General features: G+C 48.1%; 2 protein-coding genes across 3 annotated transcripts; one reads left to right on the forward strand and one right to left on the reverse strand.

The window, feature by feature from the left end:
• Positions 1-20,873: 20,873 nt before the first annotated feature.
• Positions 20,874-32,566, reverse strand: MINDY1 (MINDY lysine 48 deubiquitinase 1). Of its 2 annotated transcripts, none has more exons than XM_073639368.1 (10): positions 32,361-32,566; positions 29,585-30,564; positions 27,903-27,960; positions 27,465-27,529; positions 26,309-26,467; positions 26,065-26,167; positions 25,075-25,217; positions 24,621-24,806; positions 24,392-24,535; positions 20,874-23,868 (listed from the first exon to the last, which is right to left on the reverse strand). In XM_073639368.1, the coding sequence occupies exons 2-10, from the start codon at positions 30,194-30,196 to the stop codon at positions 23,791-23,793; spliced, it is 1,548 nt and encodes a 515-aa protein (XP_073495469.1). In that variant the 5' UTR covers positions 30,197-30,564; positions 32,361-32,566; the 3' UTR covers positions 20,874-23,790. The 2 variants fall into 2 exon arrangements, with proteins under 2 accessions (XP_073495469.1, XP_073495471.1); XM_073639370.1 differs by having other exon boundaries at positions 32,401-32,565.
• Positions 32,567-45,036: 12,470 nt separating this feature from the next.
• On the forward strand, positions 45,037-60,626 carry PRUNE1 (prune exopolyphosphatase 1). Its single transcript, XM_073639371.1, has 8 exons — positions 45,037-45,140; positions 54,727-54,828; positions 54,962-55,167; positions 55,359-55,543; positions 55,634-55,792; positions 56,093-56,187; positions 56,334-56,492; positions 58,659-60,626. The coding sequence occupies exons 1-8, from the start codon at positions 45,048-45,050 to the stop codon at positions 59,199-59,201; spliced, it is 1,542 nt and encodes a 513-aa protein (XP_073495472.1). The 5' UTR covers positions 45,037-45,047; the 3' UTR covers positions 59,202-60,626.
• Positions 60,627-60,948: the final 322 nt, after the last annotated feature.

The raw sequence follows: 60,948 nt of genomic DNA on the forward strand, positions 1-60,948 counted from the left end.
ATTATTCTGTATATATATACTGCACAGTACCACTTCTCCTGTCCTGTATACTGGGTGTAATCCTCAGTATCTGTATTATTCTGTATATATACACACTGCACAGTACCACTTCTCCTGTCCTGTATACTGGGTGTGATTCTCAGTACCTGTATTATTCTGTATATATACACACTGCACAGTACCACTTCTCCTGTCCTGTATACTGGGTGTAATTCTCAGTATCGGTATTATTCTGTATATATACACTGCACAGTACCACTTCTCCTGTCCTTTATACTGGGTGTAATTCTCAGTATCTGTGTTATTCTGTACATATACACTGCACAGTACCACTTCTCCTGTCCTGTATACTGGGTGTAATTCTCAGTATCTGTATTATTTTGTATATATACACTGCACAGTACCTCTTATCCTGTCCTGTATACTGGGTGTAATTCTCAGTATCTGTATTATTCTGTATATACACTGCACAGTACCACTTCTCCTGTCCTGTATACTGGGTGTAATTGTCAGTATCTGTATTATTCTGTATATATATACTGCACAGTACCACTTCTCCTGTCCTGTATACTGGGTGTAATCCTCAGTATCTGTATTATTCTGTATATATACACACTGCACAGTACCACTTCTCCTGTCCTGTATACTGGGTGTAATTCTCAGTATCTGTATTATTCTGTATATATACACACTGCACAGTACCACTTCTCCTGTCCTGTATACTGGATGTAATTCTCAGTATCTGTATTATTCTGTATATATACACTGCACAGTACCACTTCTCCTGTCCTGTATACTGGGTGTAGTTCTCAGTATCTGTATTATTCTGTATATATACACTGCACAGTACCACTTCTCCTGTCCTGTATTCTGCGTGTAATCCTCAGTATCTGTATTACTCTGTATATGTACACTGCACAGTACCACTTCTCCTGTCCTGTATACTGGGTGTAATCCTCAGTATCTGTATTATTCTGTATATATACACTGCACAGTACCACTTCTCCTGTCCTGTATACTGGGTGTAATTCTCAGTATCTGTATTATTCTGTTTATATACACTGCACAGTACCACTTCTCCTGTCCTCTATATATATACTGCACAGTACCACTTCTCCTGTCCTGTATACTGGGTGTAATCCTCAGTATCTGTATTATTCTGTATATATACACTGCACAGTACCACTTCTCCTGTCCAGTATACTGGGTGTAATTCTCAGTATCTGTATTATTCTGTATATATACACTGCACACTACCACTTCTCCTGTCCTGTATTCTGGGTGTAATTCTCAGTATCAGTATTATTCTGTATAAACACTGCACAGTACAACTTCTCCTGTCCTGTATACTGGGTGTAATTCTCAGTATCTGTATTATTCTGTATATATACACTGCACAGCACCACTTCTCTTGTCCTGTATACTGGGTGTAATTCTCAGTATTATTCTGTATATACATTGCACAGTACCACTTCTCCTGTCCTGTATACTGGGTGTAATTCTCAGTACCTGTATTATTCTGTATATACACTGCACAGTACCACTTCTCCTGTCTTGTATATATACACTGCACAGCACCACTTCTCTTGTCCTGTATACTGGATGTAATTCTCAGTATCTGTATTATTCTGTATATATACACTGCACAGTACCACTTCTCCTGTCCTGTATACTGGGTGTAATTCTCAGTATCTGTGTTATTCTGTACATATACACTGCACAGTACCACTTCTCCTGTCCTGTATACTGGGTGTAATTCTCAGTATCTGTATTATTTTGTATATATACACTGCACAGTACCTCTTATCCTGTCCTGTATACTGGGTGTAATTCTCAGTATCTGTATTATTCTGTATATACACTGCACAGTACCACTTCTCCTGTCCTGTATACTGGGTGTAATTGTCAGTATCTGTATTATTCTGTATATATATACTGCACAGTACCACTTCTCCTGTCCTGTATACTGGGTGTAATCCTCAGTATCTGTATTATTCTGTATATATACACACTGCACAGTACCACTTCTCCTGTCCTGTATACTGGGTGTAATTCTCAGTATCTGTATTATTCTGTATATATACACACTGCACAGTACCACTTCTCCTGTCCTGTATACTGGATGTAATTCTCAGTATCTGTATTATTCTGTATATATACACTGCACAGTACCACTTCTCCTGTCCTGTATACTGGGTGTAGTTCTCAGTATCTGTATTATTCTGTATATATACACTGCACAGTACCACTTCTCCTGTCCTGTATTCTGCGTGTAATCCTCAGTATCTGTATTACTCTGTATATGTACACTGCACAGTACCACTTCTCCTGTCCTGTATACTGGGTGTAATCCTCAGTATCTGTATTATTCTGTATATATACACTGCACAGTACCACTTCTCCTGTCCTGTATACTGGGTGTAATTCTCAGTATCTGTATTATTCTGTTTATATACACTGCACAGTACCACTTCTCCTGTCCTCTATATATATACTGCACAGTACCACTTCTCCTGTCCTGTATACTGGGTGTAATCCTCAGTATCTGTATTATTCTGTATATATACACTGCACAGTACCACTTCTCCTGTCCAGTATACTGGGTGTAATTCTCAGTATCTGTATTATTCTGTATATATACACTGCACACTACCACTTCTCCTGTCCTGTATTCTGGGTGTAATTCTCAGTATCAGTATTATTCTGTATAAACACTGCACAGTACAACTTCTCCTGTCCTGTATACTGGGTGTAATTCTCAGTATCTGTATTATTCTGTATATATACACTGCACAGCACCACTTCTCTTGTCCTGTATACTGGGTGTAATTCTCAGTATTATTCTGTATATACATTGCACAGTACCACTTCTCCTGTCCTGTATACTGGGTGTAATTCTCAGTACCTGTATTATTCTGTATATACACTGCACAGTACCACTTCTCCTGTCTTGTATATATACACTGCACAGCACCACTTCTCTTGTCCTGTATACTGGATGTAATTCTCAGTATCTGTATTATTCTGTATATATACACTGCACAGTACCACTTCTCCTGTCCTGTATACTGGGTGTAATTCTCAGTATCTGTATTATTCTGTATATATACACTGCACAGTACCACTTCTCCTGTCCTGTATACTGGGTGTAATTCTCAGTATCTGTATTATTCTGTATATATACACTGCACAGTACCACTTCTCCTGTCCTGTATATAGGGTGTAATTCTCAGTATCTGTATTATTCTGTATATATACACTTCACAGTACCACTTCTCCTGTCCTGTATACTGGGTGTAATTCTCAGTATCTGTATTATTCTGTATATATACACTGCACAGTACCACTTCTCCTGTCCTGTATACAGGGTGTAATTCTCAGTATCTGTATTATTCTGTATATACACTGCACAGTACCACTTCTCCTGTCCTGTATACTGGGTGTAATTCTCAGTATCTGTATTATTCTGTATATATACACTGCACAGTACCACTTCTCCTGTCCTGTATACAGGGTGTAATTCTCAGTATCTGTATTATTCTGTATATACACTGCACAGTACCACTTCTCCTGTCCTGTATACTGGGTGTAATCCTCAGTATCTGTATTATTCTGTATATATACACTGCACAGTACCACTTCTCCTGTCCTGTATACTGGGTGTAATTCTCAGTATCTGTATTATTCTGTTTATATACACTGCACAGTACCACTTCTCCTGTCCTCTATATATATACTGCACAGTACCACTTCTCCTGTCCTGTATACTGGGTGTAATTCTCAGTATCTGTATTATTCTGTATATATACACTGCACAGTACCACTTCTCCTGTCCTGTATACTGGGTGTAATCCTCAGTATCTGTATTATTCTGTATATATACACTGCACAGTACCACTTCTCCTGTCCAGTATACTGGGTGTAATTCTCAGTATCTGTATTATTCTGTATATATACACTGCACACTACCACTTCTCCTGTCCTGTATTCTGGGTGTAATTCTCAGTATCAGTATTATTCTGTATAAACACTGCACAGTACAACTTCTCCTGTCCTGTATACTGGGTGTAATTCTCAGTATCTGTATTATTCTGTATATATACACTGCACAGCACCACTTCTCTTGTCCTGTATACTGGGTGTAATTCTCAGTATTATTCTGTATATACATTGCACAGTACCACTTCTCCTGTCCTGTATACTGGGTGTAATTCTCAGTACCTGTATTATTCTGTATATACACTGCACAGTACCACTTCTCCTGTCTTGTATATATACACTGCACAGCACCACTTCTCTTGTCCTGTATACTGGATGTAATTCTCAGTATCTGTATTATTCTGTATATATACACTGCACAGTACCACTTCTCCTGTCCTGTATACTGGGTGTAATTCTCAGTATCTGTATTATTCTGTATATATACACTGCACAGTACCACTTCTCCTGTCCTGTATACTGGGTGTAATTCTCAGTATCTGTATTATTCTGTATATATACACTGCACAGTACCACTTCTCCTGTCATGTATATAGGGTGTAATTCTCAGTATCTGTATTATTCTGTATATATACACTTCACAGTACCACTTCTCCTGTCCTGTATACTGGGTGTAATTCTCAGTATCTGTATTATTCTGTATATATACACTGCACAGTACCACTTCTCCTGTCCTGTATACAGGGTGTAATTCTCAGTATCTGTATTATTCTGTATATGCACTGCACAGTACCACTTCTCCTGTCCTGTATACTGGGTGTAATTCTCAGTATCTGTATTATTCTGTATATACACTGCACAGTACCACTTCTCCTGCCCTGTATACTGGGTGTAATTCTCAGTATCTGTATTATTCTGTATATATACACTGCACAGTACCACTGCTCCTGTCCTGTATACTGGGTGTAATTCTCAGTATCTGTATTATTCTGTATATATACACTGCACAGTACCACTTCTCCTGTCCTGTATACTGGGTGTAATTCTCAGTATCTGTATTATTCTGTATATATACACTGCACAGTACCACTTCTCCTGTCCTGTATACTGGGTGTAATTCTCAGTATCTGTATTATTCTGTATATATACACTGCACAGTACCACTTCTCCTGTCCTGTATACTGGGTGTAACTCTAAGTACCTGTATTATTCTGTATATATACACTGCACAGTACCACTTCTCCTGTCCTGTATACTGGGTGTAATTCTCAGTATCTGTATTATTCTGTATATATACACTGCACAGTACCACTTCTCCTGCCCTGTATACTGGGTGTAATCCTCAGTATCTGTATTATTCTGTATATATACACTGCACAGTACCTCTTCTCCTGTTCTGTATACTGGGTGTAATTCTCAGTATCTGTGTTATTCTGTATATATACACTGCACAGCACCACTTCTCCTGTCCTGTATACTGGGTGTAATTCTCAGTATCTGTGTTATTCTGTATATATACACTGCACAGCACCACTTCTCCTGTCCTGTATACTGGGTGTAATTCTCAGTATCTGTGTTATTCTGTATATATACACTGCACAGCACCACTTCTCCTGTCCTGTATACTGGGTGTAATTCTCAGTATCTGTGTTATTCTGTATATATACACTGCACAGCACCACTTCTCCTGTCCTGTATACTGGGTGTAATTCTCAGTATCTGTGTTATTCTGTATATATACACTGCACAGCACCACTTCTCCTGTCCTGTATACTGGGTGTAATTCTCAGTATCTGTGTTATTCTGTATATATACACTGCAGGTCTTTTTTTTATTGATAGAATAAGTACAGTACATGACAGAACAATAATACATTACAGGACACCGAACATAAGAACAAAACAAGACGACAAATCACAGAAAATAGAAACAAAATAAATCACCGCAGGAATATATATATATATATACAGGAAATAAATATTATAAAACCTATAAGACCCCCGGCCCAGCTTCATTCATACTACTATATACAATCCCACACAACGCTCACACCGTCCTATATACACATAAAACACCATCCTATATACAAGATTATATACAATAAAACACTAAACCTAATATAACGTATATACAACCGGGAACTAACACTAACCTACTGGTCCCACTGCCTGACCTTAGTCACCCCCTTACCGCACCTCATTCACACCACAGAAAACCAAAAATAACAATATATACAATAGTGACATGAACAATTTTTTTTTTTTTTTTTATATATATTTTATATTTTTTTTTGTAATTTTTAATATATATATACATAAAACACAGACCTACACTAACTATCCCGCCACCCCTGATCTAGCTCTGGCCACAAAGTTCAGGATTACTCCGAGCTAGGATCAGGCCCCAAAGTTTTTCCCCAGGCGGGGCCTGGACCAGGCCAGATCAGTCCTCTTATCACCGCCGATGAAAACCCCCCCAAATCCCCCACCCAACCTAACTAAAACCCCCTATTATACATTATATACAATATATACAGAACACAACCTACACACTCACCATCCAAGGCTCAAGTTCGATGCCGGCAAACCTTCTATTCAGGAGACAGAAATACAAAACAAAAATCTAGGGTGAAAAGACATCGGCCCACCACCAGGATATAGGACTACTACCGGACTAAGGCACCCTGAAGGAAAAGCCCCTCCAGAGACGGGCCGCCCTCCGGGCACCCAGTCTTTCATACTCCAGAGAACGTACCTTCACCAGGTCACCTAGGATGTTCCTACAGACTTCATCTACATGGAGGATTTTACTCTGCGTCGAGACTAAAACTCGTGCGTTCCACGTGAAATACCTCACCACTGCGCTGACTATGAATAAAGTGTCTCGGTCCCTTCTCCCAAGGTCTCCGAACGCTCCATAGGCCCACCCGGCGTAGGACAGAGTAGCCAGCCGCGGCCAACCAATGGAAGCCCCCACCCTGTTGTACACCTCTGTATTAAAGGGACAATGAAGCAGGAAGTGCTCCATGCTTTCCAGCACGTTAGCACAAGCCTCACGGGGGCAATTCCTGTCCTCGGAGCTCCTGTACTTCAAATTGTCCCTCACATACAGCTTACCATGGAAGCAGCGCCAAGTCAAGTCCCAGTACTTCTCGGGGATCCTGCTAGAATTTAACAAACTCAACCCAACCTCCAGATCCCGACTTGGGCAGTCTTTGAGGGCCAATGGACTCTGAAAATGAGAAAGCAAGACCCTCATATCGAGGAGTTTCCTCGGGAGGGACCTCACCTCCCACATTCCCAGACCCCACCGGCGGATCATTTTCAGAACCGGGGTAACATAAGCCGGGAGATGCCCGTGTGGTGTGCGGAGATCCTTCACTCTTCCCCCTGTCTCCCATTCCTGGAAGAAAGGCTGAAACCATCCCTTGCAGGAGAATACCCACGGAGGAGCCCTCTCTTTCCAGAGGTTTGCCACGTTCACCTTCAAGAAAGTGTTCACTAGCAACACCACGGGGTTCACCATATTCAAACCCCCTAGTCTCCTCGTGCGGTAAGTGACCTCCCGCTTGACTAGGTTCAGTCTGTTCCCCCATAACATCTGGAAGAACAGACTGTAGACCCGTGTCCAGAGAGGCTCTGGCAAGACACAGACGCTGCCCAGGTAGATTAGCAAGGGGAGCAGGAAAGCTTTGCACAGGCCAACCCTTTCCCTCAGGGTCAAAGACCAACCCCTCCATTGGTCCACTCTTTGGGCGACACCTTTGATTCTGCCTTCCCAGTTTTTCGTGGGGTAATCACCCTGGCCGAATTCGATGCCCAGGACTTTGGCATGTTCTTGGGGTTCGGGGAGGGTGTCCGGAAGATCAAACCCGGGATCTCCGCCTCCCAGCCAGAGACTCTCACACTTATCCTGGCTGACCTTGGACCCGGATGCTTCCGAGTAGCGCTCCACTTCTGACATCACCGCTGCTGCCTCCTCTTGCGAAGAAACAAAGACGGTGACATCGTCCGCGTAGGCCACCACCCTCAGGATAGTCTCCGGCGCCGCCCCGCCCATCCGCACCCCCGCCAACGGTCTACAATCGATCCTTCTGAGGAAGGGATCGATCGCAAACGCGTAAAGCAAAGGGCTAAGAGGACAGCCCTGACGGACACCGGATCCTACCCCAAAAGGTCGTCCAATCCACCCATTCACCAGAGGGAAAGTCTCAGCCCCTGCATACAAGGTCTTAAGCCAGTCCACAAACCCTCCAGGCAGACCATACCTCAAAAGAGTGGACCAGAGGTACTCGTGGTTAACCCGATCAAAGGCTTTTGCCTGATCCAGGGTCAGCAAGAACCCCTTCCAGAGGCCCGCCCTGCCTTGCTCCACGGCCTCTCGGACACCTAGAACAGCACTAAAAGTGCTACGGCCAGGAACGCAACAGTGCTGAACCTCCGAAAGGAGCCGGGGTGCAAAACTTCACCAGCCTGTTGAAAAGTATCTTAGCCAAAATCTTCCTGTCCACATTGAGAAGCGCTATGGGACGCCAGTTCTCAATGCGTGACGGATCCTTACCCTTTGACAAAATGATCAAAGCTGACCTCCTTAATGATCTCGGCAGAGTGCCCGAGGAGAGACACTCGTTAAACACCTGAGTCAAGAGGGGGACCAAAGAGTCCCTAAAGGTCCTAAAGAACTCGGATGTTAAGCCATCCGGACCTGGCGACTTTTTGGGCCTAAGCCCATCGATCGCCAGTCTCACTTCCTCTTCTTTGATCGCTTCTGCCAAATCGCCCAGCGAGAGGTCAGCCCCTGGCTCAGGAACAGATTCAGCCAGGAAAGCCGACATCCCGTCACGATCAAGCTCCCTCCTTCCCAAGAGGTGCGAGTAGTAGGAACTGACAACCTCCAAGATCCCTGATCTGGACCTTCTCAGGGACCCCGTACTGTCCACCAGCCCCGTCACTATCTTACTATTCACTGACATCTTACAGTTTCTGTAAGGGTCGGGCGAGCAGTACTTCCCGTAGTCCCTCTCGAAAACCAAAGATGCGTGCCTATCGTACTGACACCTCTTCAGCAAGGACTTCACTCTGGAGATCTCCTCGCGGCTACCTCCAGTCGAGACAAGATGCTCGAGTTTCCTCCTCAGGCTCTGATACAGGCGATCCCTGTTCAGGCTTCTGAGGTTCGAGAGCTGCCGGAAGAATCTCGCCACCCGATGTTTGAACATCTCCCACCACTCCGACTTAGTGTTACTTAGGCCCAGCAATGGTACCTGGCTCTGAAAGAATTCCTCAAAAGACCGTCTTACAGCTTCTTCCTCAAGGAGTGATGAATTCAGCTTCCAATAGCCTCTTCCCATCCGAGGAGTCTCTGTAACGTTGAGAGAAAACATAATCAAACAGTGATCGGAGAACTCCACCTCCACAACCGACAACGGCGAAGAGACGGCCTCCTCCTTCAAATAAAACCTATCTAGCCTAGACCTGCACTGACTACCTCTAAAAAAAGGTGAATCCCGTGTCGCCCGGGTTGTGCCGGATGTGGACATCCACCAGGCGAGCCTCACTCACTATCCTGTTTAACGCGACGCAGTCATAAGCCAGCCGGTCTCCGGAACCTCCTCTATCACAGGATCTCGTGACATTGTTGAAATCCCCTCCGAAGACCACCTGCCGACTCGAAAATAAAAAAGGTTTGATCTTCAGGAAGAGACATTTGCGGTCCCACTTGGACTGGGAACCATAGATGTTAATGAGCCGAAGCTCTTGTCCCCCCATGGAGACATCTAGGATCAAGCATCTCCCCATTTCTAATTCGATCACTCGTCTGCATTCAACCGCTGCGGTCTTAAAAAGGACCGCCACCCCGCTATACGGCTCGGCCGCAAGAGACCAGTAGGAGGGCCCATGCCTCCACTCCCGCCTTGCTTTATGCAAGGTTGATATATCGGTCAACCTGGTCTCCTGCAAAAACAAAATGTCGGCGTCAAGTTGGCCGAGAAAATGAAAGGCCGTGTACCTTGCCGCATCTGACTTTATGCTGCAAACATTAATAGTTGCCAGCGTCAACGGGGTGGGTGCCGCCATCATGATTGATTGAATTAGATAGCCTTTTTCTTCCCACCACTGACAGTCCCAACCTCTTCCTCTGATAATGACGGGTTTTTAGTGCGCTTAAGACAAACAGATTCATCCATTCTCTCCTTACATAGATTCTTGCCCTCGTCTGGTGGTCCTGGGTTAGTCATCCCCCCAGAGGGCTTTGTATTTGCCCCCCGAGAGGAAGACCCAGCCATCTCCTGAGCCCCAACCACCTTGTCCGCAACCTCCGGCCCCGGGTCCCCACTTCCCCCCTCCAGAGGGAGGTCCTGGAGAGCCCCGAACCGGTTGGAGAGATCCACCAGAGGGGGGGCGGCTGAACCCTCCAATGGCGCTTGGATCATGGCCAGAGAGTCAGAGGGGTCGCACTCCAAAGAGGCAGCTCGAGACCTGGTCCCCCTCCTACCTCTGGCCGTTTTCCTGTTACCCTTTTTCTTTTTCTGTGACCACTCCCCCTCTCCCTCATCTAGACTGTCACCAGAAGAGGGTTCCTGGGAAGACGTGGCGTCCTCTCGCTCTTCCCTTTCAAGTCTCTTGACTTCCTCGCTCAATTCACTGTCTTTAGGATCCTCAGCTGCAAGTGAAGTACCTGGGTCAGAGTTTAGGGACATTACTCCCTGCCCCCTGTCCCCACGGCGCTTCTCCTGCCGCCTGATTGTGGATGGCGGCAGCTTGCTCCTCACCGGTTCCCTGCCTCCCCCGCCCCTACTGGTCCCTTCACCGGCAAGATTAGTTCCAGCTTTCGCCTGTCCCGCACTCACCGCTTTCAGGACCGCATTGGCGAAGGAACGCGGACAGCGACTGAACGGGTGACCGAGGTCACCACACAAGTTACACCTAATCCTGCGACAGGCAGCAGCAAGATGACCAAGGTCCCCACACAGTGCGCATTTCTGGGTGGTACACTGCGAACTGAAGTGTGTGGGGCTACCGCACCTGTGACAGACCTTAGGCTGCCCCCGGTAGAAAATCAAGATCCTATCCCTCCCCAAAAAGGTTGAGGAGGGGATATGGGTAACAGTGTTTCCCGAAACCTTCAATCTCACCATGAAGGTCCAGGCCCCTGACCAGATACCATGGTCATCCAGATTCTTTTCGGGAATATTGGTGACCTCTCCGTATCTACTCACCCAGGTGGTAATGTCCATACAGGAAAGCGACTCGTTACTAGTCAAAACGGTCACTTTCCTGACTGAATCTTGGCGGGTTATTGCCAGGGGAAAGAGACCATGCCATTCGGGGCGACTCCGAGCCAGCTCATGGCGAGACCAGAAAAGCTCAAGGCCCTCCGGTCTCACGAAGCTGACATCGAAGTAGGAGGTCCCGTAGGGATGGATCAAGGCAAAGATGTCATATGCCGCAAAGCCCATCCCCAGCAGGAGCTCAACCACCTTCGACCTATCAGGACAGGAATCCTTGCTTACCCACTGGAGACGGACCACGTTCCTACGGTTACTCCTCTGCCCCGTTGTCGGCAGAGACCAGACAGTCTCTGCCCCTCTATCTCGGAAGGCTGAAAGACCATGTCTCTCTATCCAGAAAGACAGATCAACCTCCCTCCCCTCTACAGTGATGGAGCTCTCCCCTCTCCTCAGGGCGTCCAGGAGCTGCTGTTGCAAGTCACCATCCCCAGGGCCACCAGACGAGGGCGCACTACTACCCCCAGCACTGACAGCTCCTGAATAGCTTTGGGCTGAAGCCCCCGCCAATGCTGGGGGGGCAGCGGGACCAGCGCCTACTTCCCCCCCACCAACACCAGTGCTGCTCCCACCATTCACTCCAGTACTATTCACACCATTCGCAGGACCATTACTCCCATCGTTCACTCCACTACTACTCACACCATTCGCAGGACCATTACTCCCATCATTCATTACACCACTACCCCCAACATTTGCTACACCACAACTCCCATCATTCCCACAACTCCCAGCATTCATTCCACCACTACCCCCACCATTTGCTACATCATCATTCACTGCACCACTACCCCCACCATTTGCTGCATCATCATTCACTGTACCACTAATTCCACCATTCCTACTACTCTCATCATCTGCTCCACCATTACTCTCACCATCTGCTCCACCATTACTCCCATCATTCACTACACCACTATTTCTATTCTCTTTACTTGTCACCCCATTACCTCTGCTGTTCTCTGCACCTTCCACAGTCACCTCCATTCCTTCCTCCCTTGTGTCTGGTGTCTCTGCACTCACACCTGCTGGGCCGGGGGAGGGGAGCACTTCCAGAGACTCCTTTCCATGCAGCACCACACCCGTTTCCCTTTGGTTGCTGCTGGCTTTCTGCAGGTCGTCTGCTGGAGCGCCCCGCCCCCCTACTGCAGCATTTTGGTCCTTGTTCTGGCCAGACTGTTTTCTCGGCACCTCTGCCCGCCCTGCACCCACAGACTTTGGGGTCTTAGTGTCCTTTTTGGGCGCTGGGGCACACTGCCCCCCTGTCGCAGCAGTGTGCCCAGTGTTCTTTGCTGATGTGTTTTTCACATCCTTCCCTGCCCCCCCAGCCCCGGTGATAACCGGCTTAGCCGCAGAGGGCAGGGTGGGAAACTCCACAGAACTCCCTATGTCCGGCGCTGTGAGTACCTCCACAGCCTCGCCCCCTGCACTGTTCCCCGCACAGATGGCAGCATCGCCGGACGTCCGCCTCCTCTCCCCACCTTGCCTCTGCCTCGAGCCCACTGCAGAGCCCGTGCCTTTAGGTTTGGTGGGGTTTAAACAGAAGGTGGCAGGTGCAACATCAGACATTGGTACATACTTATAACTCACCACCTCCTGTGCAGCTCCTCCGGTCTTCTTCTTCTTCCTCTTCCCTGTCTCCTCCACTGGTTTGTCCTCACCGAAGGAAAACCGCGTCAGGTCCACTGGAGACTCCAGCAGTCGGATCTCCCTCAGCAGTCCTCCTTCCTCCTCCTCCCCCGACACTCCAGCCTCTGCTGTGGGAGTCCTCTGCCCTGCAGGGAGACCACTTGAGCTCCGGCTCTGCCCCTCACTGGCTCCAGCAACTGAGACTCCAGTCACCTCTTCATCCTCCTCCTCCTCTTCACTAAGGACGCCGGCTGGCGGTTCTCCTGAGGTGTTTAACCCCTTCATTTCTGAGAACCGCCGCTGGTTCTTAAACCTCTCCAGGAAGGGACCTGCGCTTTTCTCAATCCCCTCCCGGAGGAGCACTAACCTGACCACCTCGTCTCTGAGGGCTTTAACCCTCTGGGAGGTCGCGGGTCTCTCCTTGTTGGACGCCCGGGTGTTCAGGACCCGGGCCTCCCTCAGCTCCTCTTTCAGCTGGGTTAGTGCTTTGCCGGCGTCCTCGTACTCTCGCAACGTGGCGACCACTCGGGAGGAGAAGGAACTTGTGGACTCGCTGGAGCTCATCTCCCCCCAGGATCTTGCTGGGCTCTTGTTCCTGGGGCCTGGGGTGCCCCGGTCTCCCTCTCTGGGCTGGCGGTGAACAGTCTCGGGGTTGGAGCAGGTGGATGTATTCTTCCTCACCCTTCCCGATCTCCTCACTCCCTCCTGGGCCGGTTGTTGAGGCTCCTTCTCCCCCGCCGGCATAGACCGGGGGATAGGAGGCTGGGAAGCCATGCCGGCCTCCCAGTAAGCCTGCCTCTCCCTGGGGAGAAGAGAGGCAGACGACAACCCTCCTCCTGGAAGTGCTTGAGCTCCACAGACAGCTGCTACTCTCAGCACCACTCCTCCTGTTCTGTGTATATACACTGCACAGTACCTCTTCTCCTGTTCTGTATACTGGGTGTAATTCTCAGTATCTGTGTTATTCTGTATATATACACTGCACAGTACCTCTTCTCCTGTTCTGTATACTGGGTGTAATTCTCAGTATCTGTGTTATTCTGTATATATACACTGCACAGCACCACTTCCCCTGTCCTGTATACTGGGTGTAATTCTCAGTATCTGTGTTATTCTGTATATATACACTGCACAGTACCTCTTCTCCTGTCCTGTATACTGGGTGTAATTCTCAGTATCTGTGTTATTCTGTATATATACACTGCACAGTACCACTTCTCCTGTTCTGTGTGCTGGGTGTAATTCTCAGTATCTGTATTATTCTGTATATATACACACTGCACAGTACCACTTCTCCTGTCCTGTATACTGGGTGTGATTCTCAGTACCTGTATTATTCTGTATATATACACACTGCACAGTACCACTTCTCCTGTCCTGTATACTGGGTGTAATTCTCAGTATCGGTATTATTCTGTATATATACACTGCACAGTACCACTTCTCCTGTCCTGTATACTGGGTGTAATTCTCAGTATCTGTGTTATTCTGTATATATACACTGCACAGTACCACTTCTCTTGTCCTGTATACTGGGTGTAATTCTCAGTATCTGTATTATTCTGTATATATACACTACACAGTACCTCTTATCCTGTCCTGTATACTGGGTGTAATTCTCAGTATCTGTATTATTCTGTATATACACTGCACAGTACCACTTCCCCTGTCCTGTATACTGGGTGTAATTCTCAGTATCTGTATTATTCTGTATATATACACTGCACAGTACCACTTCTCCTGTCCTGTATACTGGGTGTAATTCTCAGTATCTGTATTATTCTGTATATACACTGCACAGTACCACTTCTCCTGTCCTGTATACTGGGTGTAATTCTCAGTATCTGTATTATTCTGTATATATATACTGCACAGTACCACTTCTCCTGTCCTGTATACTGGGTGTAATTCTCAGTATCTGTATTATTCTGTATATATACACTGCACAGTACCATTTCTCCTGTCCTGTATACTGGGTGTAATCCTCAGTATCTGTATTATTCTGTATATATACACTGCACAGTACAACTTCTTCTGTAGTGTACATTAGATGTAATTCTCAGTATCTGTATTATTCTGTATATACACTGCACAGTACCACTTCTCCTGTCCTGTATACTGGGTGTAATTCTCAGTATCTGTATTATTCTGTATATATACACTGCACAGTACAACTTCTTCTGTAGTGTACATTAGATGTAATTCTCAGTATCTGTATTATTCTGTATATACACTGCACAGTACCACTGCTCCTGTCCTGTATACTGGGTGTAATTCTCAGTATTTGTATTATTCTGTATATATACACTGCAAAGTACCACTTCTCCTGTTCTGTATACTGGATGTAATTCTCAGTATCTGTATTATTCTGTATATATACACTGCACAGTACCTCTTCTCCTGTTCTGTATACTGGGTGTAATTCTCAGTATCTGTATTATTCTGTATATATACACTGCACAGTACCACTTCTCCTGTCCTGCATACTGGGTGTAATTCTCAGTATCTGTATTATTCTGTATATATACTGCACAGTACCACTTCCCCTGTCCTGTATACTGGGTGTAATTCTCAGTATCTGTATTATTCTGTATATATACACTGCACAGTACCACTTCTCCTGTCCTGTATACTGGGTGTAATTCTCAGTATCAGTATTATTCTGTATATACACTGCACAGTACCACTTCTCCTGTCCTGTATACTGGATGTAATTCTCAGAACCTCTATTATTCTGTATATATACACTGCACAGTACCACTTCTCCTGTCCTGTATACAGGGTGTAATTCTCAGTATCTGTATTATTCTGTATATATACACTGCACAGTACCACTTCCCCTGTCCTGTATACTGGGTGTAATTCTCAGTATCTGTATTATTCTGTATATACACACTGCACAGTACCACTTCTCCTGTCCTGTATACTGGGTGTAATTCTCAGTATCTGTATTATTCTGTATATACACTGCACAGTACCACTTCTCCTGTCCTGTATACTGGGTGTAATTCTCAGTATCTGTATTATTCTGTATATATATACTGCACAGTACCACTTCTCCTGTCCTGTATACTGGGTGTAATTCTCAGTATCTGTATTATTCTGTATATATATACTGCACAGTACCACTTCTCCTGTCCTGTATACTGGGTGTAATTCTCAGTATCTGTATTATTCTGTTTATATACACTGCACAGTACCACTTCTCCTGTCCTGTATACTGGGTGTAATTCTCAGTATCTGTATTATTCTGTATATATACACACTGCACAGTACCACTTCTCCTGTCCTGTATACTGGGTGTAATTCTCAGTATCAGTATTATTCTGTATATACACTGCACAGTACCACTTCTCCTGTCCTGTATACTGGATGTAATTCTCAGTATCTGTATTATTCTGTATATATACACTGCACAGTACCACTTCTCCTGTCCTGTATACTGGGTGTAATTCTCAGTATCTGTATTATTCTGTATATATACACTGCACAGTACCACTTCTCCTGTCCTGTATTCTGGGTGTAATCCTCAGTATCTGTATTACTCTGTATATGTACACTGCACAGTACCACTTCTCCTGTCCTGTATACTGGGTGTAATTCTCAGTATCTGTATTATTCTGTTTATACACTGCACAGTACCACTTCTCCTGTCCTGTATACTGGGTGTAATTCTAAGTATCTGTATAATTCTGTATATATACACTGCACAGTACAACTTCTCCTGTCCTGTATTCTGGGTGTAATTCTCAGTATCGGTATTATTCTGTATATACACTGCACAGTACAACTTCTCCTGTCCTGTATACTGGGTGTAATTCTCAGTATCTGTATTATTCTGTATATATACACTGCACAGCACCACTTCTCTTGTCCTGTATACTGGGTGTAATTCTCAGTATTATTCTGTATATACATTGCACAGTACCACTTCTCCTGTCCTGTATACTGGGTGTAATTCTCAGTACCTGTATTATTCTGTATATACACTGCACAGTACCACTTCTCCTGTCCTGTATATAAACACTGCACAGTACCACTTCTCTTGTCCTGTATACTGGGTGTAATCCTCAGTATCTGTATTATTCTGTATATATACACTGCACAGTACCACTTCTCCTGTCCTGTATACTGGATGTAATTCTCAGTATCTGTATTATTCTGTATATACACTGCACAGTACCACTTCTCCTGTCCTGTATACTGGGTGTAATTCTCAGTATCTGTATTATTCTGTATATATACACTGCACAGTACCACTTCTCCTGTCCTGTATACAGGGTGTAATTCTCAGTATCTGTATTATTCTGTATATATACACTGCACAGTACCACTTCTCCTGTCCTGTATACTGGATGTAATTCTCAGTATCTGTATTATTCTGTATATACACTGCACAATACCACTTCTCCTGTCCTGTATACTGGGTGTAATTCTCAGTATCTGTATTATTCTGTATATATACACTGCACAGTACCACTTCTCCTGTCCTGTATACAGGGTGTAATTCTCAGTATCTGTATTATTCTGTATATATACACTGCACAGTACCACTTCTCCTGTCCTGTATACTGGGTGTAATTCTCAGTATCAGTATTATTCTGTATATACACTGCACAGTACCACTTCTCCTGTCCTGTATACTGGATGTAATTCTCAGTATCTGTATAATTCTGTATATATACACTGCACAGTACAACTTCTCCTGTCCTGTATTCTGGGTGTAATTCTCAGTATCAGTATTATTCTGTATATACACTGCACAGTACAACTTCTCCTGTCCTGTATACTGGGTGTAATTCTCAGTATCTGTATTATTCTGTATATATACACTGCACAGCACCACTTCTCTTGTCCTGTATACTGGGTGTAATTCTCAGTATTATTCTGTATATACATTGCACAGTACCACTTCTCCTGTCCTGTATACTGGGTGTAATTCTCAGTACCTGTATTATTCTGTATATACACTGCACAGTACCACTTCTCCTGTCCTGTATATAAACACTGCACAGTACCACTTCTCTTGTCCTGTATACTGGGTGTAATCCTCAGTATCTGTATTATTCTGTATATATACACTGCACAGTACCACTTCTCCTGTCCTGTATACTGGATGTAATTCTCAGTATCTGTATTATTCTGTATATACACTGCACAGTACCACTTCTCCTGTCCTGTATACTGGGTGTAATTCTCAGTATCTGTATTATTCTGTATATATACACTGCACAGTACCACTTCTCCTGTCCTGTATACAGGGTGTAATTCTCAGTATCTGTATTATTCTGTATATATACACTGCACAGTACCACTTCTCCTGTCCTGTATACTGGGTGTAATTCTCAGTATCTGTATTATTCTGTATATACACACTGCACACTACCACTTCTCCTGTCCTGTATACTGGGTGTAATCCTCAGTATCAGTATTATTCTGTATATACACTGCACAGTACCACTTCTCCTGTCCTGTATACTGGATGTAATTCTCAGTATCTGTATTATTCTGTATATATACACTGCACAGTACCACTTCTCCTGTCCTGTATACTGGGTGTAATTCTCAGTATCTGTATTATTCTGTATATATACACTGCACAGTACCACTTCTCCTGTCCTGTATTCTGGGTGTAATCCTCAGTATCTGTATTACTCTGTATATGTACACTGCACAGTACCACTTCTCCTGTCCTGTATACTGGGTGTAATTCTCAGTATCTGTATTATTCTGTTTATACACTGCACAGTACCACTTCTCCTGTCCTGTATACTGGGTGTAATTCTAAGTATCTGTATAATTCTGTATATATACACTGCACAGTACAACTTCTCCTGTCCTGTATTCTGGGTGTAATTCTCAGTATCAGTATTATTCTGTATATACACTGCACAGTACAACTTCTCCTGTCCTGTATACTGGGTGTAATTCTCAGTATCTGTATTATTCTGTATATATACACTGCACAGCACCACTTCTCTTGTCCTGTATACTGGGTGTAATTCTCAGTATTATTCTGTATATACATTGCACAGTACCACTTCTCCTGTCCTGTATACTGGGTGTAATTCTCAGTACCTGTATTATTCTGTATATACACTGCACAGTACCACTTCTCCTGTCCTGTATATAAACACTGCACAGTACCACTTCTCTTGTCCTGTATACTGGGTGTAATCCTCAGTATCTGTATTATTCTGTATATATACACTGCACAGTACCACTTCTCCTGTCCTGTATACTGGATGTAATTCTCAGTATCTGTATTATTCTGTATATACACTGCACAGTACCACTTCTCCTGTCCTGTATACTGGGTGTAATTCTCAGTATCTGTATTATTCTGTATATATACACTGCACAGTACCACTTCTCCTGTCCTGTATACAGGGTGTAATTCTCAGTATCTGTATTATTCTGTATATATACACTGCACAGTACCACTTCTCCTGTCCTGTATACTGGGTGTAATTCTCAGTATCTGTATTATTCTGTATATACACACTGCACACTACCACTTCTCCTGTCCTGTATACTGGGTGTAATCCTCAGTATCTGTATTATTCTGTATATATACACTGCACAGTACCACTTCTCCTGTCCTGTATACTGGGTGTAATCCTCAGTATCTGTATTATTCTGTATATATACACTGCACAGTACCACTTCTCATGTCCTGTATACTGGGTGTAATTCTCAGTATCTGTATTATTCTGTATATATACACTGCACAGTACCACTTCTCCTGCCCTGTATACTGGGTGTAATTCTCAGTATCTGTACTATTCTGTATATATACACTGCACAGTACCACTTCTCCTGCCCTGTATACTGGGTGTAATTCTCAGTATCTGTATTATTCTGTATATATACACTGCACAGTACCACTTCTCCTGTCCTGTATACTGGGTGTAATTCTCAGTATCAGTATTATTCTGTATATACACTGCACAGTACCACTTCTCCTGTCCTGTATACTGGATGTAATTCTCAGTATCTGTATTATTCTGTATATATACACTGCACAGTACCACTTCTCCTGTCCTGTATACTGGGTGTAATTCTCAGTATCTGTATTATTCTGTATATATACACTGCACAGTACCACTTCTCCTGTCCTGTATTCTGGGTGTAATCCTCAGTATCTGTATTACTCTGTATATGTACACTGCACAGTACCACTTCTCCTGTCCTGTATACTGGGTGTAATTCTCAGTATCTGTATTATTCTGTATATATACACTGCACAGTACTACTTCTCCTGCCCTGTATACTGGGTGTAATTCTCAGTATCTGTATTATTCTGTATATATACACTGCACAGTACCACTTCTCATGTCCTGTATACTGGGTGTAATTCTCAGTATCTGTATTATTCTGTATATATACACTGCACAGTACCACTTCTCATGTCCTGTATACTGGGTGTAATTCTCAGTACCTGTATTATTCTGTATATATACACTGCACAGTACCACTTCTCCTGCCCTGTATACTGGGTGTAATTTGGTTCCCTTCATCATAACTGTAGTTAAATATTTAGCTTAGAAAATCCATTGGATTCAAGTAGTGATTGCCATTTCCAAATGTTATGAGGTCCATCTGGTGATGGTAGTGGTCATGTAATGCTGCAGCCTTGGATAAGAAGGTGGCACGTGTCGCTGCGTTACAAATCTGTAATGACAGGATGACTTCTTGACCCTCTACACTTCTTACCGTGATGGTAACGTTGGGTCCATGTTGCAGGATTATGTGGTCCCTTTTGCTGCCCGGCCCCGGGTGTGCGCTGTGTCTTCAGTGGTTTGGAGTATCATGACGTCTTATAGTTCAGGTTGTCATCAGATCAGACTCTTCTTGGGGAAAGTCAGGGTTCTCCTTAAAGTTTCATAGTCAGCCGTGCCCTGATTTGTTGTAATCTCCCTGCGGTATAAGGAAAAATCTGACTCTTACTGTCACACACTTAGCATCATGGTAAACGGAGACCAACATTGGGCAAAAAAAAATACAGGAGGCCGTGCAGGGATACAAAGAGTTTATTGTATAATTCTCCTATGGGTTCATCGATTCTACACAGTGCAAAAGCTGCTCACAGTGTCGGCCCTCAGGACAGCCGGGAGGGGGATGGGAAAAGAAGATGACGAGGAGGAGGAGGATGTTCTGGTCATGCAGTTCTTGGATCGAAAGCGTAAAGTCAAGATGAGAGAGAGATCAGAAAGTTTCCCAAACTGGTCAACACCAAAAAGGTGGCAAAGACGGTCCCTAAAAATAAGTTTCTTAACTAATGAAAGGGGCAGGTTCCCGAGTCTGCACACCTAGTCCGTTCCTATTATAAAAAAAAACATATATTTTTTTTTTTTTCTCGCAAAAACTTGCTTTTAGTTTTCATCCTGAACCGAGACCAAGTGCAGCGCCACCGCGAAATATCACCTCAAGGGTTAAATCTATGATCAATCAAAAATAATATACAAACTCCTTGCTTCTCTTATCTAGCCCTGCTCTTCAGGTACATTGTGTAGTTTCCTCAAGAGCTGCATTCATAAATTCAGCCATTCTAACGGGAACGATAACCACACACTGAGCAGTTTATTGACAATTCTATACTGATCGGAGCAAGATATCTGGCCTGGTATAACCACGAGAAAGCAATATCCTTTAATCCAGAATGTAATCCAGCAGGAGAGGTTGGTGGATGTGAACTGCAAATACTATGATGGGAGGAAAGCAAGAGTAGCATCATGGAAGTAAGAGCAGTTCACCAATCTTATAGTGCATTGCCTGTTTTATCCAGACACTGATCCAGCAGGGTATGCTATAGGATGTGAACTCTGCCCCAAGAGGAAGCCAGCAGAGTTTTAAATGCAGTGTCAGGAGGTAATTCAACAGCTGTACCATAAGTAAAGCAGAGCACCTGCAATCTCAATGTGTGTGGCCTGTTTAACCCAGACACTAAATAAGTAGGGGGTGCTGTTGGAGAAAGCTTAGTGCCTAGAAGAAACCAATAGCACTATAAATGCTGTTCTGGGAGGTGGGGGAAGGTGGAGATAAATGAAAATCAGGTTGCTATAGCGTATGTCTTGTTTCATCATTTCAGCGCCAAGAAGAAACCAAGAGTTATGAATGCAGTTTTAGGAACTAAATCTAGAATGACACAAAAAGAGAAAAGTAAAGCAAGTTAGCACTGATTTACTATCCAGATAGTAAACCAGAAGCGGGTGCAGTAGGATGTAAGCTCAGTGCTGAGAAGAAACCAGCAGAGTTATAAATGCAGCTCTGGGAGGTAAAATGAGAGCAGCACCAGATAAGGAAGGCAGTACACCTGCAATCCTCAATATCCAGACAATGAACAAGCAGGAGCGGTGCCATGACGAGATATTGGATTGTGGAGCTGCACTTTTCTCCAGCGTTACAGTCTGTTCACAAGGACACTTGGGGTAAGAGGTTTATAGAGCAAATCGAGAGTACAAAACATTGGTCCATAGTAGCAGCAGGAGAGGGATGGACATAAAGGGTCAAAACCAGTGACAACAATGAACAGCAAAAGATGAATTCCTTAATATTTACATGTGTGCTAAGGTACGGACTGTGGAAGAGTAACCAGATTACATGAAAAGCAACGCATGGCAGAAAAAGCCTGATACCAAGAGTGGAAGCGGCCATCTTGTCAAGGCTTAACGTTCCCCTTTAAGACCAGCTGTCTGACCTTCCTTTGTCACATAATAATACATTTCCCACATCTGTTCTGTGACTATACTTATGGATCAAAGAAGAAAACAATGGCGGCTAGCTCCCCTCCCCGTCTTCTCTGCAGTGACCGGTGAATACTGACAGACTGTAGCCCTCCATCTTTAGAGTTTGTAGCTGGGGCACCTGGGTAATTGGACCCGTGTGAGTGGGCAGGTTCCCCCTATGAACATCATCTATATAACATGTTGAGTGACTGTTGAATGACTCGTACCCAGTGCTGATCGACAATATGGCAAATCGATCGACGAGCGTAAAAGTCTTGTATAAACGACCGCGCGACCCCGTAACACAAGCCCTGGGTATGCCGATGGACGCACCGCCGCCCCCCAATTTTTAGTTTGGTGCAAAAGAAGCGATTAATAGTAATCGGACAAATGATTAGAATAATAAATGATCCCGAGAGAAAGGCTCTACAGACCCGCACTGAATGGAAGCCGAGGAGCACATACACGTCTTATGTCCCATTTATTGTATGAGACACATGGAAATGGAGGACAATGACTGGCGCAGCAATCCAGCAGGCGCACCCACGCTCCCATTCACAACAGCTCTGCAGAGCCTCCATCTTGGGATTGTTGGGGTGTCTTAACATTCACCAACTTTTTCCTCATCCATTACTTTTTTTTTTTTTTTTTTTTTTAAAAAAACCTTTTAAGCTAAACTAGTTACCGTATATCGTCTTCTTCTCCGGTCACATCCAGAGCTGCATTTATAATTCAGCTGGTGGCTGGAGAGTGCTTGGCCTGGCTACTATATCCTCCATAATGAGGGGCATTTCACAGATATTGAACCAGCAGGAGCTGCAGGGAGATCCATGCCAAGAAGAAACCAGCAGCATTATGAATGCAGCTCTGGAGTAGATGTCCTAATATAAGTTGGGTATTATATTTAACAATTTGCACCCAAAGGTGGAGTCGATGGTTTTAGTTTTAACCCCTTATTGGACTCTACATCAATAACAGCTGTGGACACTGCCGTTTACTAAAAACAAAAAAAAAAAATAGATTGAGAAAGGCAGAAGATGGGTCAGCGGGGGAGATCTGTCCTCACACACACAGTGGTCAGATAAGAGAAGACCCCGGAGAGCAGTGGCCTCCATGCACCTGCCCTACAGAACTGGAGATCTGTGCTGCGCCCCCTGGTGGCTTAACCCCGGATTCCTTCGCCCATCACATGACATGATGGTGGGGCTATAGCAGGACGCAGTCTGATTCCTTCTGTCTCTGCCGGCGTTCTGAGGACGGACGTCCAGAGGTTTGAGGCCTCACCTGGAATAAAAAATATGGATTTATCTGTGACTGCACCTTTAAGAATCAGCCGGTGCTTGGGGTGCGGTAGTTAAGTGTGAGCTGATTACACGCCTGCGCTGACTCACTACTTGCTCCTGTGATTGCAAGAGATTTTTTTTGTAGCCATTTCCAGACACCTATGTAACGGCCGGCTGACATAATGAGGCAGATTACTGTGCACTAAAGGGCGAAGACAACCCCTCACCCGCTCTCCACATGTACACCGAGGGAGCCTGATCATAGCTGCATGTCGCCACCAAGTGGCTGGGATAAGGAACAACATCAATAAATAATGTGCACTAAATGGAGAAATGTATGTATCCACCTACACACCGCTCCGTCCGATGCTTGGCATTGTGCTTGGTGATGCAAGGCTTGAATGAAGCTGCCGGCAGGGCGCAGTGTTTGTGCTGATGAGGAGGTTTGGACTCTGCAGAGCGGTGGTGACTTTGTGGTGGAGGTGATTGTGGAATATTCAGGGGGGTAGACAGAGGTCACATACCTGCTGCGGGGATTGTGGCGGTGCCTGTGGTGCGGGCACCTGCTGCTGATACTCCTCTTTCTGCAGCTGTCGGGCCAGCTCCAGGTCACTCATGGGCAGAGGTCCCTGTTGCTGCTGCTGTAACGACAGCGCAATCATGTAGTCCTGCGGGAGAAGAAGTTCAGGAGTCATCGGCCCACTACAGACCAAACAATACCGGGTGTGCCTGCGGATGGCGCCGCAATGTTACCTGATCCACCTGTCGTTGCTGCAGCTGCTGCGGGGAGCTAAACGCCGAGTCCTTCTCCATGTGCTGAGTGAGGTGGAAGTCTGAGTCGCAGAAGCAGCTGTCCCCCTCCACGTTGTGCAGACTCTCCCAGATCACCTTCTCCTCCTGCAGGAAGCCCTGGTCCGTGACCAGCAGATACAGGTGACCCTGGACCAGGACGAGACGTATTTTATTATAGGAAAAAAAAAACAAGTTGCAGACGTCAGCTTGCGCCATATTTTAGCAACCCCCCCCACTTCTGAAAATGGCGGAGCCACCATCAGCCCGACAGGCTTATTAAAGGTCGCAACAGCAATTGCCACTACGTCTATGACACTGGGGGACAGGATGATTCCCCACCGCTCGGTCTGAAGGAATTGGGGGGCCCTAAAAAGGGATAGGGGGTGCGGGAGGAGCAGGGATGACATAATGCTACCTTGTGCTTTATTAACGTGCTGAAGTGATTGTTCCGGAAGAAGACGCTAAGCTCGCCCTCCTTCACGGCCGCCATCAGCTCACACAGTCCGTGGTAGGTGAGCTGCGCTGCCGACGACTCCAGGAACTGCTCTGCGAGGAGACCTGAAGACACAGAAGGAGGAGGAGGAGGAGGTGAACCAAGGTGCCGCCCGGCTAACCCCGATGCCTCCGCTGCCCCCGCCCGGCTAACCCCGATGCCTCCGCTGCCCCCGCCCGGCTAACCCCGACGCCACTACATCTGAAGGGGTTAAACCACTGGGATAAGAGCTGGCTCAGATTTCCGACGTATAATACAAGTATGTCCTGGTGCACCAAGGGGTTAAACAATGTATAACTTGCGCAGGGTTAATTAAACATGGCTGCGTTCTTTCAGCCCCTGACTATAGGTTGTGTCTGATATTACTGAAGTGAATGGAGCGGAGCTGCTAGACCACACAACCTACAGCCAGGGGGTGGCGCTGTTTTTTAAAAAGAGACTTTTTTTTTTCTTTTATAATCCTGGACAGGGCCATTAAATAAGTTACTGGTTTCAGGATCTGGATCTCTGAAAACTATTGTGAATGAAGACCTGAAATGGTGTCCTGACCTAACACTTATAACCACACCCTAGGGTGTCAGGGACTGACTAAATCAAAACACCAAATTTCTCCTAGGAGCAAATAGATCCCATTAATGTCCCTTCTTATATGGGATCCATTTGCTCTTAGGAGGACCTAACACTTGTCACAGCTGAAAGTTTCTTAAAGTTGTATCTGCTCTAAACCGGACATTGGTATCATGGTTACTGACAGCTGAAGCATCGTTACAGTGTGTCAGAAGGAATTCCATCTGGTCAGGATTTTTTTTTTTGTCTCTGGACCTAAAGTGTTCCTATTCTCTGACAACAAGCGAATGGCAATAATGGAAACACAGAGACTGCTGGAAAGCGGAGGCTGGGCCACGGCCGTACCTTCCGTCACCAGGTTGGGGTCACTCGAGTGCTTGCAGGTGATGATCTTCTCCACTAGTTGGTTGTAGCTCAGTTTGCCGACAGCCTGGACAGCCTCAGAGCTCTGCATGGGGTAAAGACAAAGTGTAGTGGTGTCATGTCTGGAGAAGCCTCACTACAGCCCTCCCAGGACCTTCCACCTTGTGACCCAGCAGAGCCCAGGAGAAGCCGCTCACACCTAGATCACTACTACACAGTGCAGTACCTGAGGGTCCACCAGCCAGCCGTGGTACAGCGGGATACTGAGGAGGTCGAACACTATGCACTCAGGGGTGTACTCGAAGTCTGATACGCCTGTGAAGCGCACGTTCACGTCCAGCCCTGTGGACAGCTTCGACAGCACGGTCATGGCGTCGTTCACATTCTGCAACGAGAGACAACGATTAAATGTTAACCAAGCCAGGTGCCTCATGGCGTACTGCTAGGGGACAGCGATACAATCTGCTTCCTTAAAGGGCCTGTCAGATTTAGAATTTAATACTAAGGATTTCAGGGATTTTCAGTTTTAACCCCCCGCCCATTTAAAAGTCACCACCAAAAACAAATAGGTACCTTGTAATACCGCACGTCTCCTGTGGGGGCAGTGTAGGGGAACTGAGCACAGACTACAGCTGATTGCTGGCGGTCCTGGCAGGTGATCTGCGCATTGTTAGATCACATTTACTTTCTGATAAACTTGCCTTGTTGCGTTTGTTCCTTACTTTTTGTGTAGTTTCATTTCAGCCTATTTTAAAGTTGACTTTCTAAGTATTAAACTGTTTATTGTGGGATTTTATTTTTAATGTTCATCATCGTCAGCGAGGTTTTTTTTAGTTTTCCAAATGTTTTCGGTCATTAGATCATCAATGTCTGATCAGTGGGGGAGCGACACCCGGCAGCCCCGCCGATCAGCTGCGCTCGGTGCCACCAGCGGCCGGAGCTGCTGTCTCCCGTTAGTAGCCGCATTCGGGTACTGCACATCCACCCTTTATTCAAATCAACAGGGGGTCGATATGCAGTACCCGGCCGCGGCCACTAACAGGAGATGGAGCAGCTCCGGCCGCTGGTGGCACCGACCGCAGCTGATCGGCGGGGCTGCCGGGTGTCACTCCCCTACTGATCAAACATTGATGACATAGCTTAAAGATAGATCTTTAATGTTAAAGGTAGTGGACAACCTCTTCAAATGTATCGGCCATAACTGACATTGGCATCTAAGGGGTTAAGCTGCCAACACCACGGTATGGGCTCCATACCAAATTATATAAATGTACTCGCTAACATGGGACTGCCAGAAGTCGGACCCCCCAATCTAATCTTTATGGCCTATCCCGTCGTTGGGTTTCTCCGGTCTATGGGACTTAGTCTGGAGCGTCACCGACCTGCTGGAAGTTGAGCTGCAGCGCCTCAGAGTTCTCCTGCGGCTGAATGGATAGGATGCAATCACCTGTATGGGAGAGAAGATGCACATCAGACAGGTGGTTGTGAAGGGGTTAATACATGGGTGATGGCTGCCGGGTGCAGAGCAGACATTGGCGCTGGCACCTTCCTCAGGGATCGGTACAGGCCGTTTGGTTTGGGAAAGAGTGGAGATCACGAGGAATAGTGTACATTCAGGGACCCGGACACGGCCGCAGCCACAGGGCGACCCGGACACGGCCGCAGCCACAGGGCGACCCGGACACGGCCGCAGCCACAGGGCGACCCGGACACGGCCGCAGCCACAGGGCGACCCGGACACGGCCGCAGCCACAGGGCGACCCGCTCCTCTGCTGAAAGAATCCACAACACGACACTCATCCCCAGAGGGGAAATCTTACCGAGATGCGCCATCAGCTCCTCCGATGTGATTAGCTCCTTCTGAGGAGGCAGCTTCACCTGTAATAACAAAGCAGATCGGTCACCGACCAAAATCTACATAATTAGCGTTGATCATGCATCAGGTCATAAACTCTAGTTACATCCAAAGCTGCACTTAGAGTCCTGTTCACATCTCCCCGCTGTCACAGGCTGGTTCAGTGTCTGTATAATCTGAGCTGCCCGGGGCTGCAGGGGTCTATGACGCCGAATACCATACGAGGTGAGCAATGTATACACTAAATACAGTGTGAGCGCCTGTGATGGAGCCGCATGTTTATACAGAACACAAGATAATGGTGGTAAAGAGAACGGCCACATCGCACTGGCTGGGTCAGGTCTGCTGCAATACAACGACCCGGTCCTCACCCATTAATGACCGGCCCAACAGCATTCCTGATATGTAGTGTCCTGTATGGTGTGCAGCACAGGACAACACCCCGAGCGACATCCTGTCTTATTATATATTTTAGGAGTTGGAGTCGGTCCATTTTATACCGACTCCATAGCCCTCATTACATAGGTTAAAAAAGACCTTGGTTGAACCACTTCACCTTTCCTCCACCAGTTATACATTTTTTTGTCACTTATCTATATTCCACAATGTTATGTGTATAGAGGAAATCCTCCAGCCCTTGTATAAAGCTGTTATAGTGTCGGCCATCACTACCTCTTGTGGTCGGCATTCCACAGTCTGACTGCTCGGACTGTAAAGAACCCTTTCCTGTTTAGCTGCTGGAATCGCCTTTCTTCCACCCGTAATGAGCCCCCTGGTCCTTAGTATGGTCTTTGGAAGGAATAAGTCATGTGCCGTCCTTTATACTGACCCCATATATATTATACATGTAAATGAGATCCCTCTCTGAGAAGTCGTTTTTCTAAGCTAAACAAGCTCAACTTCTCCAACCTCTCATCATACGAGCGGCCTACATAGTTTGGTGTCGTCAGAAAAGACTGAAACTTTACTCTCAATCCCATTCACAAGGTCATTAATAAAGAGGTTAAAAGAACCTCACCGCTCCCAGGTCAGATCCCCGCGGTCCCCGCCGCTCCCAGGTCAGATCCCCACCGCTCCCAGGTCAGATCCCCACCGCTCCCAGGTCAGATCCCCGCGGTCCCCACCGCTCCCAGGTCAGATGTCCACGGTCCCCACCGCTCCCAGGTCAGATCCCCGCGGTTCCCGCCGCTCCCAGGTCAGATCCCCGCGGTTCCCACCGCTCCCAGGTCAGATCCCCGCGGTCCCCACCACTGACTATATCCCATTTATGACAACAGTTTCCTGTAATTTAACCACTTCCTTACCCATCTGCACATAGTTTCCCCCAGTCCCGACTTCTGGAGCTTCAGTATAAGGGAAGAGTCAGGCGACTGTATAGCCCGGACGAGGATCGCATCTCTGTGCATGGACTGGCTGTCGATTCTCCCAGCCCAAGCGTGACAGCTGCATAGAAATCCCTGCTGTCACACTCGGGTCAGGAGAGCTGCCGGCCGGACTGCACCGCGATCCTCGTCCTGGTTATACGGCCGTCTGACACTTCCATAAGGCTGTTGTGTGGTACAGAATCAAATGCCTTTACAAAGTCCAGATACATCACATTACTTATCCTGAGAGACAAGCTGCATTATACTTCAGAGCTGCACTCACCTTCCAACGCAAAAACAAGATATTCATGATTGCGATCAGGGGGCAGGGTCCGTTCTCGCTCTGGGTGATCACCGGTGTCCGTTCTCCCTTCCAGTTTATCCACTTCACAAAGTAATAGTCCGCCCCTGAAGCTCCGTTTCCCGCCGGCTTTGAGGCCCCGGGTTCTAGCGCCTCTTCACAGGGGCTGACGTTAACGCTGGAGCACAGCAAATTCTGCAGCGATGGCTTCTCCGTCTTTGTGTGATCGTCTGAAGTCTGACAACTCCCTGGCGGCTCGGATTCTGCTGAAGTGGACATCTCAGTGGGCTTTCCCGATTCTGGAATGGACTGGCAGTTCCCGTCGTCCGCTCCTCCCTCGGACAGGCTGTCACTTGGGCGAGTGCTGCTGTAAGTGCTGCTATCGCTAGAGCCGGACGTCTCCCGCTCCTCCGATGTCTCTCGACTCCTCTCCGCCATTTCCTCTGAAACCAAACTGAAGCTTGCCCCTGTGGCGTCAGTCTCCATGGCTTGTACCGCCGCCTCCTGTGGCTTCTCACAGGTCTCCGTCTGCAGATCCGCAGCTTCTACCTTCCCGCCCTGATCCATGCCGCTTTCTTTCCCTGATGGCTCCATGACTCGACCAAATAGAAAAAAAAAAACCTTACAAAAATACAAATTTCTGCCTAAAAAAAGGCTCAAAAATGTATAAATATGACCTGGGACTGTTCACAATCGGCCCATGGCGGTTTTCTATATAATTAATAATATTCACACATCGCGATCGAGAAAGTCAAAGATTTAAAAAATTTAAAAGAAAAAAAAAAAAGATGAAAGGATTACAAATAAATTACATCAAAATCATGGTGAGAAAAAGGCAGAAAATGACAAAAAAAATGCATAAAAAACACAAATCATCAGGAGCGCTGCAGCTTGTTTCCTGTAGGTGGCGCTGAGGAATAATCAGGAAGGGCAAGATGGACGGCTTATTGTAAGGGAGAAGTCTGCGGAGAAAGGAAAATATATTGGAACATGGTTATTATTAAAGGGGGTTGTCCAGGAATGAGTAACTAGATATGTGGGGGTCTGACACCTCCCCCAGAACAGGACAGCGCCATCCATGGCGCAGTGGCCGCTGCTGGGTATAGCGGCTTCCATTAAAGGGAACAGGAGCTAAGCCGCAGTACCTGAAATGGCCACTGGCCCATGGATGGTGCTGTGCGGTTCTGGCAGCTGATTGGTTGAGACATTGGGATATTTATCACTTCTCTGGAGTATAAATCATCAGTATCTAAGTCTAAAACAATTAAAAAGATGCTGCTGACGGATCCATCATTCTTACGGCGCATTTCTAGCACTAGTTTCATCGGTGCGTCAGAATATGTCCAAGGAGCCACCCGCGCCACAGGGGCGAGCGCCACAGGGAGCCTCCTGCGCCACAGAGGCTAGCGCCACAGGGAGCCGTGAGCGCCACAGAGGCTAGCGCCACAGGGAGCCGTGAGCGCCACAGAGGCTAGCGCCACAGGGAGCCGCGAGCGCCACACGGAGCCGCGAGCGCCACAGAGGCTAGCGCCACACGGAGCCTCCCGCGCCACAGAGGCTAGCGCCACACGGAGCCTCCCGCGCCACACGGAGCCTCCCGCGCCACAGAGGCTAGCGCCACACGGAGCCTCCCGCGCCACACGGAGCCTCCCGCGCCACAGGGGCGAGCAGTTTTCTGGACCTCTGCTTGGTGTCAGTGAATAGAAAACGGAAAATCAGCCGTTACGGGTAAAAATACATACAATAGATAGATGGATAGATAATAGATAGATGGACAGATAATAGATAGATGATAGAGAAGAGATAGAGAAGAGATAGAGAAGAGATGATAGATAATAGATGATAGATAATAGATAGATAATAGATAGATAATAGATAGATAGATAGATGATAGATAGATAGATAATAGATAGATAGATAAATAGATAGATAAATAGATAAATAGAGAGATAATAGATGATAGATAATAGATAGAGAGATAATAGATGATAGATAGATAATAGATAGATAGATAGATGATAGATAGATAGATAATAGATAGATAGATAAATAAATAGATAGATAAATAGATAGATAGATAATAGATGATAGATAGATAATAGATAAATAGATGATAGATAATAGATAGATAGATAATAGATAGATAGATAATAGATAGATAATAGATAGATAATAGATAGATAGATAAATAGATAGATAAATAGAGAGATAATAGATGATAGATAATAGATAGATGATAATAGATAGATAGATAATAGATAGATAATAGATAGATAGATAATAGATAGATGATAATAGATAGATAGATAATAGATAGATAATAGATAGATAGATAATAGATAGAGAGATAATAGATAGATAATAGATAGATGATAGATAGATGATAGATAATAGATAGATAGATAATAGATAGATAGATAATAGATAGATAATAGATAGATAGATAATAGATAGATGATAATAGATAGATAGATAATAGATAGATAATAGATAGATAGATAATAGATAGAGAGATAATAGATAGATAATAGATAGATGATAGATGGAGGACAATCCCTTTAAATATTTTGCCAAGAAAAATGTAAAAAAATAAAAATTGGCCACAAAAAGACAAAACGGAAAATGTCGCTAAATGTCGAGAAAGAAAGAAATAAATATATATATTGCCAATACAAAAAGCGAGTAAATAATAGCAATACACAGAGCTCATACATCCCCGCGGCCCGTGCTGCCCGGACACTCAGCAGCCGCCGCTCACCGTCACTGCTGCGGCTCCGCGCACACGGCGGCCCCTGTACCTGTTCCGGGCCCGGGCGGCGGCTCCTCCGCTCTCTGAGGCCCCGGACTCCTCCGGCCTCTTGTTTATATTCCGGGACAGTTCTCTGTAGACGGACACCAACACCAAGAGCGTACAGAAGAGCAGAGCACAACACCCAGCCCCACCTGCAGGCCAGGAGGAAGAAAAGCAGCACAGAGAAACGGCATAGTTTATCACAGTGCCACCTAGCGGACAGGAGGAAGTAGTGCAGTGAAGAGAAACGGGCGTAGTTTAGCATAGCGACACCTGGCCGTTTGGAGCAGGTAGTGCACTACAGAAGAACGAGTGTAATTTATCACAGCGCGACCTGTGGTGCCCTGGAGGAGGTACTGGAGTACAGAGGAACAAGAGTACATTATTACAGCGACAATTGGAGGATACGAGACACTAATGCAGTACAGAGGAAAGAGCGTGGTTTAGCACAGTGATATCTGGCGGCCAGGAAAAGGTAGTGCACCACCAGGGGTGGATTAAGAGTAGCAACGGCCCCGGGCAGTTTAGAAGGCGCGGGCCGCACGCACGCACGCACGATTTATCACATGACATGTCACATGATCCCCTGTGATAGATCATGTGATAATTCACGTGAAATTAATTTGGCACAATATTAATTATAATATTTTTTTTTAGGCTGTGTGCCCACTATGCGTTTTTTAAGCATTTCCGCAGCGGCAATTCCGCTTGGTAGAAGGCCTGCCATGTTCCCCAATGATAATCCGCCTGTGCTGTGTACATGCTGCAGAAATTTCCGCTGCGGATTATCATTGCGGAAAAAACCGCAGCATTACCAATTATATTGCAGAAGCGCTGCGTTTTCACCGCCATTGATTTGCATTGGAACGCATGGATTCCACATCACTGCATCTGCACATGCAGAATCCATGCGTTTCAATGTGCAGATGGTACCCGGGTGTGGAGGACAGGAGACTCTCCTCCGGACCCGGGTACCATAGAACCTATAAAAAAAAGAATAAAATAAAAAATAAATATTATACTTACCTTCTGATGGCCCCCGGTGTCTTTATCCGATGCGTCCTGGCTTGCCGGCAGCTCGCGATGGTCTGAAAAGGACCTGCCGTGACGTCATTTAGTCATGTGACGGGTCATGCGACCGCTGACGTCGGCAGGCCATCAGAAGGTAATTATATATTTATTTTTTACCATTCTTTTACGGTCACACTATATAAATCCATGCCGGTTGAATGGACTTATATAGTGTGACCAAGTTGTCAAGCACTTTCCAAGTGATGCTAAAATCGCTTGGAAAGCGCTTGTCAGTCCGCATGCACAAATGCATGTGAAGAACGCTTCACATCCGCATGTCCCTGGCAGGAAAACGCATGTACAATCCGCATGTACAATCCGCATGTACAATCCGCATGCGTTTTTTCTGCCAGGGAGATGCAGAAACGCTCAGGAAAAATCCGGAGCATTTCTGCACCGTGGGCACATAGCCTTACATTAATTGTATGGCTTAATATTGAGCACACGTAGCCATCTATACACAGCGGGAGGCTGCACGGTGCCATCTATACACAGCAGGAGGCCGCACGGCGTCATCTATACACAGCGGGAGGCCGCACGTAGCCAACTATACACAGCGGGAGGCTGCACGGTGCCATCTATACACAGCAGGAGGCTGCACGGTGCCATCTATACACAGCAGGAGGCCGCACGGCGTCATCTATACACAGCGGGAGGCCGCACGGTGCCATCAATACACAGCAGGAGGCCGCACGGCGTCATCTATACACAGCGGGAGGCCGCACGTAGCCATCTATACACAGCAGGAGGCCGCGCGGCGCCACCTATACACAGCAGGAGGCGGCACATAGCCATCTATACACAGCAGGAGGCCGCACGTAGCCATCTATACACAGCGGGAGGCCGCACGTAGCCATCTATACACAGCGGGGGGCCACACGTAGCCGTCTATACACAGCGGGAGGCCGCATGTAGCCATCTATACACAGCAGGGGGCCGCACATAGCCATCTATACACAGCAGGGGGCCGCACATAGCCATCTATACACAGCGGGGGGCCACACGGCGCCATCTATACACAGCGGGAGGCCGCACGTAGCCATCTATACACAGCGGGAGGCCACACGGCGCCATCTATACACAGCGGGAGGCCACATGTAACCATCTATACACAGCAGGAGGCCGCACGGCGCCATCTATGCACAGCGGGAGGCCGCATGTAGCCATCTATACACAGCAGGAGGCCGCACATAGCCATCTATACACAGCGGGAGGCCGCATGGCGCCATCTATACACAGCGGGAGGCCGCATGTAGCCATCTATACACAGCGGGAGGCCGCACATAGCCATCTATACACAGCGGGAGGCCGCATGGCGCCACCCCCAAGAGACAGCGGGAGGCCGCACGCAGTCACGCACACACAAACATATACAGACATATACATACACGCATAAACACATTTGAAACTCAAAAATACATATAAACAGACATCACACAATGATATCTTCACACACACACACACTCACTCAATCACACACACACACACTCATCATCCCCCGGCTCCAGTCCTCCAGCTTCTCTCCGGTGCAGCAGTGCAGCGCGCACTGCGTGACGTCACAGCTAGGAGACACGGCCGCTGCAGTGCTGGCCCGACCGAAGAAGAAGCAGCGGCCGTGCGCCGCTGCTGGGGAAGCGGTCCGGGGGCCCCCCGCCTCTGACTGCCGGTATGTGCCGCGGCGCCACACATATTAAAATGAGGGCAATCTGGCCATAGACACTCTGGAGCCCCGGGCCCCCTGGAGGCCTGGGTCCCCGGGCAGTAGCCCAGATTACCCTCATGTGCAGTACAGACGAAGGCGTGAAGCTCGACACCTCGCAGCCATGAGGAGGTAGTGCAGTACAGAGGAACGAGAGTGGCTTCTCACTTCGCCACCTGGCGTCCAGCAGGAGGTAGTGCAGTGTAGAGTAACGCACGTGGTTTATGATATTGACACCTGTCAGCCAGGAGGAGAAAGGCGCAGAGGACAACGGCGTGGCGCCATCTAGCGGCATATATTAGTTAGACAAACTGTTAGAGGAGCGGTTTAAAAAGCACAGCGACATCTGTCCGCCAGAAGATGCCAGCACAGCTCAGGGGTGTAATACCCGGGACAGCGCTATAGGACTAAGGAGAGAAGAGAAGGACACTGACTGTATAAATAGTAGTGTGCACCTCACCGGGCACCTAGGGTATCACACAAGAGAGGATTAGATCCACGGCTCAGCAGAGGATTAGATACACGGCTCAGCAGACATTATCACACAGGAGAGGATTAGATACACAGCTCAGCAGACAGTATCACACAGGATAGGAATAGATACACAGCTCAGCAGACAGTATCACACAGGATAGGATTAGATACACAGCTCAGCAGACAGTATCACACAGGATAGGATTAGATACACAGCTCAGCAGACAGTATCACACAGGATAGGATTAGATACACAGCTCAGCAGACAGTATCACACAGGAGAGGATTAGATACACAGCTCAGCAGACAGTATCACACAGGAGAGGATTAGATACACGGCTCAGCAGACAGTATCACACAGGATAGGATTAGATACACAGCTCAGCAGACAGTATCACACAGGATAGGATTAGATACACAGCTCAGCAGACAGTATCACACAGGAGAGGATTAGATACACTGCTCAGCAGACAGTATCACACAGGAGAGGATTAGATACACTGCTCAGCAGACAGTATCACACAGGAGATGATTAGATACACGGCTCAGCAGACAGTATCACACAGGAGAGGATTAGATACACAGCTCAGTAGACAGTATCACACAGGATAGGATTAGATACACGGCTCAGCAGACAGTATCACACAGGATAGGATTAGATACACGGCTCAGCAGACAGTATCACGCATAGGATCAGATACATGGCTCAGCAGACAGTATCACACAGGATAGGATTAGATACATGGCTCAGCAGACAGTATCACACATAGGATCAGATACATGGCTCAGCAGACAGTATCACACAGGATAGGATTAGATACATGGCTCAGCAGACAGTATCACACAGGATAGGATTAGATACACAGCTCAGCTGACAGTATCACACAGGATAGGATTAGATACACTGCTCAGCAGACAGTATCACACAGGATAGGATTAGATACGCGGCTCAGCAGACAGTATCACACAGGATAGGATTAGATACACAGCTCAGCAGACAGTATCACGCATAGGATCAGATACATGGCTCAGCAGACAGTATCACACAGGATAGGATTAGATACACTGCTCAGCAGACACTATCACACAGGATAGGATTAGATACACAGCTCAGCAGACAGTATCACACAGGATAGGATTAGATACATGGCTCAGCAGACAGTATCACACAGGATAGGATTAGATACACAGCTCAGCAAACAGTATCACACACAGGATCAGATACATGGCTCAGCAGACAGTATCACACAGGATAGGATTAGATACACAGCTCAGCAGACAGTATAACACAGGATAGGATTAGATACACGGCTCAGCAGACAGTATCACACAGGATAGGATTAGATACGCGGCTCAGCAGACAGTATCACACAGGAGAGGATTAGATACATGGCTCAGCAGACAGTATCACACATAGGATCAGATACATGGCTCAGCAGACAGTATCACACAGGATAGGATTAGATACCCAGCTCAGCAGACAGTATAACACAGGATAGGATTAGATACACTGCTCAGCAGATTGTATCACACAGGATAGGATTAGATACACTGCTCAGCAGATTGTATCACACAGGATAGGATTAGATACACGGCTCAGCAGACAGTATCACACAGGATAGGATTAGATACACAGCTCAGCAGATAATATCACACAGGATAGGATTAGATACACTGCTCAGCAGACAGTATCACACAGGATAGGATTAGATACACTGCTCAGCAGACAGTATCACACAGGATAGGATTAGATACACAGCTCAGCTGACAGTATCACACAGGATAGGATTAGATACACTGCTCAGCAGACAGTATCACACAGGAAAGGATTAGATACATGGCTCAGCAGACAGTATCACGCATAGGATCAGATACATGGCTCAGCAGACAGTATCACACAGGATAGGATTAGATACATGGCTCAGCAGACAGTATCACACAGGATAGGATTAGATACATGGCTCAGCTGACAGTATCACACAGGATAGGATTAGATACACTGCTCAGCAGACAGTATCACACATGATAGGATTAGATACGTAGCTCAGCAGACAGTATCCCACATAGGATCAGATACATGGTTCAGCAGACAGTATCACACAGGATAGGATTAGATACACAGCTCAGCAGACAGTATAACACAGGATAGGATTAGATACACTGCTCAGCAGACAGTATCACACAGGATAGGATTAGATACACAGCTCAGCAGACAGTATAACACAGGATAGGATCAGATACCTGGCTCAGCAGACAGTATCACACAGGAAAGGATTAGATACATGGCTCAGCAGACAGTATCACACAGGATAGGATTAGATACACAGCTCAGCAGACAGTATCACACAGGATAGGATTAGATACACGGCTCAGCAGACAGTATCACACAGGACAGGATTAGATACACGGCTCAGCTGACAGTATCACACAGGATAGGATTAGATACACTGCTCAGCAGACAGTATCACACAGGATAGGATTAGATACACGGCTCAGCTGACAGTATCACACAGGATAGGATTAGATACACTGCTCAGCAGACAGTATCACACAGGATAGGATTAGATACGCGGCTCAGCAGACAGTATCACACAGGATAGGATTAGATACACGGCTCAGCAGACAGTATCACACAGGATAGGATTAGATACATGGCTCAGCAGACAGTATCACACGGGAGAGGATTAGATACATGGCTCAGCAGACAGTATCACACAGGATAGGATTAGATACACAGCTCAGCAGACAGTATAACACAGGATAGGATTAGATACACGGCTCAGCTGACAGTATCACACAGGATAGGATTAGATACACTGCTCAGCAGACAGTATCACACAGGATAGGATTAGATACACGGCTCAGCTGACAGTATCACACAGGATAGGATTAGATACACGGCTCAGCTGACAGTATCACACAGGATAGGATTAGATACACGGCTCAGCTGACAGTATAACACAGGATAGGATTAGATACACGGCTCAGCTGACAGTATCACACAGGATAGGATTAGATACACTGCTCAGCAGACAGTATCACACAGGATAGGATTAGATACACGGCTCAGCTGACAGTATCACACAGGATAGTATTAGATACACTGCTCAGCAGACAGTATCACACAGGATAGGATTAGATACGCGGCTCAGCAGACAGTATCACACAGGATAGGATTAGATACACGGCTCAGCAGACAGTATCACACAGGATAGGATTAGATACATGGCTCAGCAGACAGTATCACACGGGAGAGGATTAGATACATGGCTCAGCAGACAGTATCACACAGGATAGGATTAGATACACAGCTCAGCAGACAGTATAACACAGGATAGGATTAGATACACGGCTCAGCTGACAGTATCACACAGGATAGGATTAGATACACTGCTCAGCAGACAGTATCACACAGGATAGGATTAGATACACGGCTCAGCTGACAGTATCACACAGGATAGGATTAGATACACGGCTCAGCTGACAGTATCACACAGGATAGGATTAGATACACGGCTCAGCTGACAGTATAACACAGGATAGGATTAGATACACGGCTCAGCTGACAGTATCACACAGGATAGGATTAGATACACTGCTCAGCAGACAGTATCACACAGGATAGGATTAGATACACGGCTCAGCTGACAGTATCACACAGGATAGGATTAGATACACTGCTCAGCAGACAGTATCACACAGGATAGGATTAGATACGCGGCTCAGCAGACAGTATCACACAGGATAGGATTAGATACACGGCTCAGCAGACAGTATCACACAGGATAGGATTAGATACATGGCTCAGCAGACAGTATCACACGGGAGAGGATTAGATACATGGCTCAGCAGACAGTATCACACAGGATAGGATTAGATACACAGCTCAGCAGACAGTATAACACAGGATAGGATTAGATACACTGCTCAGCAGACAGTATCACACAGGATAGGATTAGATACACGGCTCAGCTGACAGTATCACACAGGAAAGGATTAGATACACTGCTCAGCAGACAGTATCACACAGGATAGGATTAGATACACGGCTCAGCTGACAGTATCACACAGGATAGGATTAGATACACGGCTCAGCTGACAGTATCACACAGGATAGGATTAGATACACGGCTCAGCTGACAGTATAACACAGGATAGGATTAGATACACGGCTCAGCTGACAGTATCACACAGGATAGGATTAGATACACAGCTCAGCAGACAGTATCACACAGGATAGGATTAGATACACGGCTCAGCTGACAGTATCACACAGGATAGGATTGGATACACAGCTCAGCAGACAGTATCACACAGGATAGGATTAGATACACAGCTCAGCAGACAGTATCACACAGGATAGGATTAGATACACGGCTCAGCTGACAGTATCACACATGATAGGATTAGATACACAGCTCAGCAGACAGTATCACACAGGATAGGATTAGATACACAGCTCAGCAGACAGTATCACACAGGATAGGATTAGATACATGGCTCTGCAGACAGTATCACACAGGATAGGATTAGATACACAGCTCAGCAGACAGTATCACACAGGATAGGATTAGATAAACAGCTCAGCTGACAGTATCACACAGGATAGGATTGGATACACAGCTCAGCAGACAGTATCACACAGGATAGGATTAGATACATGGCTCAGCAGACAGTATCACACAGGATAGGATTAGATACACGGCTCAGCAGACAGTATCACACAGGATAGGATTAGATACACGGCTCAGCTGACAGTATCACACAGGATAGGATTAGATACACAGCTCAGCAGACAGTATCACACAGGATAGGATTAGATACACGGCTCAGCTGACAGTATCACACAGGATAGGATTAGATACACAGCTCAGCAGACAGTATCACACAGGAGAGGATTAGATACATAGCTCAGCAGACAGTATCACACAGGATAGGATTAGATACACGGCTCAGCTGACAGTATCACACAGGATAGGATTAGATACACTGCTCAGCAGACAGTATCACACAGGATAGGATTAGATACACGGCTCAGCTGACAGTATCACACAGGATAGGATTAGATACACTGCTCAGCAGACAGTATCACACAGGATAGGATTAGATACGCGGCTCAGCAGACAGTATCAAGCATAGGATCAGATACATGGCTCAGCAGACAGTATCACACAGGATAGGATTAGATACATGGCTCAGCAGACAGTATCACACGGGAGAGGATTAGATACATGGCTCAGCAGACAGTATAACACAGGATAGGATTAGATACACGGCTCAGCTGACAGTATCACACAGGATAGGATTAGATACACGGCTCAGCTGACAGTATCACACAGGATAGGATTAGATACACGGCTCAGCTGACAGTATCACACAGGATAGGATTAGATACACGGCTCAGCAGACAGTATCACACAGGATAGGATTAGATACACGGCTCAGCTGACAGTATCACACAGGATAGGATTAGATACACGGCTCAGCAGACAGTATCACACAGGATAGGATTAGATACATGGCTCAGCAGACAGTATCACACGGGAGAGGATTAGATACATGGCTCAGCAGACAGTATCACACAGGATAGGATTAGATACACAGCTCAGCAGACAGTATAACACAGGATAGGATTAGATACACGGCTCAGCTGACAGTATCACACAGGATAGGATTAGATACACTGCTCAGCAGACAGTATCACACAGGATAGGATTAGATACACGGCTCAGCTGACAGTATCACACAGGATAGGATTAGATACACGGCTCAGCTGACAGTATCACACAGGATAGGATTAGATACACGGCTCAGCTGACAGTATAACACAGGATAGGATTAGATACACGGCTCAGCTGACAGTATCACACAGGATAGGATTAGATACACTGCTCAGCAGACAGTATCACACAGGATAGGATTAGATACACGGCTCAGCTGACAGTATCACACAGGATAGGATTAGATACACTGCTCAGCAGACAGTATCACACAGGATAGGATTAGATACGCGGCTCAGCAGACAGTATCACACAGGATAGGATTAGATACACGGCTCAGCAGACAGTATCACACAGGATAGGATTAGATACATGGCTCAGCAGACAGTATCACACGGGAGAGGATTAGATACATGGCTCAGCAGACAGTATCACACAGGATAGGATTAGATACACGGCTCAGCAGACAGTATAACACAGGATAGGATTAGATACACGGCTCAGCTGACAGCATCACACAGGATAGGATTAGATACACTGCTCAGCAGACAGTATCACACAGGATAGGATTAGATACACGGCTCAGCTGACAGTATCACACAGGATAGGATTAGATACACGGCTCAGCTGACAGTATCACACAGGATAGGATTAGATACACGGCTCAGCTGACAGTATAACACAGGATAGGATTAGATACACGGCTCAGCTGACAGTATCACACAGGATAGGATTAGATACACTGCTCAGCAGACAGTATCACACAGGATAGGATTAGATACACGGCTCAGCTGACAGTATCACACAGGATAGGATTAGATACACTGCTCAGCAGACAGTATCACACAGGATAGGATTAGATACGCGGCTCAGCAGACAGTATCACACAGGATAGGATTAGATACACGGCTCAGCAGACAGTATCACACAGGATAGGATTAGATACATGGCTCAGCAGACAGTATCACACGGGAGAGGATTAGATACATGGCTCAGCAGACAGTATCACACAGGATAGGATTAGATACACAGCTCAGCAGACAGTATAACACAGGATAGGATTAGATACACTGCTCAGCAGACAGTATCACACAGGATAGGATTAGATACACGGCTCAGCTGACAGTATCACACAGGAAAGGATTAGATACAAGGCTCAGCTGACAGTATCACACAGGATAGGATTAGATACACTGCTCAGCAGACAGTATCACACAGGATAGGATTAGATACACGGCTCAGCTGACAGTATCACACAGGATAGGATTAGATACACGGCTCAGCTGACAGTATCACACAGGATAGGATTAGATACACGGCTCAGCTGACAGTATAACACAGGATAGGATTAGATACACGGCTCAGCTGACAGTATCACACAGGATAGGATTAGATACACAGCTCAGCAGACAGTATCACACAGGATAGGATTAGATACACGGCTCAGCTGACAGTATCACACAGGATAGGATTGGATACACAGCTCAGCAGACAGTATCACACAGGATAGGATTAGATACACAGCTCAGCAGACAGTATCACACAGGATAGGATTAGATACACGGCTCAGCTGACAGTATCACACAGGATAGGATTAGATACATGGCTCTGCAGACAGTATCACACAGGATAGGATTAGATACACAGCTCAGCAGACAGTATCACACAGGATAGGATTAGATAAACAGCTCAGCTGACAGTATCACACAGGATAGGATTGGATACACAGCTCAGCAGACAGTATCACACAGGATAGGATTAGATACATGGCTCAGCAGACAGTATCACACAGGATAGGATTAGATACACGGCTCAGCAGACAGTATCACACAGGATAGGATTAGATACACGGCTCAGCTGACAGTATCACACAGGATAGGATTAGATACACAGCTCAGCAGACAGTATCACACAGGATAGGATTAGATACACGGCTCAGCTGACAGTATCACACAGGATAGGATTAGATACACAGCTCAGCAGACAGTATCACACAGGAGAGGATTAGATACATAGCTCAGCAGACAGTATCACACAGGATAGGATTAGATACACGGCTCAGCTGACAGTATCACACAGGATAGGATTAGATACACTGCTCAGCAGACAGTATCACACAGGATAGGATTAGATACACGGCTCAGCTGACAGTATCACACAGGATAGGATTAGATACACTGCTCAGCAGACAGTATCACACAGGATAGGATTAGATACGCGGCTCAGCAGACAGTATCACGCATAGGATCAGATACATGGCTCAGCAGACAGTATCACACAGGATAGGATTAGATACATGGCTCAGCAGACAGTATCACACGGGAGAGGATTAGATACATGGCTCAGCAGACAGTATAACACAGGATAGGATTAGATACACGGCTCAGCTGACAGTATCTCACAGGATAGGATTAGATACACGGCTCAGCTGACAGTATCACACAGGATAGGATTAGATACACGGCTCAGCTGACAGTATCACACAGGATAGGATTAGATACACGGCTCAGCAGACAGTATCACACAGGATAGGATTAGATACACGGCTCAGCTGACAGTATCACACAGGATAGGATTAGATACACTGCTCAGCAGACAGTATCACACAGGATAGGATTAGATACACGGCTCAGCTGACAGTATCACACAGGAAAGGATTAGATACATGGCTCAGCAGACAGTATCACACAGGATAGGATTAGATACATGGCTCAGCAGACAGTATCACACGGGAGAGGATTAGATACATGGCTCAGCAGACAGTATCACACAGGATAGGATTAGATACACAGCTCAGCAGACAGTATAACACAGGATAGGATTAGATACACGGCTCAGCTGACAGTATCGCACAGGATAGGATTAGATACACAGCTCAGCAGACAGTATCACACAGGATAGGATTAGATACACGGCTCAGCAGACAGTATCACACAGGATAGGATTAGATACACGGCTCAGCTGACAGTATCACACAGGATAGGATTAGATACACGGCTCAGCTGACAGTATAACACAGGATAGGATTAGATACACGGCTCAGCAGACAGTATCACACAGGATAGGATTAGATACACGGCTCAGCTGACAGTATCACACAGGATAGGATTAGATACACGGCTCAGCTGACAGTATCACACAGGATAGGATTAGATACACAGCTCAGCAGACAGTATCACACAGGATAGGATTAGATACACGGCTCAGCTGACAGTATCACACAGGATAGGATTAGATACACGGCTCAGCAGACAGTATCATACAGGATAGGATTAGATACACAGCTCAGCAGACAGTATCACACAGGAGAGGATTAGATACACGGCTCAGCTGACAGTATCACACAGGATAGGATTAGATACACGGCTCAGCTGACAGTATCACACAGGATAGGATTAGATACACGGCTCAGCTGACAGTATTACACAGGATAGGATTAGATACACAGCTCAGCAGACAGTATCACACAGGATAGGATTAGATACACGGCTCAGCTGACAGTATTACACAGGATAGGATTGGATACACTGCTCAGCAGACAGTATCACACATAGGATCAGATACACAGCTCAGCAGACAGTATCACACAGGATAGGATTAGATACACAGAGCACTGTATCACACAGGATAGGATTAGCTACACTGGTCTGAGATACTGAGGCTCCGCCCCTCTGGCTGACATCTCCCTGCATGCAGTGCGGTGGGGGAGGATCAGTATTCCGAATCCGGACAGAGAGGAGCGGGATGGAGGGGTTCCTGCGGGGCTGCAAGAGCGGAATACAGGTGTGTGTGTGTGTTTGTGGTGCAGGAGGGGAGACTGTGTGTGTGGGGGGTGCAGGAGGGGAGACTGTGTGTGTGTGTGTGGTGCAGGAGGGGAGACTGTGTGTGGGGGGTGCAGGAGGGGCGCCTGTATGTGTGTGTGTGTGGTGTGCAGGAGGGGAGACTGTGTGTGTGTGTGTGGTGCAGGAGGGGAGACTGTGTGTGTGTGGTGCAGGAGGGGAGACTGTGTGTGTGTGGTGCAGGAGGGGAGACTGTGTGTGTGTGGTGCAGGAGGGGAGACTGTGTGTGTGTGGGGTGCAGGAGGGGAGACTGTGTGTGTGGGGTGCAGGAGGGGAGACTGTGTGTGTGGGGTGCAGGAGGGGAGACTGTGTGTGTGTGGGGGGTGCAGGAGGGGAGACTGTGTGTGTGGGGTGCAGGAGGGGAGACTGTGTGTGTGTGGGGTGCAGGAGGGGAGACTGTGTGTGTGTGGGGTGCAGGAGGGGAGACTGTGTGTGTGTGGGGGGTGCAGGAGGGGAGACTGTGTGTGTGGGGTGCAGGAGGGGAGACTGTGTGTGTGTGGGGTGCAGAAGGGGAGACTGTGTGTGTGTGGGGTGCAGGAGGGGAGACTGTGTGTGTGTGGGGTGCAGAAGGGGAGACTGTGTGTGTGTGGGGTGCAGGAGGGGAGACTGTGTGTGTGTGGGGGGTGCAGGAGGGGAGACTGTGTGTGTGGGGTGCAGGAGGGGAGACTGTGTGTGTGTGGGGGGTGCAGGAGGGGAGACTGTGTGTGTGGGGTGCAGGAGGGGAGACTGTGTGTGTGTGGGGTGCAGGAGGGGAGACTGTGTGTGTGTGTGGTGCAGGAGGGGAGACTGTGTGTGTGTGGTGTGCAGGAGGGGAGACTGTGTGTGTGTGTGGGGGGTGCAGGAGGGGAGACTGTGTGTGTGGGGTGCAGGAGGGGAGACTGTGTGTGTGTGGTGTGCAGGAGGGGAGACTGTGTGTGTGTGTGGGGGGTGCAGGAGGGGAGACTGTGTGTGTGTGGGGGGGGGGTGCAGGAGGGGAGACTGTGTGTGTGTGTGGGGGGTGCAGGAGGGGAGACCGTGTGTGTGGGGGGTGCAGGAGGGGAGACTGTGTGTGTGTGTGGGGTGCAGGAGGGGAGACTGTGTGTGTGTGTGGGGGGGGGGGGTGCAGGAGGGGAGACTGTGTGTGTGTGTGGGGTGCAGGAGGGGAGACTGTGTGTGTGTGTGGGGTGCAGGAGGGGAGACTGTGTGTGTGTGTGGGGTGCAGGAGGGGAGACTGTGTGTGTGTGTGTGGGGTGCAGGAGGGGAGACTGTGTGTGTGTGTGTGGGGTGCAGGAGGGGAGACTGTGTGTGTGTGTGTGTGTGTGTGTGGGGTGCAGGAGGGGAGACTGTGTGTGTGTGTGGGGTGCAGGAGGGGAGACTGTGTGTGTGTGTGGGGTGCAGGAGGGGAGACTGTGTGTGGTGTGCAGGAGGGGAGACTGTGTGTGTGTGTGTGGTGCAGGAGGGGAGACTGTGTGTGTGTGTGTGGTGCAGGAGGGGAGACTGTGTGTGTGGTGCAGGAGGGGAGACTGTGTGTGTGGGGGGGGGTGCAGGAGGGGAGACTGTGTGTGTGTGTGTGGGGTGCAGGAGGGGAGACTGTGTGTGTGTGGGGTGCAGGAGGGGAGACTGTGTGTGTGTGGGGTGCAGGAGGGGAGACTGTGTGTGTGTGTGTGTGTGTGGTGCAGGAGGGGAGACTGTGTGTGTGTGGGGGGGGTGCAGGAGGGGAGACTGTGTGTGTGTGTGGGGGGTGCAGGAGGGGAGACTGTGTGTGTGTGTGTGGTGCAGGAGGGGAGACTGTGTGTGTGGTGCAGGAGGGGAGACTGTGTGTGTGTGTGTGGTGCAGGAGGGGAGATTGTGTGTGTGTGGGGTGCAGGAGGGGAGACTGTGTGTGTGTGGGGGGGTGCAGGAGGGGAGACTGTGTGTGTGTGGGGGGGTGCAGGAGGGGAGACTGTGTGTGTGTGGGGGGTGCAGGAGGGGAGACTGTGTGTGTGTGTGGGGTGCAGGAGGGGAGACTGTGTGTGTGTGTGGGGTGCAGGAGGGGAGACTGTGTGTGTGTGTGTGGGGTGCAGGAGGGGAGACTGTGTGTGGGGTGCAGGAGGGGAGACTGTGTGTGTGTGTGTGGGGTGCAGGAGGGGAGACTGTGTGTGTGTGTGTGGGGTGCAGGAGGGGAGACTGTGTGTGGGGTGCAGGAGGGGAGACTGTGTGTGTGGGGGGTGCAGGAGGGGAGACTGTGTGTGTGGGGGGTGCAGGAGGGGAGACTGTGTGTGTGTGGGGGGTGCAGGAGGGGAGACTGTGTGTGTGTGTGGTGTGCAGGAGGGGAGACTGTGTGTGTGTGGGGGGTGCAGGAGGGGAGACTGTGTGTGTGTGGGGGGTGCAGGAGGGGAGACTGTGTGTGTGGGGTGCAGGAGGGGAGACTGTGTGTGTGGTGCAGGAGGGAAGACTGTGTGGTGTGCAGGAGGGGAGACTGTGTGGTGTGCAGGAGGGGAGACTGTGTGGTGTGCAGGAGGGGAGACTGTGTGGTGTGCAGGAGGGGAGACTGTGTGGTGTGCAGGAGGGGAGACTGTGTGGTGTGCAGGAGGGGAGACTGTGTGGTGTGCAGGAGGGGAGACTGTGTGTGTGTGGTGTGCAGGAGGGGAGACTGTGTGTGTGTGGTGTGCAGGAGGGGAGACTGTGTGTGTGTGGTGTGCAGGAGGGGAGACTGTGTGTGTGTGGTGTGCAGGAGGGGAGACTGTGTGTGTGTGGTGTGCAGGAGGGGAGACTGTGGTGTGCAGGAGGGGAGACTGTGTGGTGTGCAGGAGGGGAGACTGTGTGTGTGTGTGTGTGTGGTGCAGGAGGGGAGACTGTGTGTGTGTGTGTGTGTGTGTGTGTGTGTGTGTGTGTGTGTGGTGTGCAGGAGGGGAGACTGTGTGTGTGGTGTGCAGGAGGGGAGACTGTGTGTGTGGTGTGCAGGAGGGGAGACTGTGTGTGTGGTGTGCAGGAGGGGAGACTGTGTGTGTGGTGTGCAGGAGGGGAGACTGTGTGTGTGGTGTGCAGGAGGGGAGACTGTGTGTGTGGTGTGCAGGAGGGGAGACTGTGTGTGTGGTGTGCAGGAGGGGAGACTGTGTGTGTGGTGTGCAGGAGGGGAGACTGTGTGTGTGGTGTGCAGGAGGGGAGACTGTGTGTGTGGTGTGCAGGAGGGGAGACTGTGTGTGTGGTGTGCAGGAGGGGAGACTGTGTGTGTGGTGTGCAGGAGGGGAGACTGTGTGTGTGGTGTGCAGGAGGGGAGACTGTGTGTGTGGTGTGCAGGAGGGGAGACTGTGTGTGTGGTGTGCAGGAGGGGAGACTGTGTGTGTGGTGTGCAGGAGGGGAGACTGTGTGTGTGGTGTGCAGGAGGGGAGACTGTGTGTGTGGTGTGCAGGAGGGGAGACTGTGTGTGTGGTGTGCAGGAGGGGAGACTGTGTGTGTGGTGTGCAGGAGGGGAGACTGTGTGTGTGGTGTGCAGGAGGGGAGACTGTGTGTGTGGTGTGCAGGAGGGGAGACTGTGTGTGTGGTGTGCAGGAGGGGAGACTGTGTGTGTGGTGTGCAGGAGGGGAGACTGTGTGTGTGTGGTGTGCAGGAGGGGAGACTGTGTGTGTGTGGTGTGCAGGAGGGGAGACTGTGTGTGTGTGGTGTGCAGGAGGGGAGACTGTGTGTGTGTGGTGTGCAGGAGGGGAGACTGTGTGTGTGTGGTGTGCAGGAGGGGCGCCTGTGTGTGTTGGGGGGGGGGGGTGTGCAGGAGGGGCGCCTGTGTGTGTGTGGGGGGGGGGGGGTGCAGGAGGGGAGCCTGTGTGGGGGAGCCTGTGGGGGGGGGGTTTCAGGATGGGTGCCTGTGTGTGTGGGGGGCGCAGGAGGGGCGCCTGTGTGTGTGCGTGTGTGTGAGGTGCAGGAGGGGCGCCTGTGTGTGTGTGTGTGTGTGTGTGTGTGTGTGTGTGTGTGTGTGTGTGTGTGTGTGTGGTGCAGGAGGGGCGCCTGTGTGTGTGTGTGTGTGGTGCAGGAGGGGCGCCTGTGTGTGTGTGTGTGTGTGTGGTGCAGGAGGGGCGCCTGTGTGTGTGTGTGTGTGTGGTGCAAGAGGGGCGCCTGTGTGTGTGTGTGGTGCAGGAGGGGCGCCTGTGTGTGTGTGTGTGAGGTGCAGGAGGGGCGCCTGTGTGTGTGTGTGTGGGGTGCAGGAGGGGCGCCTGTGTGTGGGGTGCAGGAGGGGAGACTGTGTGTGTGTGGGGGGGGTGCAGGAGGGGAGACTGTGTGTGTGTGTGTGGGGGGTGCAGGAGGGGAGACTGTGTGTGTGTGTGGGGGGGGTGCAGGAGGGGAGACTGTGTGGTGTGCAGGAGGGGAGACTGTGTGGTGTGCAGGAGGGGAGACTGTGTGGTGTGCAGGAGGGGAGACTGTGTGTGTGTGGTGCAGGAGGGGAGACTGTGTGTGTGTGGTGCAGGAGGGGAGACTGTGTGTGTGTGGTGCAGGAGGGGAGACTGTGTGTGTGTGGTGCAGGAGGGGAGACTGTGTGTGTGTGGTGCAGGAGGGGAGACTGTGTGTGTGTGGTGCAGGAGGGGAGACTGTGTGTGTGTGGTGCAGGAGGGGAGACTGTGTGTGTGTGGTGCAGGAGGGGAGACTGTGTGTGTGTGGTGCAGGAGGGGAGACTGTGTGTGTGTGGTGCAGGAGGGGAGACTGTGTGTGTGTGGTGCAGGAGGGGAGACTGTGTGTGTGTGGTGCAGGAGGGGAGACTGTGTGTGTGTGGTGCAGGAGGGGAGACTGTGTGTGTGTGGTGCAGGAGGGGAGACTGTGTGTGTGTGGTGCAGGAGGGGAGACTGTGTGTGTGTGGTGCAGGAGGGGAGACTGTGTGTGTGTGGTGCAGGAGGGGAGACTGTGTGTGTGTGGTGCAGGAGGGGAGACTGTGTGTGTGTGGTGCAGGAGGGGAGACTGTGTGTGTGTGGTGCAGGAGGGGAGACTGTGTGTGTGTGGTGCAGGAGGGGAGACTGTGTGTGTGTGGTGCAGGAGGGGAGACTGTGTGTGTGTGGTGCAGGAGGGGAGACTGTGTGTGTGTGGTGCAGGAGGGGAGACTGTGTGTGTGTGGTGTGCAGGAGGGGAGACTGTGTGTGTGTGGTGTGCAGGAGGGGAGACTGTGTGTGTGTGGTGTGCAGGAGGGGAGACTGTGTGTGTGTGGTGTGCAGGAGGGGAGACTGTGTGTGTGTGGTGTGCAGGAGGGGAGACTGTGTGTGTGTGTGGTGTGCAGGAGGGGAGACACTGTGTGTGTGTGTGGTGTGCAGGAGGGGAGACACTGTGTGTGTGTGGTGTGCAGGAGGGGAGACACTGTGTGTGTGTGTGGTGTGCAGGAGGGGAGACACTGTGTGTGTGTGTGGTGTGCAGGAGGGGAGACACTGTGTGTGTGTGTGGTGTGCAGGAGGGGAGACACTGTGTGTGTGTGTGGTGTGCAGGAGGGGAGACACTGTGTGTGTGTGTGGTGTGCAGGAGGGGAGACACTGTGTGTGTGTGTGGTGTGCAGGAGGGGAGACACTGTGTGTGTGTGTGGTGTGCAGGAGGGGAGACTGTGTGTGTGTGTGGTGTGCAGGAGGGGAGACTGTGTGTGTGTGTGGTGTGCAGGAGGGGAGACTGTGTGTGTGTGTGGTGTGCAGGAGGGGAGACTGTGTGTGTGTGTGGTGTGCAGGAGGGGAGACTGTGTGTGTGTGTGGTGTGCAGGAGGGGAGACTGTGTGTGTGTGTGGTGTGCAGGAGGGGAGACTGTGTGTGTGTGTGGTGTGCAGGAGGGGAGACTGTGTGTGTGTGTGGTGTGCAGGAGGGGAGACTGTGTGTGTGTGTGGTGTGCAGGAGGGGAGACTGTGTGTGTGTGTGGTGTGCAGGAGGGGAGACTGTGTGTGTGTGTGGTGTGCAGGAGGGGAGACTGTGTGTGTGTGTGGTGTGCAGGAGGGGAGACTGTGTGTGTGTGTGGTGTGCAGGAGGGGAGACTGTGTGTGTGTGTGGTGTGCAGGAGGGGAGACTGTGTGTGTGTGTGGTGTGCAGGAGGGGAGACTGTGTGTGTGTGTGTGGTGTGCAGGAGGGGAGACTGTGTGTGTGTGTGGTGTGCAGGAGGGGAGACTGTGTGTGTGTGTGGTGTGCAGGAGGGGAGACTGTGTGTGGGGGGGGGTGCAGGAGGGGAGACTGTGTGTGTGTGTGTGGTGTGCAGGAGGGGAGACTGTGTGTGTGTGTGGTGTGCAGGAGGGGAGACTGTGTGTGGGGGGGGGTGCAGGAGGGGAGACTGTGTGTGTGGGGGGGGTGCAGGAGGGGAGACTGTGTGTGGTGCAGGAGGGGAGACTGTGTGGTGTGCAGGAGGGGAGACTGTGTGGTGTGCAGGAGGGGAGACTGTGTGGTGTGCAGGAGGGGAGACTGTGTGTGTTGGGGGGGGGGTGTGCAGGAGGGGCGCCTGTGTGTGTGTGTGGGGGGGGGTTTCAGGATGGGTGCCTGTGTGGGGGAGCCTGTGGGGGGGGGGTTTCAGGATGGGTGCCTGTGTGTGTGGGGGGCGCAGGAGGGGCGCCTGTGTGTGTGTGTGTGTGTGTGAGGTGCAGGAGGGGCGTGTGTGTGTGTGAGGTGCAGGAGGGGCGCCTGTGTGTGTGTGGTGCAGGAGGGGCGCCTGTGTGTGTGTGTGTGTGTGTGGTGCAGGAGGGGCGCCTGTGTGTGTGTGTGTGTGTGGTGCAGGAGGGGCGCCTGTGTGTGTGTGTGTGTGTGGTGCAGGAGGGGCGCCTGTGTGTGTGTGTGTGTGTGGTGCAGGAGGGGCGCCTGTGTGTGTGTGTGGTGCAGGAGGGGCGCCTGTGTGTGTGTGTGTGTGTGTGTGGTGCAGGAGGGGCGCCTGTGTGTGTGTGTGTGAGGTGCAGGAGGGGCGCCTGTGTGTGTGTGTGTGAGGTGCAGGAGGGGCGCCTGTGTGTGTGTGTGTGTGTGGTGCAGGAGGGGCGCCTGTGTGTGTGTGTGTGGTGCAGGAGGGGCGCCGTGTTTATCTGTGTGTCGTGTCGGGGTCAGTCCAGTGTACACAGCTCCCCTGCTCTTCTCTGTGGCTGTGTGCTCTGGTACGCAGACTGTGTGCTGGGTGACGAGCAGTGTAACAGACCAGTCGGGCAGGCTGCAGGGCAGCTGGCTGTGACCCCGGTTTTGACATTTCCCGTCTGACACTTTGCACTCAGGCATTTATCCCGGTGGCGGCGGGGTCGGGGCTGCTGTGTGATCCGGGACACTGGCCCTTTATTTCTCATGCCTCAGCGTTGTGACTGTCGCATGATCTGAGTTCTGTCACCCGTGGCTCGTGTGCAGGGGCCTCAGGAAACCCTGCAGCAAATCCTGAACACGTGAACAAACACTGATACAAAGGGTAAAACTACCACAAGATGGAGAGAATGAATAGGACGGACTACAAACACCAGAATTTACAGTCAGTGTCTTGTGTGTCTGTCTTGGCCAATCAGATCTTTGCTTTCATTTTGTTACCTAAGCTGGGATGTGATTGGTTGCTCTGGGCTCCGCTGCCTGCACTAGTTTTTCCCATTTACTTGTAGAAATGGCGGCCAGCGGCGCTTGTCACTACTGGCAATTTTTACATGGCCACATCTTGAAGTCCAGGAACGTAGTCGGAGGGGCCCCTATTTTGAAACCTGATCAAGCCAGGCTTAATATATCGCGCTGCGGGCACAGGCAGCTGGCATCTGCCACATTGCGCTATTTTTACACCGGTGTGTTCACCGATCGGATTTCATGGCGCAGTTTCCTATTTTTTTTCCATCTGTCTTCCTCAATGTAAATCCTCTATTTTCTGGGAAAGCTGGGTGATACAGACGGCCATATTCGTTGTTATTAGTCATTTCTGGGAAAGCTGGGTGATACAGGTGGCCATATTCGTTGTTGTTAGTCATTTCTGGGAAAGCTGGGTGATACAGGTGGCCATATTCGTTGTTGTTAGTCATTTCTGGGAAAGCTGGGTGATACAGGTGGCCATATTCGTTGTTGTTAGTCATTTCTGGGAAAGCTGGGTGATACAGGTGGCCATATTCGTTGTAGTTGGTCATTTCAGGGAAAGCTGGGTTAAGATGGCGGCCTTTAGAGACCGAATGACTGTGACCTGGCTTTTTCAGATTCCAGAACACCACATAGCACGTGCAGGAGTCCGGAAGAGTGGGGTGACTCTCGGACTCCAGTCGGCCATCTTGCTTTTTGCTGCCATTAATGAATGTTGTTCTGTCGGGGAGGCGGGGCTTGTTACTTTTCCGCTGGTGATCACAGATTTCCTGTGTACGCGCCGCTCTTTCCATTTCAGCTCCATTAATCTATTTTCCGTTCGGCTTTTAAGCGTTGATATCCAAATATTGCTTTTCCTAAATTAATGGGGCGAGCGGTGACATATGGCGCGGTGTGTGTTCTTTCTTTTACGGACATTAGGACTTTAGGTCGCGCTTCATAAATCAATTACTTAACCGTCCTGTAAACACATTACGTCTCCACGTCCGCAGCTGCGACTCCCGAGTCTTCACCGTATCCCAGAAACGGCGGTCTCCAGAATTGTCCGTCATCTGTCGCCATATCTCAGTTCCTGTTGGTTCCGTTCATGCAATTGATTCTATTCTGCATGCTAAGTGGCTACATTACCGTCCCTTTAAAAATTAAAGGGACTGTACTGTGACAAAAAAAAAACTAGCAACCCATCGGTCTTATGTAATGTCTGGTTTATGATTGATTCTTTTCTGTGTTTTTAAAATCATAAAAAAAAGTCTTCCAGTCTCCTGAAAGTTGTCTTTTGAGGTCTTCATTTTGTGACCTCCTTAGAACATGTGATGAGTAGATTCAGGAAAAGAGGCGGAGCTAATATTAAAGGGGCTAAGAGTAACGTCATATCTGTTGCTTTGTCTTTTTTTACCATAATGGGGACCAAGCAAGGTGAGACCTGACCCCCTTTAAGTAAGCCCCGCCCCTCTGAATGCAGTAGCCAGTGATGCTTGTTGTCTATGGAATATGGCAGCGAGATAGCTCCTCAGGGGCTATCGCTGTTGTACTTTAAGCTCTTTTACAAATGTCGGGTGCACCCTGGAGTGTATGAGCCCATATGTACCTCAGATGTTAGGGCCTGGTCACTGATCTGGGGTGATGGCGTCTCCTGTAATCTGCCGCTTTAGTACAGTAACGTATAGTTAAGTGCCTGTTTGTTCTAGTGGGCGCGATTATACGAGCGGCTAATACAGATGATGGCGGTCGCCCTTCATTGTAGGTTTTTTCTTTTTTATATACATTTTTCCCCAACTTTTGATATGTTTTCCAGCTCAATCGCGCAGGTTTATAAAGGTTTTGCCTCCTCTTGAGCGAAAAATAAACTTATTAAAGCTGCAGAAACCTTCATAGTAAGTGGTGTATGGCAGCATCGCCCTCTATAACCGGCAGGGTGACAAACAATATGGCTGCCGTTACTGCCCCCTTTTCTTAGAGCCCTTATTTGTAGGCCTGCCCATAGGGCTTGTCCTGCTATAGTGAGGTAAATATTTCACGGAACGTTTTGAATTTATTTGGTGTTTTCTTCTTCAGAATAAACATGGCGGACAGGAATTCCACGTGGTCCTGGGTAATGAAGCATGTGACCTAGATTCCATGGTGTCGGCCATCACGATGGCGTATTACCTGGCCAAGGTGAGCGTCTGTCCCATATCAGGCAGATTAGAACTAACCCAAGTACTAAACCCGCACGCCTTCATACCGCAAAAACAAAGTCCGGATGGACAGGCTCTGCTCACTGATGGTGTTTCTTCCTCCATTACTGTAGACATCTTCCAGCAAGAACCTTGTATACGTTCCGGTGCTGAACATCCCCCGTCAGGACTTTCCTCTCCGGACAGAGAGTACATTTTTCCTCAAAGAAAACCGTCTGCCAGAGGCGCTGTTGATCTTCCGCGATGAGATAGACCTGGGCGGACTGTATGAGGCCGGCCAGTTGGCGTTGTCGCTGGTGGATCACAATGTGCTGCTCAGGTGAGCGGAGCCTTATCGGTGGCGTCTCAGAGCGTCGTCTGGGAGCAGGGAGAAGGCAGAGAGGGTTTGTTACCACTGCTGCCTACCTGATGGCTGAGCGCTGTGCTTACAATACGGGAAGCGGGGATTTTTCTTGTGTTTCTGCACCTATTTTTATATTTGTGTCTTACAAACCATTTTCTGTTGGTCAGGGCGGACTCTTTCATGGAAGATGTGGTAACCGAGGTCATAGACCACCATGGTGTGGACAGGATCCCGTCTCGTAATTGCCGGGTTACCGCAGAGCTGGTGGGATCTTGTACTACGTTGGTAGCAGAGAAGATCCTGCGGGAAGCCCCTCACATCCTGGACCCTCAAGTGGCGTCCATACTGCGTGGTAAATCCTCTACTCGGCGGTCGCCCGGATTACCTAATGAGCAGGAAAGGGTTAAATGTCGTGTGAAGTATTTATTCGTTTCCTTCACAGGTGCCATTGTCCTGGATTGTGTGAATATGGCACCCGCGGCCGGGAAGGTCACCCCGAAGGATATGGAGTACGTGACAATCCTGGAGGCGAAGTTCCCTGACCTGCCACCGAGGGGCGCTGTGTTTGATTCTCTTCAGAATGCCAAGTTTGATGTGTCAGGTATTGCTGAGATATTCTGCTTGAATATATGAGATAATATTGGGCCAGACTCGGGAGCTGGGTAAGACGGCACATGCTCCGATCACGGCTGGTGGGTGCTGCTGTTAATCACTGATGGCAGCATATGAACTGTCTGGTGCCGGCTCGCAGTGACATGATCACTGGGCTGCTGAAGACCTCCATAACCGCTATCTTGGCCCTAAATTCTGAAATGTTACCGCAGCTTTGGCTGCGACCAGAGAAGAGAACGGCAGGTGACTATCTCTGAGGCGCGGTACGTATTAACCCTTTTATTGCCAGGTCTAACCACAGAGCAGATGCTCCGGAAGGACCTGAAGGCCCTGGTCGGACTGGATATCAGGTTGGCCATCAGTGCCATATACATGGACATGGAGGTGAGTGTGAGGGGAAGGGCATGATAAGCGAGATCGTCTGTTATCACGTGGGGGGAGGGGGTAGTCAGAAGAGGCCAGACATCCGGCCCGCGCCTATGGCGGCGGTTCTCCTCTCTCAATTCTCTGCATTTTTATTTTCCCCTAAGGAGTTCCTCCAGAGGCAAGACGTGGAGAACGAGCTACGGGATTTCTGTCACAGACACCATTACGACGTCATTGTCGCCATGGCAATCGCATTCACTAGTGCCAACGAACCGAGGAGGCAGATAGCGGTGTACAGCCTGCAGGGGGCGCTGAGAGCATTGGTAAGATAACACATGGCAATGTGTAATTGGGGGGGGGGGGTGCAAAGCGCTCGCCTTGGACTCTTCCTGACAGGTGCTATCCAATATGGCCGCCAACCAGACTCTTCTGTGGCCATTTATGCAGACGTATCATTCAGGAGTCTGGGAGCTAGCAGCCATCTTTAATTTGCTTATCTGAGGTCCCAGCATGGTGGAGGGAAGCGACAGATAAGCGCTGTGTATGTTTACGAGGCAGGGGCGGTTATATATATATAGGACAGCGAGGACACGCCATGGACTTTGCCCCTTTCTGTCACCTCATAGTATGTAGAAGCTATATTGAGTTCTTAAAGGAGTCCTCTGCCTGATCGTCTGTGTACAACTGGGAGGAATAAGGAGCGGGGTCAGGCCATAACCCTCAGCCAGCAGCGCTCCCTCCTAACTCCTCATTCACATGCACGCCCGGCTTAGACGAGGGCACTTGGGCCATATTCACAGCCAACTTCTCTCCACTGACGTCTACTGTCAGGGAGAAGAGTCAGGAAGCCCCCCAAATACATCAGGTGGTCAGTATGTCCCACCAACACGGACTTGTAGAGCAGCCACAAGGTGGCAGTGGTAGGACGGCTCTGCTTTCTCTGGAGGAGAGCTAATTTGCATACTATTTTTTTTTTTTTTTTCCAAGAAGCATTGCCTGTTGCCTGGTCTCCTCAAGGAGTATGATTACTCTCCCCGTGACCAACAGTATTTTAAAAAACAAGAAACCTGCAATGGGTGAAAGTGACCACTAAAGGGCGCTCTGGCAGTGGAGGATCCCCATAATTAAATTTAATAATATAGCTTAATAAATGAAGAAAAAAAAAAAAAAAACTTAACCACTTTTTTTCATTAATCAGTCCATACATGAAAATTATACCATTCAAATTTATTTTATATTTTTAACATTTTTTTTTCTCCCCATCCCCCACCCTATCACTGCCCACGGCAGCCTCCCTGTAACTGGATCTGGGTCATTCATTAACTTGACCAAAGTTTAAACTTTCAGCTCTGAAACGTGAACCCGGGACATTTGCTTATTTTCACACTGACGTCCCGACAAGAAGCGGTAACCCGCGGTCAGCCGCAGGTGAGAAACGAGTAGACGAGTGGTAGTAGTGCGGTGACTTAAAATATGGATTCTGGAATGTTCACTTCCTCGCCCCTTTTTCTTCAGATATATTGGACCTCCGCATTTATCTGATATTTATGGCATGTCCTGTTTAGGTGCGTAGATCTCAAAGATGAGAACACCCTTTTAATCCTCCCGACTATCAGCCATTGTGGCAGACTCTGGGTATCCCTGTGACTGGCCACTGTGTAATACCGCATGTCTCCTGTCGTGGCCGCTGTTGGGAGAGATGCCTAGCTTTCTGGGTTTCTGTAGTTCATCTTGGGGTGCCAGGATCTAGACCTGCGGCGATCAACTGATCACTGAGCCCCCGCCATCTTTAACTCCTTCAGCAAATGGACATTTTTTTTTTTTTTTACGCTTTTGTTTTTTCAGAGTTGTAACTGTTTTTAGCTTTTTTCACCTACATGAAAGCTTATGTTGTGTGTTTTTTTTTTTTTTTTTCTCCCAGAACAATGACACCATTGATTTTAATGGAAATCGTGGGGTTCAAACCCACAATCCCGCTAATATTTATTGGACTTTTTACGATGCTCATTGTGCTTTAAAAATGTACTTGACGACATGATTCTCCGGGGTAGTACGAGAAAAAAAGACTAAAACTAAAATGTTGGGTCTTATCCATTTTAAGAGGTTATTCTCGGTTTTACGGATGGAATTTGTCGGATTGGGCTTGTAATAGTGAACATTATTGCAATTTACTGCCTATTAAAATGTGCAGTCTTTCTTCAGATAGTAACACTTTTGTTTACAGCTTGTTGCCTAGGAGACAGACCACCTCTGCTGTCTACCTTGTAAGGACTACGTTTAGGAGCGTTCCAGCGATCCTGGCCGGCTTCAAAACAGTGCTTGCAAGCTCGATGGAAGAAATCTTGTAAGCGCTGCATACATTCTGCTGTCTTGCGGTGGTCGGTCTCCAAGGCAACTAGTTGTTGTAAACAAGCGTTACTATTTGAAGAACAGCTGAAAATATTACATTTTTGTGTTTATCGTTGTGTTTTTCTTATTTTCTGTATCAGGTGAGTAGCGTTTTGGAGCAGGCCACGTCTCCATCTCTGGAGCTGTCCCCTATAACCCGCCATTCTTGTAGCCACATTACGGCCCACAGCCAAGGCAACACCGGCGCTTCCCGCAAGAAAGTCCTGCCCATCCTGAAGGACTTCTTAAAGAAAAGGGACAGCGAGGAGAGCGGCGGCCGACCCATGCAGTCTTTCCAGGGGGCCGAGGACTGTAAGAGACATCCTGAATTTACGGATCGTCATGTGGAAGAGAATTCGGAGAGCAGCCAGCGGCACGAAGACCCCGAGGAGCAGCCGGACCACCTGGACGTCCTCGATGGCGATGGAATGAAGGGTAAAGGGTTCGGAGCCGGGTTCAGGAGACAGATGGAGGACGGCCTGGACGAGGACAACTCCTTCCCCCCAACCCCTATGAACAGTCTCGTGGAGGGTTGTCCCCTTGACCGGGGGCTGCCAAAATTGACTGCGGAAGCCATTTTAGAGCGGATCAACCGCATCACTGTGGTAGATTCTGAGGTAAACTCCACCTCCGGAAGCCAATGACAAGGCCCGAAAGCCCTTAATAACATGCAAATCAAAAATGTCTCCTATCAGAGGGAAAAAAATCGAGGTTCTCGTTTAGACAACAATGCAATTCTTATTTTTTTATTTTTTCAAATTCAGAAATTTTAGGTTTTGCAGGTTTCGGGTTGTGTGTGATTTACCTCAGGTCAGGAAGGGACTTTATGGGAAATCTGTCCTAACATTGTCTGTTTGCTTGTGACAGAGTGCATGCTGGGAGCTCTTCATGTTAATCTGTGCGACTTAACAGAAATGAAGTAAAAATGGCGCAAGTAACCCTTCGCCCTCCTCCTTTTTGAAGTGGAATATTTATTATCTAATATTTAATGGCGGGGAGCCATTTCGTAGAATGAACCTCGTTTCTAATACGGTACATGAGGTAATCAAAATGGCCGCCGGAAGTGGCTAAAAGTGTGTTGCTCACAGCAGCCAATCACAACTCTGCTTTCATTTTACATTAAAGAAACCTGATCAGTAATTGGTTGCTATGGGCAACAAAAATAGGTGTATTAATTTGATAGGTTGGTGGAGCAGTGCACAAATGTCAGCTGTTGCCGGGTAGAATATGTATTGGATGATGGCGGCATTACTGATACATGAAGGCTATAAATAATGAAGTATTTACAATGGCTAAAATAAAATATTCTAATAATAAAACTAATATGAATAAGTTGGGAGTGATTCCTGGTAGATTGAGGTCTCCAGGCCTATATGTAGGGTAACATAATTAATTTATGACACACAGCCCATTTTTAAAGGATTAATACATTGAAAACTGGAAAATTGGGACATGACTACTCTTCACCCCAATATCTCGCTCCTAAGATTCCAGGTTCACAGGGGTTCATGAAGCTGAGATACGAGGCACTGAATGTGGGTGGGGGTCCTTGTTCCTGCATGTGACATGACCACCTTGTTTCACCAGGAACTTTCTTCCCCTGACTTATGGCAGAGCGGCTCTGTGGGGTCCGGACTAAATATGCAGAATCCCTTGAAGGCCTGTGGGGTCGTGTATCTTACCATTCCTAGTCCCTTGTACTGTTTAGGACGTGTTTTATAAATAATGAAGTGCGACAATCAAATGTGGTGTAACTTAAAGGACAACACCTAAAATGTCTAATTTCCTTTGTAGTCAGGACTCCGCCCACTGTTGGTGACATCACTGAATTGTAATATGATGTAAATAAAATTTATAATTAAAGGGAAACCCTTCCCACAACTATTCTCGACTGTTGTTTTTTAAGAAATTTCAGAAGGTATTGCACACTACGGATCATATATCATTGGGGTAAACGGTCAGTACCGCAAACCCATGACCTTACATCTGTATGTCCTATGTTCTGTTTCTTCCCATGTCTGGTTTTGAGACTCTGGATGTGATGTTTAATAAATGAATACTTCCTCCCTCTTTATGTCCGGAGTTGATTGTTATTGCACCTGATTTACACTGTACCACACTGCACATCATTGAGGTTCAGATAATGCTGGGATGTGCTGCTGTGACCCTGGCAGAGAGAGCTACGTTCTTTCCAGTCTGCCTCTTAAACATTCAAAAGCCATGATAGTTATTGGTGTTGTGTAAAAGGGCTTCCCCAAGTATGGAATATAATGCCCTCCCCCGTCACATCATTCAAGCAGCAACCGGTCTTAGTCATGTGTCAGGACAGGCTGCAAGCTTTATTTCTTCAGACATCGATGTGTGTCTCAAATGACAGAGCAACTGTCTCGT

The sequence above is a fragment of the Phyllobates terribilis genome, unplaced genomic scaffold, assembly GCF_046119375.1.
Source record: "Phyllobates terribilis strain yellow unplaced genomic scaffold, ASM4611937v1 Scaffold_7__3_contigs__length_470593459, whole genome shotgun sequence".
Lineage (NCBI taxonomy): Eukaryota > Metazoa > Chordata > Amphibia > Anura > Dendrobatidae > Phyllobates > Phyllobates terribilis.

Excerpts from the sequence above, each read along its gene's own strand:
- MINDY1 (XM_073639368.1), bottom strand. The coding sequence starts at position 30,196 with ATGGAGCCATCAGGGAAAGAAAGCGGCATGGATCAGGGCGGGAAGGTA. Across the intron at positions 26,168-26,308 it reads GCTGGCTGGTGGACCCTCAG|AGCTCTGAGGCTGTCCAGGC; the intron begins GTACTGCACTGT and ends TACCCCATGCAG. Across the intron at positions 24,536-24,620 it reads AGCAACGACAGGTGGATCAG|GACTACATGATTGCGCTGTC; the intron begins GTAACATTGCGG and ends CTTCTCCCGCAG.
- PRUNE1 (XM_073639371.1), top strand. The coding sequence starts at position 45,048 with ATGCAGTGCGGTGGGGGAGGATCAGTATTCCGAATCCGGACAGAGAGG. Across the intron at positions 45,141-54,726 it reads GCTGCAAGAGCGGAATACAG|AATAAACATGGCGGACAGGA; the intron begins GTGTGTGTGTGT and ends TTTCTTCTTCAG. Across the intron at positions 54,829-54,961 it reads TGGCGTATTACCTGGCCAAG|ACATCTTCCAGCAAGAACCT; the intron begins GTGAGCGTCTGT and ends CCATTACTGTAG.